Below are 72,089 nucleotides of genomic sequence, written 5' to 3' on the forward strand. Positions count from 1 at the left end.
CCTTAAAGAGATACACCCATTAATACAATCTCCTTATCTTAATGCCTTAAATTGTGCCCTTTACTCATTAAAGGAGGAGGGTTGTGGCTATTTAAATTGTATTTTAGTGGGTGATTTTAACTGTCATCTGTGTCCATCTTTTGTGAAGAATCAGTTAACAGCCTAGCCCGGCTTGCTTTCAGATGACCTCCACATGGAACACACATTGGAAGGGAAGGCATTATACACTTTGTTGCTCACTCATAATCTGGTAAACTCCTTTGATCTTTGACACCGGGCCTCTTTCTCAATTGCCCCGACCTATAAAGGTAGGGGTCCAGCAACCATTAATGATTTCATATTTGTGACAGCACTTTTGGGAGTGGCCCTGGCTCGTTTAATATAGAGTATAGTGCCTTTAGTGTCCATAACCCACTGACACTGATATGGCAGGGCTGGGCTATTCAACCATAGGCCCCAATAGGACTCTGGTTTCTTTAACTCCCATTGATCAGGGTAGGCACCTTCGATGGGCGAGCATAGACATAAAGACCTTTAACCACAGCCTCTTCTCTTTATGACAAAAAGAGATAGACGTAGACGTCTGAGTTGTAATACACCGAGCAAGGAAATTCTAAGTTCATTCTCCTATATTGCTCAGAGAGTCTCTGGTCTTTTAACCACACAGGCAGTGGGGCAGGTGCGGGTTTCCCCTTCATGGTTTGATGGCAAGTGTTCACAGACCTTAAGGAGGCTAAAAGCAGCCTTGAAACAGGTGCCAATTGAGAAAGATAGAGAGTCCTTGTGCCGTCGCCTTTTCAAGGAGTGCTGACAGAGCGCAGGTCCAAACTCCAAAAGCAGGCCTGAGAGGATTTAATTAAAGCAGGCGAACTAAGGGATTCATCTTCATTCTGGAAAATTATCAAGAGCCCTTGCTTTGCAGTACCAGTCAACCCTTCAGTTTGCCACAAAATGACGCCAGATCAGTAAGTGTCTCATTTTGAAAAAAGTTTATAATGTAACCTGCATGTTGAGTGCAGTGTTTATATCCCTCCTTGTGTGGTGGCTCCCCCCATTAGTTTTCCTTGGAGGAGGTAGCCTCAAGCATTAAGCTCTTGGCATCAAACAAGGCCCCAGGACCTGACGGCATACCTCCGGATCTTTTCCGTGATAATACCAAGGTCTGGGCTCCCTCATTGACTCAAGTCCTTAATGCGGCGGCCTCGAAGGGGGCATTGCCCTCCTGGTCCACCGCCATTATAGTCCCCATTTTTAAAAAAGGAGACATGGATAACTCGCAATCTTACCGCCCGATCTCCCTCATTGACGCCGTAGTTAAGGTCCTTGGTTGGGTACTTTTATCTAGATTGTCCTTGTGGGCTATAGATAACCACATATTATCAGAGGTTCAATATGGCTTCCAGGAAGGTCTGTCAACCACGGACCAATGTTTCAATCTTCAGCTTCTGATTTCTAAATACACAGTAGCCCAATCGGGCACCATGTTTTTAGTTTTCATGGACCTTACGTCCACTTTCGAGAGGGTTAACTGGTCTAAGCTCTGGGACATATTAACTTCCCTGGGAGTGGAACCTGGCATTGTTTATCTATTGAAAACACTCCATGCCCACACAACAGCGACAGTGAGATTCAACCATGACGGGAGACCTGTCCAACCATTTTAACTCTATACAGTGGTGCGTCAAGGCTGCATCTTAGCTCCTTTTTCATTCTCGGTTTATTTTAAGGGCCTCGAGGCAGTCCTTCTGGCCCTCCAGTCAGACTCCCCTAGAGGAGGCAGGAGAGCATTGGAGGTTTACTGTATGCCGACGACGCAATGCTCATGGCCCGTACGGGCTTGGGTCCGTAGGTTTTAATAGACAGCTTTGCTGGATTTATGGACAGGCTGGACCTGTCCATGAATTATACCAAGTCCTATGTCTTAGTGGTGGGTCCCAGGGGCGCCGGACAAAAAGCTTTAAAGCTGGCAACTATACCCTTGGTAAGGTCTCGGCCTTTCCCTATTTGGGAGTGTTATTTGATGACACGCTACAGTGGGAAGCTCTTTGAGAAGGGAAGCTGAGTGAGCTGAATAAATCTTTGAGAGCCATCACCAGTATTGCAAGTAGACTGGGCTCTTGGGCCCCGGAGGTCATCTTAAAACTGTATAAATCAAAAAGTATCTCTAGAGTTGTATTCGGTAGTGAAGTCTGGGGGTATGTGTCCTCGCAAAGGTTACAGGCGGCGGAGAATAATTTCTTGCGGAGAATCCTATGAGTTCTCCAAGGCACGCTAGTTTGGTCTGTGCATGAAGAGCTAGGGATTGGTTATTGTAGACCAAGTGGCAATCAACCTCTAGTGTGCTGGATAAAAATATGGACTTCTGAACATAAGAACTTAAATCGTTTGATCGTATTTGGTTGCCTGGCATTGGAACATGGCAACAAAATTCCTTGGATACGATACGCAAAGGAGACTTTCCAGGCTTTAGGTAGGCCAGACATTTTCTTTGCACATGACACTTTAACCTTGGGGGACGTTAAAACTATAAAAGATTTACATCACAAATTTTTAACTGTAAACCATGAAAATTACGAGTTTAGTAAACCATCAGTAAGGGCCTATCCAATGTTAAAATCGGTTCAGGGCTTTGAACCATACTTTTCGGCCCTATCCAGTGCTCATGAAAGATTTTTAATCACACGCTTCAGATTCAATGAGCTCCATCACCTTTTAGCATTCCTGCATGCCTTTTTTTCCCGCTAGACCAACGTGGTCCCTGTGGTTTCGATCTTCAATCAACTCAGGACACGTTACATTTTACATTATTGTGCAAATTTTTCTCATTGCCTAGACAACTATTCCTTCGGCCATTGTTAAAAAGTTTGAAGTTTAGGCGTGCTAAAGTGGCACTTTTGCACTTACAATTGTTACCTAATCTCTTCACGCTCTGCGCAGTGATACGTTTTTTGCGGGCTGCCTACAGATCTAGGTTATTTAGAATTCACTGAACTTGTGGAGAAGTGTGGCTCAGGGGTTAGAGGCGGCAGACCCGGAAGCTGAGATCGGCCCTGGACCAGGGTTCAATTCCCCGCCTCGGCGGGTCTTGGGCTCAAAAATTCCATGGACTCGATAATTCTCGCTCCGGTGCCTTCTTGACTCACGGGTTCACACTCTGCGACTCTGGGCAATAGCTTGCTTAATCTCCACAACAGCCCCTCGCGGCGGGATGCCTGACTTTCACCTTGTGGATACCCTGCGGGGGTTATCTCACAGGGGAATGCCAGGACGGGTTCCCTAAGCAAGCGCTGGGAAACCCACTGCGGCTAGCTGTGCGCTATACAAGTTCTAATACATTTACATTTGTGTGGTCTCTTAGCATATGCGTGTATAGACTTCTGGCCACTTGAGTTTTATCACTTTGTACGGTTTTAATATATTTATGATGTCTTATTATGAAGAGCTTTTTAAGGAATTTATATCTATCCTTAATCAAAATGAGATGAATCTGAAACTTGAAGGCAACATGAGTGCGCAGAGCATTGAATTTTTGGATTTACATATTGAAGTAGTGGACCCCAAACTTGTGTCCAAACTTTATCATAAGACCACTGCTGGTAACACTCTGCTACATGCAGACAGTGGGCATCCCAAGACTCTGATCCATAGCATACCCTTTGGCGAGTTTCTACGTGCTCGGAGAAACAGCAGTACAGAAGATGATTTCAAACTTGAAGGGTTGTGCATGACTGAACAATTTTTGCAGGGGGGTAAAAATCAAAGGTAATTAATGATGCTTTTGCTAAAGCTAGTAAACTTGCGCACAATTAATTGTTAATACCCAAAGAGAAAGAGAAAGATGAAGCAAGTGATCAGGTGATCAGATTTGTAACCACTTACCACTCTGGTTCTTGGGAAGTTCGCAAGTGCCTCAATAAGCATTGGAACGTTTTGAAAACTGAATCTACGCTTGAGGACGCTATAGGTCCTGTTCCTAACATTACTTACAGGAAGGCAGACTCATTGAGAGACAAGCTGTGCAACAATGAGGTACCACGTACCAAAAGCAATCCGTTAGCTGTCCAGGGTTTCTTTACATGCATGTCATGCAAAGCGTGTAAATTCAGCTCCAATGTAAAAACTGTGCATTACCCAGTGAGTGATACAGTACGGAATATAGAGAAACACCTCACATGCCTGTCAGACCACTGTATCTATGTGCTAGTTTACCCATGTGCCAAGAAATACGTAGGCAGTACTATGTTTCAAGCTAGGAAACGTATTCTTGGGCACATGAGGGCTATTCAAAATAAAGACAAATTATCCCCTGTAGCCAGACACTTTGAAGAGTGTCACAAAAGTAATCGCAATTTATTGCGATTCTTTGTCATTGACAGAGTTACCATCACGAGCAGGGGAGGGGACAGGATTCGCAAATTGCGTGAGCTAGAGTCCAGATATATTATGGACCTACATACTAAGATCCCAGGGGGTTGAATTCGGAAGAAGAACTCTCCTGGCATTTGGGAGAATAGATTCCCCTCCAGGGTTATCATGCACGTTGCGCGCATGGTACTATCCGAGCGTCATTAGTTAGTTGTATGTATAGATGGGGTGGGGTGTTTCTGACATCTCTTTTGAAATCTTGACCTGCGTCTTTCTGCTCCTGTTTCTGAGCTGGGTTGCTTAACTAGTAGAGCTATAATATGCAATGTTCTATGAAGTCTCCTGTTGAATGACTCTGCAACAGTTTTAACCTTTTTTATGTTATTCACTGACTCTTGAATTCTATATATTCTCAGTTTGCTTTGGACCTTCGTTTGATCCCTGATTGCGTATTTATAGTCCTTGCATTTTCTGCTTTTCTTTGCATTGGTGATGTCTGAATCTGGATAGTGACCCCACTTCTGTAGTCCCTAATGAGAAGTTGCAGTAGAGGCCCACTTGGGCAAAAGTATGCTTTTGAATGTGTAAAGGACACTGATCTTTTCTCTTTTTTTAGAAGATTTATTATCCACTTGGGATTACCATGTATTACTGCATTATTGTATGGGGGATGCCTAGTATTTCACAATATAGGAGACACTAGAGTGGGGTTGTTATAATATTTGTCAGAGAGAAGACAGATACAGCCTGCAATACAAATAGCAAACCTGTATTCACCCACTTGGGAGTTTGAGATTGATCGAATATAGATCGTCCTGCAGGCTGTGTTGTATTTATCAGTAGGAACATGCTGCCTAGAGGAGTTGCAATAGATACGTTTGTTGCAGTCTCCGCAAGTTTGGTTAAGGAATAGAGCGCTTATTAAGCTAGTTTATTTCCAGCGGTAACAAAATGCACTTGTTAGTGATGTTCGCTGGGTTCTCAAGAGAGAGCAAAAAATGAATTGTAAATATAAAAAAATATGGTATTATGTTGAAACTTTACTCATGTATAGCGTAATGGTAGCTATTCACAGGCAAGTGATGCATGAGACTCTGCTGGAATGTATCACTTTACCATTACAAGATGTCCGATGCATACTGTTGAATTATAGTCCACTTTTTGTTACAATGCACCTCATGTCACATGGTTTTACACTGTTTGTTAATATGCACTTTTTGAATTAACTTTATTTACCCGTGAGCAAGGCGTTTATCGCTGAAACGCGTAGGGTGTTTTGTCCTGGCCCTTATGCTTTGAATAAACAACATCTCCAACCGTGGAAAAAGCCTGTTGGGGCTGAAACGCGTTGGTGGGGGAGAGCTTATCAATAAAATAAGCTATAACCATTTTGGAGTGCTGCATCCTTTGTTAAAATATATGAGCAAACAAAGCTCCTTGAGCTTCGAGAAGGCACCCCACGTCGCTCTGCCATCCGGCTGTGTTAGACCTCGAATCAACTCCCTTGTATTACTCCAGCTCCAACGCGTTTCGAGGCATGACGCCTCTTCATCATGGGATTAAAACACAGGACAGCACGCTCCCTAAAACTTTTCGGGGCATGAACCCTACATTTATGTCATTGTCGATGTTTTAACTCATTTAATAATTTTACAAGGGTCTCATCAGGACCTGAAATGTACCATCTATCTCATACACCTAAAGGAATAAAGAAAGGCCTTTCAGTAAAACCATTTGCAATCCCCCAAATATTCAACGAATATTTCATGGGGAAGAACAGGAGAAACCTCGGCATCTGTACTAAATATGTTGCAAATAGTTGGCTTCTTCTTTAAGAACTGTACTGGCTGCTCACCAGGCAGCAGCTATAGACGAAACACAAACATATCATGTGATCAGGGCCCGTCATCCCAATATTATCCACATTTATCTTTGTTTCGAATGCAGCACGGATGTTCCTATCAATTAATATTTCTATGTATCATGCCCAAGTCACATTTACCCGTGCAATCTCCAAACTAGCTAGCAGCACATAAATTGCACTACACTGTCCATTTGTCATACCCCCCAGGATATTGCGGCATAGATTTGCAAATTTTGCGGCACAAAGCCTGAAATGTTGCTGATTTATTGTGGCACTTTATTTTACTCTCAATCATTCCTTCTCAGCATTAAATCAATGGAACGTATTTTAGCAGGCTATTCCACTTTGAAATAATCACGTTTAAAGTGTCTGAGAATATTTGTTTGTTATACAGGAGGGAGGAATCCTTCTGTACTCAACGAGTCATGTCAATAAATAAATCAGGATTACACAAATTCCCAAAACAAATACGCAACTTTTTCAATTACAGCGGAAGGATGTGGGTCGGAAAAGAAGCCACTGGCTTCCAACAATTTAAATTTGATCTGCCATCAAGAAAGCAGACCAGGTAGTGGTATGCAACGTGATTTATACTCAGAAGTACGCAGGATCTTGGCACTTTTGTAAAATATAAAGGATCAGGTGTTGTGGGTCGTGCATTGAACTGACTGGACAGTTTACATTTTCATTGAGGCGAGTCCTACTGTGACTTTCTTTGTTTGCCCCAAACCCAGGCCGTGCCCTCCAGAACAAGGAGCACAACACCTTCATCCTCTGCCGTGCAGTGTGACATGTGGGGGAGTCTTCTAATCTGAAGCCATTATGCCAATATAACGGTTGCACAACACTATATTAACTTTGGCAATACCGACTTACAATATACAGCATCCATTACATCACCCACCACTACATCCTCATGTTGCGTATATAATTGCTATTCTTACATCCACGTTTTCTTGAGATGTAATATTTAGGGAGATATATTGGATGCAATATTGTTGTCTTGCAACATAACATGCAATGTGGTGGGGCGAATCTTTAAATATATCTAACACTATGAGGATCATTTAGAACATGCTTTAACCTGAACCTGCAGTGGTTTTTAACTTGCAGAAAATATAAAACATTTTGCTGTGGAGGTACATTAGGGATATGGTGAGGTCATTTACATCGTTTTTATTAAATCATAACCTGTTTGAATGCTTCGGGTTTCAAAATATTTATGTCAATTAATAAAACAAATTTATCAAAAATAATGATTAACATAATATGGAATCATTAATAATTCGACAATTGTTTTAATCAATATGTGTGATTTTGTACAAACTGTTATTTTAGAAATTATCCATGAAATATTCTGAAACATATATACTTTATTTTATGCCCAAGCATTAATTATTTCCGGGAATATGTAAGTGCAATCCCAACAAATGAATACATATTTGAAATCAGTTGACTGTTTTTAAGCATCTTGGGGCATATTATCTAGGGGGTTTATCTCCGCTTTTTTGGCTTTAAAAGCCAAGAAAGCGGAGATAAAATTATCTCCCTATTACCTAGCTGTCGCTAACACCAGTTAGCGACAGCTAGTAGGAGATAGCGACCATCTTGGGCCCCACTTTGCATGTCAGTGATATTTATCACTAATGACATGCAAAGTGGGCGTGCCAGGATGTTAGCGACTGGAAACAGTCGCTAACATCGCTATCTCCTATTACCAACTTTTGGAGATATTCGCGCTTAGCGCGATCTCCAAAAGCTAACACCTGCCCTGAGCATGTTATCCAATGGGAGGTGGATAACATGGCTGAGAGCATTAGCTCGGTAATGCATGAATATCGCTGACTTTTCAGCGATATTCATGCATTGCGGCCGATTTTTATTGCATTTGCGATAAACCTTGGTAATACCAAGGTTTATTTGCGATAAAAATCGCCGCAGCTCGGTGGTAAATTTTTGACTCTAGCCAAGCAATAGCGATAATTATCGCTATTGCTTGGTAATATGCCCCATAGTTCGTTATTTACGAGAGCACCTCAGAGGGGAATTGTATGAGGCTGCCCTGGAAGGAAAATGCACAGTTTGAAATTGAAGCCTCTGATGTGGACAGGGCTAAGCCGTAGAGATATCCTTGTTCTAGAGATGTAATGCACACTCAAGATGCATATATTAACAGCCCGCTCTAAAATAAATCTTGTAAGGTATTCACCTGAAGTCTTGTTTACCTATTTTTACTTTTTAAATGAAATGCCTTTAATTACTTAAAATGTAAAAATATAAATCTCCACATTAGCATATTTCTAACAAAAATGCGCAGCAGACACAGACTATGTGTGTTTGCTCAGCAAAGTGACGAGTTCAATACTGCCTATGATTATGGTTGGCGCTGTGCCTCTCCGTGAGCTGATAATTTTACTGTGTAATAACGTAATAAAAGATTATCAGACATTTTTGCTTTTCAAATGTAAAAAATAGCATCATTGTTGCAACCGAGAAGCAAAAACATAGATATGATATAACTCTTATTTTCCTTCACTGCCCACTGTGCTCCTGCTGTAACATTTCACAGTGTGCTTCATTTTAAAAGACTTGTGAATATTCATTCCATTTATTATTCTCTAAGTCAAGTCATGAACAATGTAATGGAGAAAAATTGTGCTCATTTTAAGTAAATGCAAACTATTTTTTCCACTGTCATAAGGCAATATTCCCCCTTTCAAGCTTATGAATTGACCCGGGTCTTTTCTGTATCTAATGAACTGAGCATTGCGCTGGGAGATGCCGAGATGCCTAAAAAAATCGATAAACGGATACAATTTACAAAGCAAAAGATCTGTTGTGCAATGAGACCTTTATTACTACTACATGATGCTACATCTGCAAATGGCAAGGGTTAATCATTTGCCGCCATTTACAGGCGGCGCGTTTTCCCCTGGGGAGCATGGCAGTAGACTTCAGTGTATGAGGCAAGGTCAATATTTGAATCCGGGGTTACAAGGTCATGTGATAACAGAACCAAGGAAGTTAAACTCCAAAAGGGGGTGCGAGGTGTCTGCCGGGAGACCTTTTTACCTCCCCACGGTATCTGCTGGAAGACCTTTCGTGTATTTTTTGCAGCCAAAATGAACAAGCATTTGCAATGCAATAGGTCTCGCATTTCTTAAAGTTAGAGCTGTTGGCGTGTTAACTAACAATGTTTAATTATTTTTTTTATTTGCAGTGGATTTATTATATAAAATAAAAGCGTGCTGCCGCTAGATTAGTGTGTTATGCTGCAAAAACATTTAGATGAAAAAGTGCAAGCAAAGCTGCACCGTTGCAGGAAAGTATGTTGTGCCTGCAGTAGGAGAAACCATTTAAGAAAATAGTGCTTACAGACTAAATAAAACCTACAGTGTAACAACTGAAGTAAAAGGGCCAGTCCTCAAGGGAGGATACAAATAAAGACAAGGACTCACAAGCCTATTAACGAATCAGCGTTTCAGGGCGAGACAGGAGCCGTAGGTTTCTGCAAAGAGGAAGATGCGTTTCAGGGTGAGACAGGAGCCCGGCAGGTTTCTGCAAAGAGGAAGACGCGTTTTCAGTGCGAGACAGGAGCCCGGCAGGTTTCTGCAAAGAAGATGCGTTTCAGGGTGAGACAGGAGCCCGGCAGGTTTCTGCAAAGAGGAAGACGCGTTTTCAGTGCGAGACAAGAGCCGCAGGTTTCTGCAAAGTGAAGGGTGTGTGTTAGGGTAAGAAAGAACTCCAGCAGATTTATGCAAAGTGAAATATATGTACCATTAGAGCAATGCAAACGTACCCGAAGTGAAGGTTATGTACAAAGGGTGAGACAATAGCACTGCAGATTCCATAAAGATGTCTAAGGGCATTGCAGGAGCTGTGCCGATTTCTGCAAAGTAAAGGGCGTGTGCTAAGGTAAGAAGAAGTCCTGCACGTTACTGTAAAGCGAAGAGTGCACATGGAGTGAGAAAAAGCTCAGCAGGTTTCTACCACGTGAAACATATGTGCTAATAGATGCCTGCAACATTCTGCAGGGGGAAAGTTGCATGCGAAGCATGAGACAGGAGCACTGCAGATTCTGCAAAAAGAAAGTTAGGTGTCTCAATGGTGGAACAGATCAAGTAATCGAGCTCGTCCTTCTTCTGCCAGAACTCCTTGAACCTGGATGAGAATCGAGACCCTTTAAACTCAGACTTGAAGGATGGGGCTGATCTATGACCCTCCAGACGCAGTTGGGGACAGAAGTGTGCAAAAAAGAGGAGCTGGCAAACTTAAGGTTGCACTAAAGAACCAGTCCATGCCATCCTGAGCAGTGTCTGGATCACGCCGCACATGTTGGGGCAAGAAGATGAAGGAAAGGCAATCTGTACGAAAGATCTCAGTGCACTTTAACTTCCTAATGCCACATCTGTGAAGCATCATAGGCTGCCGCGGTAATTTACACTCTGCAGACCTCACAGCATAAGTAACAACTGATATCACTTCTACACGTGCTGCACTATTTTATTTAAGCAGAATCTGGGGTCCCTTCAGTAATACGAACTTCTCAGGCACCTGTGGACCATGCACATATTAACTAGGGCGTGAATGGACATCACATTACCGCCTTTGACCAATATTTCAGTTTGGTAAATCTAGTGACCTTTTGTTGATTAGACAAACGCATACAACAACAACATTTTAAAAAATAAAAATTGATAGGCAGATTCAAATCTGAGCTAAACCACTGAATCCAGCCGACGAACCACCGCTCCCTGATTTAACGCACAGTGCATCAGTGGATTTACAATACAACACCTGGTTTCACAAATAAATTAGTAAATAAACATATCACAATAAAACGATACAGCCATATTCCCGAACCAATCACGTGCCTTTCTGGACAAAGCTGTGAAACAAGAGGGAGAGTATATTAACACTGGGTTTAGGACTGGGAAGGAAAGACACCTAGATTTAGCCAATTTAACCATTTCACTTGTGACCTGTTAGACCTGAAAGCTATTATGGGCAAGAGGCCACCACATCGCAGCCCAGTGATGGGACTTGCACCGCTCCATAAATCAGTTTCATTGCACAGAGGGGGCCCAGAGAGGAGACCTGTGTAGCATCGCTCACAGATCAGTTTTACTGCACAGAGGAGACCCAGAGATGGGACTTGTGCAACACCCCTCAGATCAGTTTCACTGCACAGAGAGGGCCCAGAGATGGGACTTGTGCAGCATCGCTCCACAGATCAGTTTCACTGCACCGAGGGGGCCCTGGAAGACTCGTGCAGCACCACTCACAGATCAGTTTCATTGCAGAGAGGGGGCAGCAGACCCACTTCATTGAAGCTGTGGACACAAGGGTATCCTGGCTATTTGCCTTTAACAACGACCACACTGAGGCCACTTGATGTTCTGATGTGCAGCAAGGAGGCCTCGAGCTGCCCTGTAAGGAATGTATCTGTTAACTTAGGCCATCCACTCACACGTGATTGGTTCTACATGTATCACAAAAACAATATAAATAATCTGTGGTCTAGCAAACCAGCTGCTGATCTAGATGTATTTCTAGAACAAAGTGCACAAGAGATGCTATCAAACTGAGTGTAACCAAAAAAGGGGTAAAGACAAGATATAGAGATTAATGAAAAGAAAGGACTCATTCAGGATTGTTGGAGTCCAATCATTCAACTAAGTGATCAGCGCCATCATTTGGGGTTCCAACCAACCTTCTCTCCTTCCTCGCCGATCACAGAGGAATACTAAAAGAGTTGTATCCTCTGTTGGGTCTTACCAAGGGAAAGAGAGCATAGAGGAAGGTTTAGGACTTGTATTTGGCCCCTTGGATTACTTCCAAATTAGAAAAGTGCAGTGCAAAAAGTAGAAAAGTGGATAGTTAAAATAGGATTCGCAAGTGAAGGAAAAAATATTTTCTTTTTAATGACCTCCAATGCATTCCTACGTAAAAACAGAAGAGAAGGGATGTATTTGTGGAGCGCAAGTTCCCCTCGAGGAATTTCAAGGTGGTGTGGAAAGAAACAGAAAACAAACGATTACTGTTATCCCACTAGATGGTACTCATTTCATCAACCTCAGGAGGATGAAAGGCTGAGTGGACCCGCAGGGAACTGAATCTGATCATGAAGTCAAGCACAGATCCTTGCAGTGGATGCATGAGTCCATGGGCCGCTAATCCCAGCAGAATGCAGCAGTACTCCTCCAGCTCAGATTCACAAAGAAATGGTACCTGCTCCACTCTGGCTACAAGAGGCCTAGGTTCTACTTCCTGCACATCATCCAAGGAGCTTTCCAAACCCGGAGCTCATTCCTTTCTGGTCCAATCTAAGAACAGTTCTGTGGCAACTCCCTGGTTCTTAGCCTCTGGATTCAATCCATTTACTTTCACAGAAGAGGTAAAGTTTGATGCACAATCTCACAGTCAAATTCTTCGACCCATCGAGATGGTGCCTCTGAGATCTCCGTTCAACCCACCGTAGGGCACTCACTGACCGTTCAGATGCAAAGGGTGCTCTGAAGCCGGAAGCAGCCCGCTGAAGGGGTACTTTAAACTTCCTAAATGTTACTTTCTCTCTAAATGGTAAATTAATGCCCACCCTTCCTAGAGAGGCCAGTTGTGCCAGCGTATGGTACCAGATGTGGTGGCTGCAAACCAAACAAGTGAATGTGCGAGCAGAGATGCACGGACAGAGCAGATGCTGCTGGACAGACCTGCGCCCTACTCAATGCAAATGCAAGTAGTAGCAGCAGGGGTTGCCAGGCAACAGCATCAGATTCAGGAAGGAGGCAAGCGCCGCTGCACGTCACTGAACTAGAGAACCTACAGAGCCATGCATGCCAGGGGCAAAGCCTGCCACCGTGCATATGGCATCATGTCACTGCGCGCGCCTGGCAGCCTCACTTACTTACTACAGTCGGTGTCTCCCTCACCGAATCATATCTGTGTGTTGGTGCAAAAAGCCGCTCTGTCGGACGTCACTATTGTTGTGTCACTGTGTGTTATTTAAGCATTCTAACAAACCATGCGGCGCCTCCAATCACTCTCAAGGCACACATTTCAACAGTTACTGAAATGCTGGAGACGAGTCTCTGACCGAGGTCAAGCAGAGCTGCAAATATATCCCACTTTGTAAAGCTGGGGTAGACATGTTTTATCCTACCTCTCCTAAAAGGTCAAGTTGTCAGTATACCCGATGGGTGAATTACTGAGGACCGTGAGTAAGGACTTCCATATATCGTCATCATTGAAGGAAGGTGGGGGCTAGCAGGGAAGCACCACAAAACCACGTGACGCAGACTCCACTCCCGCCACATTATTAAGAAAAGATAATTTCAATAGGACTGTGAAAAAAAATAATCAAGCTATCCCCAAGTAGCAGATATGAGTTCATGTTTTACTGAGTTTGTATAAGGGTAATAGGGCTCGATGAGTGAAACGCTCACCCCTAGCAACTGCTGTGCTATTCCGATAGCAAGTTTGAATCTCGACAAAACCAACCAGTCGCCTACCCTTCTGAGCTGTGTGCACGAGTATATATATATATAACTGGTACCACTTGCTATTTACATTGCTTAGAAAGCATAGACCACGGTTCGAAGTGCAACTTAGTAAGAGTTAGATATTAGTAGTAGTAGTAGAATTACATTTATTATAGTAATTATAAATTTACCTAGCATTCGAGAGGCGGAGATTCTGAATGTGTGTTCAGTGTTTAACTGTGAAAACAAATCGATGCAGTGAATAACAGTAAAGCAACACAAAACATCGCCCAAACACTCTGAAAAGATGAGCCTTCTAAACAGATCAAAGAGACCAGCACGTATTGAATAAATGGTGGAATTAATGCAGGTGTGCACTTGTGTATATACTTTTTGTGTCATTTGTGGGCGCGTCCTTTCAACAGGAGTGAGAAACGCTCCTTCGAGCCGGCAGAGTAGGTGGAGGAGCACGTACAAAAAAAAAAAATCACCTGCTTCGAAGGATGAAAATCTGAAAGACGCTAGAGATCCCGTAGCGCTTCTGCAAAAGATAAACAAGCCTGCAAAGGGTGCGAGTGGTGCGCGTGCGCCACTGCGACACACGTGACGGCCTATTGGTGTCTATTACATGCACCAAGCGCGTAATAGACACCAATAGACCATGGGCAGAGCAATGCGCCCGCCTGTGGCCTATTGCATGCAGTCTTTTATTAAAAGACGCACACAAAGGCCAATAGCTGCTCACAGAAGGAAAAGCACACGCACGAGCGTGTGTGATTCCTAGGGCAGCTTACAAACCCCGTTTTCGATTACAAAATGCCTCGCGCTGCCAAGCACTGCTACGCAGTGCAACGCAGGGCGTGAGCCCTAAAAATATTGTGGTCATCGCGCTCCTGAGCTGATTGCGCAATAATTTCATGAATGGTGAAATGCTGGAGGGTTTGGTTTATACTGATCAGGCGCGCAAACCCATTGGGCTCACCGGGCTTCAGCCCCCCCCCCCGTCGTATGGGTCAGCCCGGGCTGAGACCGCTTCTCAGGCTGACGACCGTCTAATTGCAGCCACACCGGATTACTTCACAGGTCTTTAAAAGATCCTTTACTTGTTAATGAGACTTTTGTTGTGTTTTCACCCCTTCTTAGAACCACTCTGCCTATGGCTGGAAGAATTAACCCCCTCCCCCAGAAATCTTTTTCAGCCCCCCCCCCTCCCCCGAAATGTGGCTCTAATTGCCCGCCTGGTATTGATTCACAGTCCTAAAAAGAGATACAAGTAAACCAGTACAGGCATGGAGAGCATGGTCTATGGTACGTGCCTCATATCTTAAACAACACAAATTCCATGTACAATCACAGGGGACCAGGGAACACCCATAAATGGATTCAAATTCCAACCTGAACACTGGCAGAAATAAAACTCCAAATGCGGAAACAATGCTGCAAGTGCAACTAGTGCTTACCTATTAATCCCTGGCTACATGAAGCCATGGCAACAATCTAGCGAAATGACAGAGACTTATTGGCAGCCAACCTTATCCCAGGCTGTAAGCCACCTAAGTAACTCACCAGTTTGACAAAATGTCTTTCCATACAGGGTCTCAAGTATCAGTCAGGGAATGCAGCATCCAATAATCTGTTCGCAGTCCATCAAATCAAAGTGCTGTGCCAGAACAGCACCCTTGCTCTTATCTAAGGGAGTACTGACACCTAGGTCACTATCCCCAATTGTGTGTCCGCCATAATGGGAAAACGGCGGAACTGGAAGTGGGAATGTGTTGGGGAGAAAAGGCAATTGAGAGGGGAAGAAGGTGTATGAAGGAGAAGACTCACCCTAACTCACAAGATAAATGTCTTAAAAATGGAGACAAACCCTGAGAATAGAATCAATTGGTCTGACATCGCCAAGCTTAACAGGAGTGCTCAATCTATCACACACAACCTACAAAGTTGTTCAGAAGTGTCCAAGATCACCAAAATTGGTGCAAGAGATAGATGCAAGGATTCATCTAATCATGTAAAAGGGTACTCTGTCAATATTCAGTGTTCAATAGCATCAACCCTGACCAACTTACAAGTGTCCAAATGGGCAAACTCAATCTACAAGAGTGGGTGGAGCAGTCAGTTGTTATTGCAACAAAGTCTAGAAACTGCACTAGTGAGGCTGTTGATAAAGTACCGCGCACTGATCACTTGTAATGTACCCCAGGAGATATGCCCCGAAAATAGTATTATCTTATAAACGTATCGTAGTTTGTAAAATACAGTATAATTTAGAACATAATGTCCATGAAAACCACACTTGAAAAGCCACTAGCCCCTTCATAGACCATAGTAGTGTTTGATTCAAAGTCTCATATCTTCTGAATTGAAACATATTCAAATGCAAATATTTCTATCAAAATAACACAATAATTGTTGCTGATCAATTCGATGATATAGTTAACAACAAATCCAAAGGAATAGGCTTGACTTGTTTTAGGTATAACTGTGGCTTGTTGTATGACATGGCTTGATACAACACCAGAAAACTCACAGAGAGGCCTCCAGATCCTGGTCAGGTAGCTTGCTTATAGTTGTTGCGGGGAAACTAAAATAAAGAAATACTAGACTTCTCAAGGCAAGGAATTAGCAGGTTTACTGTTACGCCTGGTAGATCAGCTATCCCCACACAGGTAAACAGCTGGACTCTATTTGCTGCTCGCAGGCAGCCTTTTATACTATACAAAAATATGCAGACATTAAAATGATGTCAAAAACCAATAACAGGTCAAAGAGTGCATCTAGTTAATCATAAATATTTACATAAACATTACATCACCTATGTCCTTTAAACTCATAATCTTTCCTCTACATTCTCTTTATCGAAGGTCTTACAAAGTTTTGTTGAAACATTACCTTTCCCTCGAGCGTGTTTGTGTGTTTATTGTTCTGCTCCCCAGACTTATCTGAGTCTGTATTCTTTAGATTAAAGTCACATTTCACCTACATTTCTAAACCACATCTCAATTGACAATGAAAAACGTGCTCATGTGCTGTGATTGCAGTTTCTTCAAGGCTCGGAAAACATATTTTTTCATTTATTAGAAACTTGCTGAACTGTGTTTCTGCTTACTGGTGAACTTTAACCTACAATGGATCTTTATGAAATCAATGCATATATTTCTCATGTTGACCATGTATCACTCTGCATTGCTCTCTACTAATGTCTAGAGCAGCACAATTTCTTAACATGTTATTTTCTCCTTAACATTCCCCCATTTTCATCTACTTTTTCTAATCCTGGAAAAGCACTTAGAATCCAATGAAATGTATAACCCTAACATATACTACCTGTGTAGGTGGCCTAACTCTGAACATCCCTCTCATCTTTGTGCTCATCCTCTTACAGCAAGCTATAACTAATTGGAAAACACAACATATCAAAAGTAACTCCATATTAAGCGGAAATAAAGCTTTAAACTGTCCCGACATTTAGGATGGTAGTCAATTAACCACCCTCTAAACCATTCATATGGGACACCTCCTTTATTCACCATTTTCATTTGAAGATTGCACAAAGTTAGTATGGCCTCTGACACTATTCCATTGTCCACATCAATGTTCCCTCTAATTTAATTTCCCTGTGTGCAACAAGAAACCTCTATGTGCGGATCACTGACAGAATATCGACGATCTAAATATCGACCTGACAGAATATCGCTGAAAAAATATCGACTGCCAGAATATCGAATTCCTATCTACAAACAGGTAAGTACAAAAATATTGAATCCTAAATATCGTTGTAAAAAATATAGTTTGCTAAATATTGAATTTTTTAAATGTCCTAAAAGTAATGTAAAATGGATGAAATAATAACTATAATTAAGTAAAACATACTTAAAAGTACTTGAATAACCTTAAAATTAATAAAAAATAAATATAAGTTAAAAAAAATAAATGCATTATTATTTTTTATTACATATATATTAACTTAATAATATTAAAAAGTGATTAATATTATTAATATTAAATGTGAAAAACACAATCTTAAATATAATTACACATATATATAAATACACCTATAAAATATATATGAAAATAAATTATATATAATAAATTAAAACATAAAATTTTTTTTTTTTTTAAATTATGTTTTACACTACTTTAAATATAACAATACAAAAAAATTGCATTGTGTAAAAGATAACATTTCTATTTCCACTCCAACAAGTGGTACAGTAGGGAAAAGTTGGATAGCAGGTAAATAAAAATTACTATTCCCACTCCAGCGAGTGGAACAATAGGGAAAGCGTTGGATAGCGGGAGGGAAAATTTACTATTCTCACTGCAATGAGTGCAACAGTAGGGAATGCGTTGGATAGTGGGAGGGTAAACTTTACTATTCCCACTCCGTTGAGTGCAACAGTAGGGAAAGCATTGGAGAGAGGGAGGTTAAAAGTTACTATTCCCACTCCAGTGAGTGCAACAGTAGGGAAAACGTTGGATAGCGGGAGGGGAAAATTTACTATTCCCACTCCAATGAGTGCAACAGTAGGGAAAGAGTTGAATTACAGGAGGGTAACATTTACTATTCCCATTCCAACGACTGCAACAGTAGAAAAAGCGTTGTATAGCGGGAGGGTAGACATTACTATTCCCACTCCATTGAGTGCAACAGTAGGGAAAGTGTTGGATAGCGTAGGGGTAAAAATTACTATTCCCACTTCAGTGAGTGCAACCATAGGGAAAGCGTTGGATAGCGGGAGGGTAAAAATGACTATTCCCACTCCAGTGAGTGCAACAGTAGAGAAAGCGTTGGATAGCGGGAGGGTAAACATTACTATTCCCTCTCCATTGAGTGCAACAGTAGGGAAAGTGTTGGATAGCCAGGGGTAAAAATTACTATACTCACTTCAGTGAGTGTGACAGTAAGGTAAGCATTGGATAGCGGGAGGGTAAACATTACTATTCCCACTCCAGGGAGTACAACAGTAGGGAAAGAGTTAGATAGCAGGAGGGTAAACATTACTATTCCCACTCTAGGGAGTGCAACATTAGGGAAAGCATTGGATAGTGAGAGGGTAAAAATTACAATTCCCACTCCAGGGAGTGCAACAGTAGGATAAGCGTTGGATAGCAGGAAGGTAAAAATTACTATTCCCACTCCAGGGAGTGCAACAGTAGGGAAAGCGTTGGATAGCAGGAGGGTAAACATTACTTTTTCCCTCCAGGGAGTGCAACATTAGGGAAAGTGTTGGATAGCGGGAGGGTAAAAATGACTATTCCCACTCCAGGGAGTGCAACAGTAGGGTAAGCGTTGGATAGCAGGAGGGTAAAAATTACTATTCCCACTCAAGGGAGTGCAACAGTAGGGAAAGTGTTGAATAACGGGAGGGTAAAAAATACTATTCCCACTCCAGGGAGTGCAACAGTAGGGAAAGCATTGGATAGAGAGAGGGTAAAAATTACTGTTCCCACTCCAGGGAGTGCAACAACAGGGAAAGCGTTGGATAGGGGGAGGGTAGAAATTACTATTCCTGCTCCAGTGAGTGCAACAGTAAGGAAGTGTCGGATAGCGTAGGGGAATAATTTAATATATCCACTCCCTAAATATAATTAATATTAATTAATAATTAATTGTTATGTAGAAATTAATTTATCTCTCACCATTTTCCCCTATAAACATCACCTACAATATTGTAACATAGTAATAAATTAACATAATTAATTAACAAATAATTAATGGTTTACAATTAACAATATAATTAATTACACATTAATTGTTAATAATTGATATCTAATTGATTACTAATTAATAAGAAATATTTCACAATTAACATAATTGCTAATTATTTTTTATTTATTAATTATTATTAAATTAATTAACTTAAACACCAATATAAATGATTAAATATTAAATTATTAAGTAATACATTAATTTATTTCAATTACATTTCTTCCCACCCTAGTCCCCTATAAACCCACAAACGACTACAGAATTAAAAATAATGCAAAAAATGTTAAGATTTAATTAATTAATTCTGAATAATGCTAAAAATATATTTTATAATTAAATTACACAAACATTAATTAACATAAATTAATTATTTTTACAAAATTCAAACAAACATTTAAATAAAAATTCATACTTTTAACACATAAACTAACACTTAAAACACTAAAAATAAATTCAATATTACTAACTTCGATATTGTGGAATTCTATATTTCTTACCTGCATTTCGATATTCTGCACCACTATATTTTTGCATTTCAATATTCTGTCAATTCGATATAAAAAACTCGATATTCTGCCCAGTCGATAATTTTTTTCCGATATTGTGACTAGTTACCCTATGTGCACACTTCCCATGGCCTTGTGCAAAATACCTTTTGGGCAAGCTAGCTGTAGGGTTGAGAACAAGCTAGGAGTTGTCCATTTTCACTCTTCATGCAAAACAGTACCAATATATGGTGCTTTCAGCAAAATGTTTGCCAAAACAAATTTTATTGTACACAAATAATGTGACACATCATAAAAGAAGCACACTTCCTTCTAAACAGCAAACAACTTTTGAGCTTCCTACCATGTAAACACTTATCCACAGAGCTCTGTTACCAAAAAGATACATTTGCCAATATGGCTTGCTTCAAGTCATAGATATACAATACATTTTGAAAATATAAACAAACACAGCAAGAACAACAAAGTGTATTTCATATAGCCCACAAAGTGAACTGTTTTGCTTCTAAGCTCAAAATGGTGGTGGATTATAGGGGTTTGAACATCTTCCAAGTCGTGAAGTGGTTTAGATTAACTCAGCCAATTAGGAGCTTGTTGACTTAGGCTGACCCCTTTACATTAATGTTAATGTTTTCAACAGCAATCGAAGGCCACACTGTTGTCAATACAGTTCTAAGCATGTCTCTTTTACAATAACATGACATAACTGAAGGAAGCGTTGCCTTGTGGAACAGGGATTAGGGGTAAGTTTCAGAAATTGGCAGATGGGCACTTTCATCACAAGTCTCTCTGACTACAGCAGTTTACCTTGTTAAGAGCATTTACTATCCTTGCAGATGAACACTGTGTCCTAACTTTCCCTTAAATACCTACAATTTAAATACCAGAAAAATATAAACATTATCATCAGTCTGTTAAAAATGGCCATAATTTGGAGGATACTTCAATAAAAAAAATTATATTAGCATTTAAAATGAGCAAAAGAATATTCTATTGATAAATAAATTGTAAAGAATCTCTAAACTCTAATCTGCCAGTGTTAACTTGCAATGTGTTGGTCTGTAAGTACTAGCTAACTAAAACACATCTATCAAATAAGTAGGGACATGAAGAGACATGCACAAGAGTTTACATGGTAACCCCTTGTGACATGACATTGCTCACAGAACCTGGCCTCACCCCCATAAAATAAATTATTTGCTTTACATGAACAATGCCACAGTATTTATAATTTTGGGATATTCATATATACCCTGACAGTGGTTCATTACAAGTTGCCTATTATTTTATGAAGTAATACTTTAGATGGTAAATACAGATAACACCCGCTGAAGTATTTACTAGGAGCAGTATTACCTCCTTATTATTGAGTTCCGTATTGCTGAACTGAGGATTCTGCTGAAAAATTCCATGTTTCCCCATTTATGAGCTACAAAGCTTGGAATGTGCAGCATTTTCCCTTCACAAATTATGTCACACTGTGTAGTGTCAAAGTCAAAAGTCAAAGTCAAAAAGTTTATTTGTTCTGGTACTCAACAGAGGACCACAAAATATATTACACAAGTTACATATAAAAAGAGATTCAATTTTGTCAATACAGAGATAAAAACGATTTTAGAAATTTATACAAGTTAAAACAAACAAATTCATTCGGAGGTTGCTTGCAAAGAGCGATAAGTTCTCTCACTGTCGTGATTCTACATGAGCAATATATTGGAGCTAAAAATCTAGTGCGGGCAGAGATTACGATCTGGTTCGGACATACAAATAGAACATGTTCCAGAGTCTGATCACCCCCAGCGCACAATGTACATAAAGCAGATTCCCCCGGGGACCATCTTGAGGTAAATGAAAGTAAGGGGAGGATGCCCAGTCGAAGCATAGCAATTGTTCTCCTTGCACCATGTGTTAAGGTTAGCCCAATATAAGGCCGACTTTGTTTAAATTCCAAGGAATCAACAAATGGTCTATAGGTAGATAATTTGGTGCAGTGTCGAGAGTCCACTTCGTAGCTAAGCTTTGGGGTGAAGCATTTTAAGAACAGTTTTAATTGTGCTGGTGACCAATTTAGCAGCATTTCAACGGTAATATTTGCTACACGAAATGCTTCAACCATGTTCTTTCTGAAGACTTGCTTTTTAGCATCATACTCAAAGGTTTCTTTTTTCAACAGTGACCTTAGTGTGTTCTCTTTGGCGTGCAATAGGTTGTAGGCCCACCTTATTATATTTGCAATTGCTACTGCATAGGAACTTGTCACTGATAGTTCCAGTCTCAGTGCTTGGACAGGAACTGCCTCTGACAGTTTCATAATTTTTCTTAAAATCTTCCCCTCTTTTCGATCCATAAAAGCCCATTGTTTTATGGGGATGTACTCCGTCGCGTAAGAAAGTACAGGAGATATTTTTACTTTATAGAGGTTTATCAGAGAGGAAAAATGTCTATTCCCTGTTGCGCTATAGAGTCTCAGGAGGGCCGCGACATGTATATCTGATTTCCTTGACAAAATATTCAGTTGCGCGGTGTTAGATAAGTTTTTTGAAAGGATCCTGCCAAGGTAGGGATAGTCCTTAACTTCTTCTATCTTTTCCCCTCCTAGACTCCAGGTGTATTTTGCACTTTGTTTCCTCCCTGAGAAGGCCAGCACTTTTGTTTTTTGAATGTTTGGGACTAGATAGTTTTCTTTAGAGTATTTGTGCAGAATGTCAAGTGACGTTTGTAGTCCAAAAGGGGTAAGATCCAACAACACTATGTCGTCAGCATACAGTAAAGCAATTATTTTTTGATCAGCAATTTTTGGAGGTAGGTTAGAACCCAATTGCAGGTAATGGCACAGGTCGCTTAGGTAGAGGGAGAATAATATTGGGGCTAGGAGGCACCCTTGCTTTAGTCCATTTTCAGTTTTAATTCTTTCCGTGTAACCTCTTTCTCCCCCCATTTGAACTTGACACCAAGTATTGGTGTGTAAGCTGATTATAGACTCTAATAGTTGTTCGTTTATGCCAAGTTTCCTCAATTTTTCCCACAATGTTGGTCGGTATACCCGGTCAAATGCTGTAGAATAATCTATGAAGGCAGCGTATACAACCTGATTTTTTTGTGTTATATATTTGTCAATGATGGTTTGAATAACTGCGATGTTGTCAGTTACCGAATGTTTAGGTCTGAAACCTGCTTGAAACATCGGTATCTGGCCAGTCGTGAAGGCCCATTCTTTTAAACGGTGTAAGATTTCTGCTGCAAATACCTTGCCCACGGAGTCCATAAGTGCTATTTGACGGAAATTGCTTGCCCGGGTTTTACTTCCCTTTTTATGGATCGGAATGATTATACTTCCCTGCCATGATTTTGGAACTTGGCCAGTATCTAAGATATAATTGAAAAGGGGATATAGCAACTGACTCCATTCCTTTGGGGCGATTTTTAGTGCTTTGATCGGGATCTGATCAGGGCCAGACGCTCCTGTTGATCTTGCTTTACGTATGTTTAGTTCGACAGATGTTGCGGTGATTTTACTTAATGGAAGTTTAACTTTTTCTTTATTGTAGACCCCACTGCTTTCCGATGGAACTATTAAGTTTGGTCTGTAAAGGTCTGTCAGAAAACTTTCCCAGGCATCCGGAGGGACCGGTATTGATTGTAATTTCTTTTTGGATCCAGTAAGTTTTCCTATTAGGTACCAATATTTGCGCTGGTCGTTCTTATTTGCCGCTATCTGGATATCTACCCAGTTACGATCTTGTAAGGTTTTTTTATGTCTCAGATTCTCGCGTCTTAATTGATTTTTGGTTTTGTTTATTTCCTTTTTTATTTCTGGATTGGGATTCATATATTGGGCGCGTATGTATTTGTTTAGTTTTTTCTTTACTTCAGAGTTCTTAAAGGTGCGCTGATTTTTATCTTTATTCTTACTGTTGCCTGCTGAATCCTTTGCTGTCATATTAAGAATGAGAGATCTAAACTCTTTTATAATGGATTCAAAATTTTCGATGGGCTTTTCTGAGTATATTCTCGTTAAGAGTTGTGAATGATCAATCAGAGACGTAATTTTGTCGATGGTATGAGAGTTCCAGAATATACGTCTCTTTTCATTGTTCACCACTACATTGCTTTTTTGATATAATATGTGACAGGCTGCAGAAGATTTAGGTAACCAATCTGTTGTCAGGTGCATCATGGTATGATCGCTTTCTTGACAGAACTGGTTGAGCAGATATGAGACTGTTTCTAGCAGATCATTACTTGTGATTATATAATCAATTATAGATGATGTCCCATTTCCCTGTCTGGTATAATTTGCAGGGATATCCCCTTCCATGCTACCATTCAATATTACTCCATTTATGTTTGTTAGTGTTGATAATAACAGTTTCCCTCTTTTGTCAGTTAGTATGCCCTCCGGGAATTGTGGAGCTATGATGTCCAGACCTTCTTCTGAGTGTTGTTTTGCCCATTTATTAATTTCAAAATTAGAAATTTTACTATTGAAGTCGCCGACAATTAAAAAGGATGAGTGAGGATCGTTTTCTGTTATGATCTCAATCCTTTCCATGATATTTAAGAGTATTATATCATGCTTTTTACCTGGAGGGGCGTATACATTAAAGAGGAGAATTGTTTTAGGGTGAGCTGTACTGCATGTTTTAGCGGAGATTTTGATGCACTGTAGGTTTTCTAAGTTGGTATCTAATAGTTCCTGGGCCCACAGATATTCTTCACTTAATAGAATAGCTAAACCGCCTTTAGCATGACCTCGATGAGTGTTTATTGCTGGAATTTCGTAAACATAATAGTTTTGAACAGTGATAGGTTCGGTTGCCCATGTTTCTTGTAAAATCAAGATATCCGGCCGATTTCTGGTAGCCGTGGACAGTTTGTTCTTAATTCCACCTGCGATGTTCCAGGAGGTTATTTTTATGCCAGTGCTAAACAGATTGTTGTTGAGATCTCTTGGGTTTGTTACTATTTAGAGTCTCTGAAACCCAAGCCCAAGAATTTGTGCTATTATCGTTCACAGGTATCTTAGGAGCTTGATACCAGACGGCCCGTTGACCTTTGTTCACCAGAATTTTTAGTTTTTCTTGCCCTACAGAATAAGTATCTGAATGCATGATTGCTTGATCTTCCAACGCTTCATAATGTTTTGGAAATTGTTTCCTGTATGAATTGGCGAGTGCATTGATTTGGGCATCATACCCAATTGGAACTGTACTGACCATTGATTCTTTTCTTTCCACAACATCATAACCTTGTTTGTAAAGTATCTCCTTATCATTCAGGATTATTTCTGGGATAACAGACGACCAAAATGTTACCCTTGCTAATTTAGTGTTGTCTTTAATGGGAAAAGTTACTAAATCAAGTTCGTTACTACTCAATGATTGTAGAGGCTTAATATGGCGTAGTAGATGTATTATCCTTCTTCTGTTGAGTGGGGATGAGTCACTAGGAAAAAGTTCTTCGAATTGTATAATTTTAGGAGAAGACTCTTTTTCTCTTTGTTTGTTCCTGTCTAGATGTTCCATGATTTTATTATTATTAATTTGAGTTGGTTCCTCTAGAAGTCTGAAAGAGACAAATTCTTGCGCTCTTGGGTCTAGTTGTGGCGACTTCTCTTCAAGGTTTTTCCTAGTTGCTGGTTTTGCAATACTTTCAGATGCTATTATTTTTCCAACTTTTTCCTCTTCAGGGTTTTGTTTTATAGCTGACTGTCGAAATTTTAGTTTGTTAGCTTTCTTTTTTTGAATCCTCCTGATTGGTTTTTTTCTCCTTCTTTTCCTTCCTTCTATGTTACTTTCCAGATTCTTTTTATCTGCAAGTTTTCCGTTATCTTGTACTGATATATTAGACGTATGTAATTCCTGGTTATCTGATACAGAATTATTTACCAGTGTAGTTGTTTCGCTTCTTTTTTTGAATATTGGGAAATTGTTAATTTTTTGCTGATGTTCTTCTTTGAAAAGTTTTTTTAAGGAATATATTGTTGTATCATTTGGATGTTCCATCTTTTGTTTTTGTTGTTTTTGAGTCTTAAAAGTTTGGGTACCGAACTCACGTGTACTTTTCTTTTGTTCATTATTATGTTCTTTCGATATATCATTTTGCTCAGATTTTGTTTTCGTTGGTAAATTGTTTGCCTCTGCTAAGAGGAGGTCTTTTTTCTTTTTCTTATTAACTAGATGTTTTAGTATCCCTATTTGGACGTCCAGGGTTTGATCAGAATTATCAAGAATATTTCCCAGAAAAGAGAGAACCGATTCTAGAATCTCTTGCAGTGAAAACAGGGCTTTTGATATGGGTGATGTCGTGTTAATAATATTATTATTTGTTTTGAAGTTGATATTGAAAGGATCGGATGAGAGATCGATTAAGGTGATTGGAAGAGATGTTTTATCCTTATTGTTCTGGCTTGCTGCATGTTCCAAGTTTTGCAGTCCTAGAGCTGATTTATCGATATTTGAGTTGTCAAATTGCGCTGAACTCCCTCCATTTTTGATGGGAGTTGAACTTTTTAGAGTAGTCTGTTCTTGTTGAGGGTTTAGTGGATCAGCTGGAGTGCAAGGTGATTTACTACTTAGATCAGTGGCCAGAAGACACAGTTTTGATTGTTGGTTAGGTATCGTTGGAGTGCTTTCTAATTCCCTTAAGATTACGGAAACGTTGGGAGAGGTTTCTCTGGCAGATGTATTCAATTCTTGAGTGTCTTTAGTTGTAAGTGTAGTAAAGTATGTGCTAATTGCCGGTGTTAACGTTATCCGTCCAGGTTTAATTGCCTTGTCGGTAGATTTCCGAACAGCATTTTCTGTCCCCATTCTTTTCATAAATATCGTGCGGGAACGTAATTTTTTGAAACCCATTTATTTATCTATATATTTTAGATTGTTGTGGGTTATGGGTTCTCATACAATAACACCGATGTACGCTTTGATGTAAGCTGCTAGTTGACTTACCGAGTGCGGTGTTCTCTGCAGTAATAGTCGGGATGAAAGGGGGGGGGCCCGGCCCGTCCTCAGACGTCCCCGGACGGCCACAGACGGCCCGCCCTTTGCCCGGGCTTATCCCCGCGCTTGGTCCCGCGCGCGTCCCGCGTCGCGGGGAGCGGGATGTTATTTGTATACGTTTCGTTGGGGGCATGTCCGTGGGCGGGTCGCCTGGGGGAAGAGGAACCAGGTGATCTCCGCTAAGGATTATGGTCCTCGCAGTCCCCCAGGCTAGGTGCACTCGCTGTATGCACCCTGGCCTCAACCCCTCTGACTCCAGCTGGGAGCGACAGGCAGAGCGTGCCGAGTGCAGCTCACGCTCACACCAGCGAGTCAGGGGGAGGCAGCACCACGATACGGTGAGCAATCAGCATCAGCTCCAAACAGCCAGCACAGGTTGTAGACGGTGAAACTGGTTTTCTTGCACAGCAGAATTGGGTACAAAAGATCAGCAGCAGTTTTTAGCTCCAGTGAGTGGCGCCCGCGAAGCGGGTGTCACGAATCTTTAACCAGCTCGTTGGGGGCGTGTCCGTGGGCGGGTCGCCTGGGGGAAGAGGAACCAGGTGATCTCCGCTAAGGATTATGGTCCTCGCAGTCCCCCAGGCTAGGTGCACTCGCTGTATGCACCCTGGCCTCAACCCCTCTGACTCCAGCTGGGAGCGACAGGCAGAGCGTGCCGAGTGCAGCTCACGCTCACACCAGCGAGTCAGGGGGAGGCAGCACCACGATACGGTGAGCAATCAGCGTCAGCTCCAAACAGCCAGCACAGGTTGTAGACGGTGAAACTGGTTTTCTTGCACAGCAGAATTGGGTACAAAAGATCAGCAGCAGTTTTTAGCTCCAGTGAGTGGCGCCCGCGAAGCGGGTGTCACGAATCTTTAACCAGCTCGTTGGGGGCGTGTCCGTGGGCGGGTCGCCTGGGGGAAGAGGAACCAGGTGATCTCCGCTAAGGATTATGGTCCTCGCAGTCCCCCAGGCTAGGTGCACTCGCTGTATGCGCCCTGGCCTCAACCCCTCTGACTCCAGCTGGGAGCGACAGGCAGAGCGTGCCGAGTGCAGCTCACGCTCACACCAGCGAGTCAGGGGGAGGCAGCACCACGATACGGTGAGCAATCAGCGTCAGCTCCAAACAGCCAGCACAGGTTGTAGACGGTGAAACTGGTTTTCTTGCACAGCAGAATTGGGTACAAAAGATCAGCAGCAGTTTTTAGCTCCAGTTTTCTTTCCCCACAACTAGGGAGCAGGCGAAGGGTTGGTTCCTCTCATGAACAGCAGCAAACGAACAGCAAAGTTTCACAGGAGTATATAGGGGGTATTCAAGATCCCTCGGGAGTGCTTGTTCATAGAGACGAGGAAAAGGCGGACCTCTTTGGGGAGTTTTACAAAGCCTTATACTCGGCGGACGGGCTGGACGCTGACAACCAACAGGACTTCCTCAGGGGTTTGCCCATCCCACAGGTCTCTCCTGCTTGGAATGAGGAGGTTATAGCTCCGATCACTCTTGAAGAGTTGCTCTCGGCTATCAAGATGCTGAAACCCCAGAAGGTGCCGGGCACTGAAAGTTACACCGCTATTTTTTACAGAACGTTTGCAGCAGAGATAGGTCATCACTTAGTTCGGCTTTTTAATAGAGTGGCCGCAGACGGGGACACGACTGACTCCATGGCCGAAGCAGTGATCTCAGTGATTCCCAAGGCGGGGAAGGATCCCACGCGATGCGCCTCTTACAGGCCTATATCCCTCTTAAACATCGACGCAAAACTGTACTCTTCTATTCTGGCTAAGAGGCTGAATGGCCTCATGCCGCTTCTTAGTGTGTGAGTAAACACACTAGGCAATCAATAACAATGGCAAAACAAGTAACATCAATTGACAGTAAAAACTAAAGGTGAGCAAGGAAAATAAAAATAGTCAAAATTTTAATGTAAACAGTTAAAAATCATACAAATACATAGCGTATTCATAAACATACAAAGTGGACATAATAATGAAAAACATACATTTCAATACTAATAACACATCTGAAAATAAAACTCATTTAATTAATAAAAATCACACTGTGGCGAGTGTAATTCGACGCGCGTTTCGGCGTGAGGACGCCTTCTTCAGGAGCCACCCAAACGTGTTGATATTGTTATCAGGAGAATCTCCTAAACCGTATATGTTAGGGAGACGATCAAATTATTGGATGATCAGCAGATATCTGGGTCATCACGTCATAGATATTCCTTCCAGAAAATCTTCGAGGGGCTACAGGACGCTATGTAGATAGAGAGCCCGCACAGGTGGAACGTGTAGAACAAATAAAATCTAGGAGCCAACTTAAGTTGTGACAGTCTTGTAAATGATAAAAACGGCCTGTAGTAGCGGGGAAATTTCTTTTTCAAGTGAAACGCCTGATGATTGGCAAATGAAGGACTGATGCCTTTCAGAATTCGATTTGGAAGGTGGGAATAGTAAGGAAAAGTCCGGGTATCTCTGTTGATCGGCAACTTAAAGAATCACAAATAATAAAAGCAGGATGGTGCCCTTGGAAACACGGCGGGATAGCGTCCGTGTCCGCCGTGCAGTCCGTGTGACAAGAAATGTCCAGGGGGTCCTTGTTTTTCGCAATCCCTCTTGCCGCTTCTTATCCATCCAGACAAATCTGGATTCAATCCGGGGCGCAAAACACACGATAACACCCGCCGCATTGTCCACTTAATAGAGAAGGCCAACAAATTTAAGATACTTGCAGTCTTGGTCGGGCTAGACGCCGAAAAGGCGTTTGACCGCGTAGACTGGAAGTTCCTTTTCGCTACACTCTCGGCGTTTGGCTTTTCCCCTCAATTTGTACAAATGCTCCAGGCCAACTATAGGCACCCATGGTCTAAGGTCTTGGTTAATGGCGTTCAGTCCTCCCCCTTCAGCCACTCCAGTGGCACCAGACAGGGATTCCCCTTGTCGCCTCTGCTGTTCGCCCTCAGTATAGAACCATTGGCCATAGCTGTCAGGGAGCACCCAGGGATGGAGGGTCTCCCCTTCACAGGTGAACCCCATAAGATCTCCTTTTTGCGGACGATGTCCTCTTGTCCCTGTCCAACCCGACAGCATCTCTCCCGCACCTACAGGAGGAACTAGACCGCTTTGAAAAGGTGGCGGGCTTTAAGATTAATTTAGATAAATCTTATATACTCAATCTCACCCTATCTCAAACGGAGGCTCTTCACCTTAAGTCACTCACGCCTCTAGCATGGGCACCTTCTTCCATTCAGTATCTGGGCGTGTAGTGTAGTTCCTATATTCACAATAGGCTCTGCGCATTAGAATAACATATCCTACAGATTAGACGTAGGCACTAGGTCTCTATCGAATATACTAAACTGAATTTTGTGTGTGGCAACTAACTCTGAGGTCACTAGAAACTTTCTCGAATACACAAGAAGGGATTCGTTTCTGACAACCACATAAACATGACAACTTTGTTTCCAACGAATAAGAATATATCTCTCAAAGTCGCGGAAACAATAGATAAGTATTTCATTCAGTCAATCGTGCATGCTTGTTTCTACAGAGTTGCAGAGAAATAGTGAGATGGGCGTTTTCAATAAAAAGGGTTTATTGAACAGTCTTCTTTCTCATGCAAGAGAAGTGAACTGTTACAATTGCTAGGCAGACTGCAAAGTATAATGCGTACAGCGTAAACAGTAATATGAAATAATACTGTACGAGCATTGTATGGTTTCTAAGCCATATAAAAATACATACTTTAATAACATGGACTAAAAATACTCAACTGGTGCTTTTAAAGTACGCCTACCCCAATATACCTAACCTAAGTCTAGTTCACGGGAAGAGGTAAGTATTGTGTAGCATAGGTTTAGTTTTTGCCAAGAATCTACCAAAGGTGTCTCTAGGTTGTAATCAGCTCCATACCTTGGTTTAGAATGAAGGAGGTCTGGTATCTCTATCTTGGGACTCGATTTTGCAACACCCCGCAAGGGGAGTCAGAAACACTGGAGCAGGATTCTCAGCAGAGGAGGGCAGCTTCCTGATCAGTGCGTCAACTGGAGAGTCGGCTTCCTTCAGCACTTGCTGTAGCGAGCTGCGTTGGGCAAGTAGGTCCTCGACCTGCTCCGAACCACCGTATCTTGCTATAGCAAGTGAAGGTAAATTAAATTTATACCGTGAAGGTGTTTAGGAATGCCATAGTTTGACGTAAAGTCGGGCATATGAACGTCATGAATGAACCCCTGGGTAATAGTTGTTCATTCTAAAGTAACTGAGTTCTTCGAGAAATCAATATTCAAGCAAGTGGAAGTTCCCTAATGGCTTAAGCTCGTTTTCCAATAAATCGTTGTGGCGTTTGGTTCGGGTGGAAGTAGCCATGTCTGTATTTGGGTAGCGTGGGCTATGCCTAAATAAGAGCTTGATTTCTATGCCTGTATAAGGGCAATGTGAATTGTACCTATATAAGGGCATGAACCGGGAAAGTTCACTCGGAGCCTAAAAGGCCACACAACACCCACTCCACTTTCCTATGTATGACATTACTAAGTTCTAAACATAGTAAAACATATCTAAACATGATGTGTTAAAAACCCACCCATAATACATAAAAAATGTATAGGCATTGGTTGCACACGAAAAGCATAAGTGCTGTATGCATTTAAAGCAATGTTTCATTCAAAGCATATAGATGACATTTAAAAATGCTATCCAAATGGATCATGAAAAATACATTTTTGAAATGGCTCCTAATTACAGAAGAAAAAGTTGAGACCATTTGATAGCAAATTATATAAACTGGTTGATTGTGGACAAGGTCAAATATTGTCTCTTGGAAGTTTTCAAAGAATACTAGTTCTCTATGAATAGTTCTACTTTAAACAGATTACTTTGTGCCAAAAAATGAAAAAATACAAATTTGGAAAAACAAAAGTTTGATCATAGAAAAAATAGAGTTCCAAAGTTAGAAACTTTGGGGTCCATTAGGATGGTGGGCGGTGGCACCACCGCGGTGCTGGTGTGGTGGAAAAATGCCTTTTTCCACCCGCGAGCAGCGGTCCTCGTGTCCGCCATATTAGTATAGCAAAACATAGGTCAGTTCCCATCCCCTGTGGAGCAACGCGCACCGCCATCAAAGTGCGCCCACCAACGCTGCAGTGGAGGCCAATGGAGACTCACCGCCGTGCGGAATGACGTCCGCCCCGCTCCAAAAATTAGGATGGCCCAAATAAGCAGACGCTCCACAGCAGAGACACCGCCCAACCAGCAACGGCAGAAACTCGACAGCGGAGTGCAATAGCAGAGACTCGTCCACATCACTCGGTCACGACCGCCATGGACCCAGCTCTACATGTGTTTCCGGTTCTGTACTTGCTACAGCACTATCATCTAATGGGCCGCCGCAGACGCCACCGCAGGTACGCAAATACACAAATACAACACAGAACACACGGGCTGACACAGGGTCCAAAACCATAACAGACACCCTGCTGGGGGCAACAACACACCCACAAGGGCACCCACACATGACCCACCCGCCACCATGTCACCCCACTGCATCTTGGACACACATCGGCCGCAAACCGTCAGCAACGTCCCGGTCACGTCACCACAGCGGTCAACACATGCAAAGAAGGCAGGGCCATTCCAAGGCATGGAGAGGGTACAAAGACCACAGAGACACACCTCCCCAACCACACATCAACACACCCCATCAAGTCACAGGCCAGGTGCCCATCCTGTGCACCGCCCAGCACAGCAACAAGCACAGCAACAAGCAAGCACAATACACACCCTGCACCACACAACAAACAACCAGGGAGAAAGCCACTGCAGGAGTGGCTGACAAGGAACACACAACACCAGTGCCTCAAAACACTGAAGGCTGCCAATACTTGCCAGCACATACACACACAAACAAACACACACCCTGGGTGTAGCCAGAAACAGAACACACACACAGGGATGCCTGAACAGATGCCTGCCCAAAAACCACACACAAACACTACAGGAACACACACAGAACCACATCAGAAACAGACACACCCTGTCAGTCAAATTGTGGAAAGGTAATGGGAGCACAGACACAACAGGAGTGCACAACCTCATCACACAGGAACAGAACACACACAACATATCACAAATCACACAAGAAGAGCACCAGCACAGAACTACACTGCCATATGAAACCAACCACAGATGCACATGAAATCAGAAATGAACAAACACCGCAACATCAGGGGATGCACATCAGGCAATGCCAAGGCCACATGCACACAGCACTGTATGCACAACAAGCAGTGTGTGCACAACAAGCAGAACAATCACACACAGACACGACTGACACAACTTAACACACACAACACTAATCCTCACAGCACAAACACAACAGCACACCCAGGAATTGAAGCAATACCACAACCACCACACATACATCCAACACCTCAACAACAGATGCACCACTCTGGGGCACAAGAGCAGAACCATCTTGACCAGAGCACTGGGCAGCACACACAGCTTAAGTGCACATGAGCAATCCTCACTGATTAATAGCACGAGAACACCACACATAAACCATTGGGGCAATGTCCAGAGTTGAACATTTGCCCTGGCCCAAGAACTGCACCACAAAGCACAGTGTCACAAATGAAGTGATGGGGACGCACACACACATGTAAACCAAGGGGACAGCTGACATCAAATTGAACTCACTTGCTTGTCAGTAGTAGACATGGAAGGGGCGTACCATACACAACAAGGAGTGCAGACCCACAATGGGTAGCCATAAGTGGCACACATAGGGGGATGGCATCACACCACACACACCATGCCACACAGGAGGAGAAAAGGCACCGTGCGCATGCAATGCATGAGAAACACAACCACAATGGCAGTGTGGAGCAGCCGGGCCACACAGTCCACACAGACACACTAAAGACACATTGATGATCAAACAAACACAACACTGATGTGCAAGTCACATACTTTGCACACTCATAAGTGACCAAAACAACAAGGAGTAGTCACACAGAACAGCACGGACACACCAACACACTGCACAGCGCACAACAGACAACTCACACATGTGCATACAACCATATCCACAGGGCACAACAATACAAACAACAGGCACACAACTCCTGGGTGACACATGTGTGTCTTTCACAATCCAGGGGCACACACATATCCACACCCACTACAATGTCACACCCTTCACACTGCACACCTCTTGACTACCCAAGAGCACACATCTTATGTAGGCCATGGGACCAGAACTAAGGGCCAACACAGGATGACCATACGCATACACAGCTGGGCACACATAAAGGAATAACACACATACATCATGACAGTGCCCAGCCTGCATGCAAACCTATGCACAGCATCACACCCTGTGCTAGCAGTGTACCCCAACCTGGCATGTGAACAATGTACCCAACAATAGCAAACCACTAAAAAGAGGACTGCATGACAGGTAAAAGAGCCATCACATTTAACACTAGTATCAGTGTCTGAATGTCCTGAAGACCCTGTCACCCCTGTATAAAAATGTGATGCGGGTAATGATCTTGGCAATGTTGAAGTGACACATAGAGCATGGGGCACCGTCAACCAAATGCACAAACCAAAATAACTTTAATCAGCAAGGACACTGATAAAACAGACAACAGGAGTAACTGTCTTTATTCACATATTGCACAGATGTAACAGAAGAACAACCGTAGACAAGAGCAAGGCACAAAATGCTGATCATATGCAAGATAATCTGCAAAGGCAAACTCCAAACAGGAAGGCCAGTGTCCAGGGCAGGTGGCACAGCAAGTACACGAGAGGCTGCACAGGAGAGTACAACACAGCAGGACAACATGGCCAGTGTACAGGGCAGGTGGCACAGCAGGTACACTAGAGGCTGCCTATGTGAGAGTAAAACCCAGCAGAGCAACAGGGCCAATGTCCATGACACAGGGGAGAGTACCTATGGTTAAAACAAGCAAAGGTACTTGTTGCAGTCGCGCACTGTTCACTTGGTGTTACTTCAGACCTAAACAAATTAATCAAAATGTAACACTATTTATCAAATTGCAATCTTGTATTTATCAGTCATCTTTTGCTCATGACAATGATTAAATATATACACATTCAAATCCTTGCTGTTATTCATAAACTTATATATCACAAATCATAACTTTCAATGTTACTCATTTTACATCATAAACATTTAACATCAATTCAGCACATGTTTGCTTCATGCCCAATGCATTTCAGTACCAGCCTGGTACCTTCCTCAGGGGTTGATCTGTGAAAACGAATGAATGATATATGTGTTTAATGCACATGGTTGTCAGTCTAATGATGATGTCATATTTGAATATGTTCGAAATATCGTACCTTTGTGTGGTGGAGTTTCTCTTTGCTATCTACATCAATTGAGAAAATGCTTATGAGTGTCCAAATCTAAGAGAACATAGGAAGCTAACTTCACTCTATACTGCACAACTTGCTGCTTACCGTTGTGTTCACGGTTTGTTTTTCTGCAAAACTGTCAAAGAAATCAAACACATCTCCAAGTTAATACAGCAATATGCCTCTGTTTGCTAAACTCCTGCACGAATAATAACGGAAAAAACTTGCATCATACCTGTAAGTGATAGTCACGATATCATGAGCAAAAGATGACTGATAAATACAAGATTGCAATTTGATAAATAGTGTTACAATTTGATTAATTTGTTTAGGTGTGAAGTAACACCAAGTGAACATTGCGCGACTGCAACAAGTGCCTTTGCTTGTTTGAACCATAGTTATAGTGTTCAAGGGGTGACAACCCTTGCCAGCCGCAGCATCAGTAGTTCAAATCAGAATAAATAAGTAACATTGAACAAATAGGAGTGCTTCCCAAAACCCCAATTTCTCCACAGGGGAGAGTACAACACATCAGAGCAACAGGGACAGTGTCCAAGGCACAGGGGAGAGTCCAACACAGCAGAGCAAGAGGGCCAGTGTCCAGGGCAAGTGGCACAGCAGGTACATGAGAGGCTGCACAGGTGAGAGTACAACACAGCAGAGCAACTGGGCTAGTGTCCATGGCACAGGTGAGAGTCCAACACAGCAGAGCAACAGGGCCAGTGTCCAGGGCAGGTGGCACAGCAGGTACATTAGAGGCTGCACAGGTGGGAGTACAACCCAGCAGAGCAACAGGGCCAATGTCCATGGCACAGAGGAGAGTACAACACAGCAGAGCAACAGGATCAGTGTCCAGGGCAGGTGGCACATCAGGTACATGAGAGGCTGCACAGGTGAGAGTACAACACAGCAGAGCAACAGGGCCTGTGCCCATGGCACAGGGGAGAGTCCAACACAGCAGAGCAAAGGGGCCAGTGTCCAGGGCAGGTGGCACAGCCGGTGCATGAGAGGCTGCACAGGTGAGAGTATAACACAGCAGAGCACCAGGGCCAGTGTCCAGGGCAGGTGGTACAGCAGGTACATGAGAGGTTGCACAGGTGAGAGTACAACACAGCAGGGCAACATGACCAGTGTGCAGGGAGAAGTGCAGAGTCAGGACATGAGAAGCTGCACAGGAAAGGCCAGAACAGCAGTGAATTACAAGGCCAGTGGCCAGGGAGTAGTGCAGAGTCAGGACATGAGATGCTGCACTGCCAAGGGGAGAGCAGCAGGGAATGACAAGGCAAGTGGGCATGGCAAAGTGTGGAGTCAGGACATGAAAAACTGCACAGGCAAGGCCAGAACAGGAAGGTCAGTGTGCAGGGAGAAGTGCAGAGTCAGGACATGAGAAGCTGCACAGAGGACAGAACAGGAAGGCCAGTGTGCAGGGAAAAGTTCAGAGTCAGGACATGAGAAGCTACACAGGCAAGGCCAGAACAGCAGTGAGTGACAAGGCCAATGGCCAGGGAGAAGTGCAGAGTCAGGACATGAGAAGCTGCACAGGCAAGGCCATAACAGGAAGGTCATTGGGCATGCCAAAGTGCAGAATCAGGACATGAGTAGCTGCACAGGCAAGGCCAGAATAGGAAGGCCAGTGGGTATGGCAAAGTGCAGAGTCAGGACATGAGAAGCTGCACAGGCAAGGCCAGAACAGAAAGGCCAGTGGGCATGGCAAAGTGCAGAGTCAGGACATGAGAAGCTGCACAGGCAAGGCCAGAACAGGAAGGCCAGTGTGCAGGGAGAAGTGCAGAGTCAGAACAGGAGAAGCTGCACAGTAAGTGTGTTTAACTTTACCCTTTCATGGCAAGCAACACACCCAGGTGGTAAACAATGGGCAGGACTAGCACGCCTGTATGAGAGACAGGCCTATGAGGGGGACTAACACTCACTCCTGGCTGTCAGGCGGCCTTGGATCTGGCTGTGTGTGCGGGACAGCAGGACCACTTGACTGGGGAGACATAGGCCCAGGTGATGTAGGGCTATCAGTGGCTTTGCAAGCTGGAGGTCTATTTGGACCAGGTGGTGTAGTGGCACGTGGAGGTGGAGTCATGCAGACCTGTGACACAGTGTGGGTGGGAGAGGTTGGAGGGGTGCCTTTCCACTTCTTGGGAATGCAAAAAGGCTTTCCTGTACTGGGGTTAATGGGAACTGGTTGGGACACAACAGGCACACACACCAACTGATCTGCTTCAGGTGCAGATACTGGCACTCCCTCTGGTGACGTGCTGGATCCTGCGGGATGCTTTGTCTGCTACTGAACAGAGAAGGGGGTTCCCCGTGGGTATCTTAATGATGAAGGCAGGAAAAAAGGGGGAAGAGACCAATTAAAGAAAGGAAGAAAACCCTGCCTCAGGATATATAGGCCCTAGCTATGGGGTCCAAACTGATATATATGGAGGGGTGATTAACCAAGGGGTTGACGGCACATAGCAGAATCACATGGTCGAATCAAGAGGACTGAACAACTTCATTTTATGAAAATATATTTTTTATTTTTATTATTATTTTATGGTACAAAAATTACTCTTATTGTGGAGCAAAGTAGATATTAGTTATGATGTATCACAGATGCATATAAAAACAGATAGATTTAAAGGCAAAACTTTCACAACAGTTCATCCTACCCAGTAACAGCCTCAATTCACAAGCACATACTCATTCATTTCAACCCTACTTACACTCTCTCTCCTAGTTACATACACCAATCACTCTCTCATTCATTCTACTTTCCCTTGCATTTATAACACATAGGTGATCATGTCGGGATGTTCATCCGGGTAGTTGATTTTTAGCTACGGGTCCTGGTGTTATGCGGGCAATAGCTGTGTTCCAGAGGACATACGCCGACGCGCGTTTCGGTGACCGGCCAATGAGGCCGCACCTTCGTCAGGGCAAGGGGCAGTATACTGGGGCGGGCACAGGGTATAAAACTCTGTAATGGAGAGCAGAACAAAATACATTTTTACTAAAAAAGCTGATCTTTTTAAAGACAACACTAATGAATTCATCCAACATGATTATAACACTTTTCAACTATTTAGGTAGACATAGATCTCATATTTTCATCAATTACATTTTCCATTTTAAATGGTTTTACAGTAAGAACTCCTGCATTCGGCCAGTGATTGCCACGCTATGTCAACCCTCTTGAGACACTCCCTAAAGCAGATTCCCTAATAAGTGAAATCTGGAAGGCATCAAGATGGCCTTAACTGTATGGACCATAGAGCACATTTTAGCACAGAGCAGAACATCTTCACTTCCATACACCTGTTCACACACATTCACTTGTATTTAAGTTTATTTCCGTTCTAATCTCGGGTACACGCATGACACGGGGACTCCTATCGTTAACTTGCCCAGGCAGGTAAGAGAAGGTCCCAGTGGTCTAAATATTTGTGGTCAAAAGTACAATTATTATATCATTCTTCTACAGCATAACGTTGGTGGTTACAATTTTTTACCTGGTTCTTTATTCAGTTCTGCTGTTTAAGGGAGGCAAGCTTCAAAGGACCCCGTCAGGTACATCGGCGTCTCCGCTGTGACAGTTTCGTGGAACTGAATGTTTACTGAACACTTATAATTAGGTTCCTGTAAGATGCAGATGGAGAATCTATTTTATTTCTAAACTAGATCATAGTTCGAGTATTTATCTAAAACCTAGATCATTCTAAGTTTAACGTTATGTGGACTTTAAATGCGGATCTTTCTCTCATTCCTTTTATTTATTCAGTAAGGACTACTATTATATACTCCTCCTTGTAGTGGAACCTATTCATTCTTAATGACGCTCTAGGAGGTACACCATGTTACACTAATCACCTACCTATTCATATATTGTGGTGTTCAACCTGGTAGCTGAGAGGAAGTTCACGACAGCAGTTTGATCGCAAAAGGGCCTATCAATATAAAGGACAGTTGTATCAGATTATTGTCCTGGTCCCCTTAGATTGCAATTGTTAGCACAGTCCAACGCAGCTCCCCCTGGTAAGAAAGGTCTAATCAAGTATCTAGCTGGAATACACATTTTATGCCTATCGATTCTAGGTCTATGGTGATCAAGGACCTAATCCACCCATCCCTTATGTTTTCTAAGTTATTATTTTTATTTTTATCCTCCTTGAATAGTTATATTTACCTTTCAGATTTCTAGGCGGAGTTAAAACTCTAGGATATCACAGATATTCAGATATGGATAATTTATCTTTCGGTAGATTCCGGGGGCGTAGGGATATATGAATCCAGTAGGTGCCTATATGCCTGTGGGTAGGAACAATAATTAGAGGCAGCTGATACCCCTCGTTCCCTATCTTCACTCCTTTGTAGTTATGGCTATCGTTTTTACCTCTATATAGGCGGGAGGACCTCTTGATGCCGGACTCGATTTAATTCAATTTCCCTGCTGTTTACACGGCCGTTTTCAACAGGCGCCGACTGCTAACGTACCTACATGGGGATAGAGGGGAAAGTTTTAAGAAAGGGGAACTCTCCCTGGTGATCGTTCGAAATCCGCGAAGCTTCCGCAAAGCACTTACCTCGTTTCCGGACATCTGTCTCCTCACAGAGGGGTTCCGCCGACTTAGTCCGTCGACCAGTTTGAGAGAAGCCAATTCTCCCGCATTTTCGGCGTCCTATTTGAGTACCCACGCTTAATGGACGTCCCTCCTCAGCTGGCCCTGATTGGACACGATGGAAACAGAGGATGGACTCCCGGTGTCATTGTATTCTGGGCCGCCATGTTGTGTATCCTGACGGTGGTCACATTAAAGGTAGTTAGAAGGGTTGTGGCGGCCATCAAAGTAAAACCAATCCTCTCTTGTCAAGAAATACCTGATGTTATAGAGAATAATAGTAATCACCGAGATAACTAACGAGGTATTTATAATCCACGGTGTACTTGCTATTTGTGACATACTTATACATTATTTATTATTTTATTCTCGCTGCCGTAGTATCATAGTCGGCATATGGAATATATCAACGAATGTCATATTAATAGCAATTAGGGTGAATGCGGCAAACCTCACAGTGAAGACCGATATTCTCATTGGCCGCAATACCTATTATTATACACGGGTAAAAGTATTCCACGTGGTGCCTATTATTATAAGAGGGCGAGAGTAGTCCCCGGCGCTATTACTTGTTTTTTGTGATGTTATATGCTGAAGGCACGCCCGCAATTAGACTTCATAGGGCTTCACATATAGTAACATGTAGATTAAAGAATCTTATTAGGCAATCAAGGCAATCAATTAATGTAGTATTCCTAAGAACTGCTGTATACTCAGGCTAGTTTATGAACTCAGTTATATATTTCTACCTAGACCCAATCGACCACCTTCCCCTGTTTGTCAGGTGTCCCCCCTACAGTGCCCTCCTTTGCCTGTCTGTCAGGGGTAGCCCCTACAGTGCCCTCCTCCACCTGCTTCACTGGGATAGGAATTGGAGTTGATGTGGCGTGGGAATGTGGCCCTGAGCCCTTCCTAGGTGTAACCTTGCCAGATAACATCCCCTCAGTGGGCATAGACACTGCACGCCTAGCTCTGCGTGAAGTTTTAGGGCCTGGAGAGTCCTTCGCTGGTGATGCCTCTGAGGCATGGGAGCCTGATGCCTGCTTCCTTGCTTTTTCTGCCTTGCTCTTCCCTGACAGGCTCTTGTCTTGGCATTCTGGACTGGCTCTGCTCTTCTGTGGGGATGGTGTCTGTGGGTGGGACCGCTTGGGTTGCTTCTGCTGGGTGCTTCTTGTGCTGTATCATGACTGGGAACCGTGGTCACTATCATCTGATGTGGCCACTGATTGGGGGGCGGACAAAGGCACTGGAACAGGAATGGGAATATGTACCTGTTGAAGGGCAGACGTCACTGTGGATGACAAAGCCTGGACTGTACGGTGTAGCCCACCCACGTCAGAGTGTATGCCCTCCATGTAGGCAACCACCTGGCCTAATTCTTTGTCATGGTCACTGAAGGCATTGAGCAGGGCTGGCTGGCCCACACAAAGCTGGCGCAGGAGCTCTACGCACTCAGCACTGAGGACAGCAGGGCAGACAGGTGCAGGCTCAGCGGTGCCAGGTGTGAATCTAACTCGTCCCCTCTTACTGACACGGACATGGGCAGCACCAGAGGAAGTGGATGGGAGGGTGGGCACTGGCCGCTGTGTGGTAGTAGAGGATGCAGAGTTCCCATTCCCTGTGCCTTCCAACATGGAGGCTTCCCCACTGGCATCAGATGATTTTGTACTCTGTGTCTCAAGCAGGGATTCTTCCTGCATACTCCGGTCCCCCTCGGATGCGCTGGTGGGCTCTGTGTCACTGGCCTCCGGTGCAACTGTAGTGCTACCCTCGCCACCACTGGTTTCAGGCTCCTGTTCCTCCATGTCCCCTGTTGATTCTGCATGAGAAAGAGATGCAGGGTTGTGTTAGTGTCATCATCAGGACAAAGCAAACCAATCAATGCAGTACAGTAGATGCCCAAATCTACATTGTGACCACCACACCCTGCAATCACATTGCAACTACACACTACATAGACCACAACAGTGCCTGTAACCCTGAATATCTACCATGTTGAGGCCACACAGCACAACACCCTGCCCGTGGATAAAGTGTACCAGACACACAACTTGCTCTGCCCACACCTAGGGACATGATGTGGGGACACCACTTATTACCACTGACAGACCTTGAGGGAACATGAGGGGACAACACACACACCTATTAGGACATGACAGTCCTCATTGGCAAGTAGGCCATACCAAAGACCATGTGGTACTCTGGGGCACATTCTTGTCTGATGTTTGTACCTCACCGATCATGGAGCATGCAAAGTACGCATACATGCAGTCACACTCAGATAGTGGACACTGCTGTTCACCCCCTAATAGATTGCCCACACCATCCCAATGCTGAATGACCATGTAGATGCTAACACATCTGGCAATCGGAAAGCACAACTGGGAGGCTCACCCTTGTAAATTTGGGCCAATGCATGACACTGGCACCCATTCCAGCAGCGAATCACATGACACAGCACAGCTCCACCCCACAAACATCACATGGGCCACCGCTGCCACAGGCCCTGTACACATGCATCCGCTCCCAGGAAAAGTCACCCTCCCCAAATACTCACCCCTGCCTTGCTGCCGGTGCTCCTTCAGACATGCATCCAGCTCAGGATGAGTCACTGCCAATATGCATCCCATCAGTGGTGTCATGTTGCGCCGTGCCAAACGCCCAGTGCGTGGTAGCAGCCCCAATGTCATCTCTGCACGTTCTTAGCCAGCCAGTTGATGTCGTCCCACCTCTTGTGGCAGTGGGTGCGTCGTCGGTTGGATACCCCCAGGGATTGCACCTTTGCTGCGATGGCCATCCACACGGCCTTACGCTGGTGTACCTTGAGTTGGAGGCATGGGAGAAGAGAAGGGTAAATGATCAGTGAGACAGTGTCATGGACCAACATCTATCACTACAGTAGCAAGACACAGACTCATTACCAATTGTATTCTCCTTCCATCCCAAACTGGGGTACACCTCACAAGGGCACTCCGCATGGGCCAAACAGATGTGATTGCATTCATTCATGAGTGCAAACAGGGTCCCTGATAATCTCAAACACATGCAGGACGACTGCACTGAACCCCCTCAGTGGCTTGCAGACATCTCCAGTCCTATGCACTTCTGGCCACTACATACATCACATATTTACCTGTGTCTGTGTGTAGAATCACTGTGTGGATGACTGGGCAGCATTCAATGAGCATGTTCTGTGAACATATGTGTATGTAATGTGTGTGGCATCGGGGTACATGGACTCACCAACAAAAAAGGCATCTACACAAGTGTGGTTGTGTGCAATTATACAGGGCTGAGTCCCTTGCTCACTTTGCCACTGGATTCAAGCAAGCCTGGCTGACGATGGCTGAAATGCCAGAAACCGGTCCTAGGAAGCTTGTTTCCGGTCCAGGGAAGGCATGGCTTGGCAGTTCGGGCTGGACTGTTCCCATGAGGCACAGGGTCAGACTGATTTGGATATGGCCATGTCTGAACTGGGGTGGCAGAGTGGGCTAAAGAACGGTGATGGCTTTAACCCAGATCTGTTGACTGGGTGTGAATGTTTGATTGGTGCAGATGCTCCGTCCATCACCACCCCCTTTTGTACCGCTTTGTTCGCCATAAGTTGGCAGGCTACGCTCAGACGTGAGTCCCTTGCTCACTTTGCCACTGGATTCAAGCAAGCCTAGCTGACGACGGCTGAAATGCCAGAAACCGGTACTAGGAAGCTTGTTTCCGGTCCAGGGAAGGCATGGCTTGGCAGTTCGGGCTGGACTGTTCCCATGAGGCACAGGGTTCGTCTGATTTGCATATGGCCATGTCTAAACTGGGGTGGCAGAGTGGGCTAAAGAACGGTGATGGATTTAACCCAGATCTGTTGACTGGGTGTGAGTGTTTGATTGGTTCAGATGCTCCGTCCATCACCACCCCCTTTTGTACCACTGCTACAGTACACAGTGGCAACATGGTTAAGGGCGCATCATCGTGCACACAATGCCATTATTCCATCAAATCCACAGGTGGACGCACGTGACATGGTTGCCTTTGTGTGACGTACATTGGTCTGTGGTCCCTGCCATGTCAATTATGCATTTGATGGTTGAAAATGCATGAGTGTGTTGTAGTGGACTCAACAATGTGTAACCAATCAATGGGATGTGGGTCATTACTGACCTTGGCAAGGCTTGTCTCACTGTATGGTGTTGTTACTTGTGCTTTCATATCTGATCATGCACACAAATGACGGTATGCGGCCTACTGTGATCATTGTGTTGTGGGTGTGTGCCAAGTTTACATGATGCATTTAGGTGTGAGTGGTTCAGCAGATCAGTATGAGTCAGTCATGGTAATTTTACATTACACACATTGGCTGGACGGTACGCTACAAGGCATGCACTACGATCTATGTGTTGTTTGAGGCGCTTGTGTATGGTAAATGGAGAGGAGTGCCCTCTGTGTGCCTCAAATGTACACCCATGTAACCTGGAGTTTCACGCATTTCACATGACAGTCTTTGTTTTTATGTGACATCCTTGACGGGTTGTGCTGTCGGCATCTCATGAAGGTTGTCATTGACATGTGTCCATTTTTTTCTCAACTAGGAGGAGGCCTAATCTCCTGTGTCACTTGACACTGCTGGAGGACATGGAGGATTTTGCGATCATTCACAAATTCCGCCTCGACAGACCCCCCTGAAGACCCTTTTTGATCTGTTGGAGCCCCACCTGCAGCCTCGTCACCACTACCCACCAGCTTTCACACCAACGTACAAAGTGATGGCAGCCCTCCATTTTTTTTGCAACTGGTTCCTTCCAGGAGACTGTGGCCAGCGCTGCAGGGATGTCGCAACCCATGTTCAGCCTGGTGCTGAGGGATGTACTTGCAGCCATGATGCTCTGTAAGGATAGATACATACATTTCCCCAGGGGAGTAGAATTGGCTGTTGTGAAGGGAGACTTCTATCCGCTTGCGAACATCCCCCATGTTGTTGGTGCCATCGATTGCACCCATGTTGGTCTGCTGCCACCACAGGCAAGTGAGCACATTTTTAGGAATCGAAAACCTTATCACTCTATCAATGTGCAGGTGGTGTGCCTTGCAGATATGACCATATTGCATGTGTGTGCCAGATTCCCCGGCTCAGCCCATGACTCCTACATCCTGAGGAACAGCAATATGCCCCGGATGATGGCAAATCTGCTTCCAGAGCGTGCTTAGATTGTGGGTGAGTATGCCTAGTGAAATGGCGTGCTGTGTGTGTGACCTGCTGCCCTCTGCCTGTGCAACATTGCAATGTGTGTTTGTCATTCATAGGTGACACTGCATATCCCTGCCGTACAGGCCTGCTGAGCCCACTACGGAATCCCAGGACCCCGGCTGACATCAGGTACAATGAGGCCCATGGCAGGACCGGTCGTGTGATTGAGCGGACGTTTGGCCTGCTCAAGTCAAGATTCCGCTGCCTTGACAGGACTGGAGGTGCACTGTCGTACTCGCCTGGGAAGGTCTGCAAGATCATTGTGGCATGCTGTATGCTCCACAACATGGCCATTCACAAGGGGATTCCCCTGCTCCTGGATGATGGTGAGGACCCAAGGCCCCCGCCTGTTCAGGGCCCTGAGTACAGTGATGAGGACAGTGGAGAGGAGGGAGGAGATGACATGCGCCAACAGCTCATCACCCACTACTTCACTTGAAGGTGGGTCACGAGGAACAAATTGTACATTGTCTGGTGTGATTGCAGTTGTCGTGAAGGGCTATGTACGGATGGTACAGACAGGCACATGTAGAGTCACCTGTGTGTGGAGATGTGGCAATGACATTTCACCTGTGAATGTATACAGAACTCTGTTGACACTCGTTGCACATTGTGTTGTCTGCCTGTTGACTTATGTAGATGGTTGGTGTACTGTTATGTCTGTGATGCCACACTCACTGCAGCAAATGTTGTTATGTTGTGTTTCCCTGGGTGCTTCAAAAATATCCACCTACTGTACATCTTTTGGATACATCATGGACATTTTGAACACAGTAAATATTGCACTAAAGACAAAGCTGCACCAATTGAAGTGTGTAAGGTATTTTATTTACAAAGTTGACATGTGAGGGGTGCGGGCAGATTTATATGAAGGTGGTGATGGAGCAGTGAGTTGACAGTCATGGTAAATGAGATGTAGGAGTAGGCACCACATGGATGTGGTGACCCAGTCCAACAGAGAGGTGCCATTGACAAGGCAGTGTGGGGAAGGACAGTCCAAACAGTCAATGCAATGGGGAAGAGGGTTGCCATCAGGACTGGCGTTTGGCTGGTGCTTTGCCTCCAGAGACTTCCAGGCTCTTCTTTGGATGCCTCCTTGGTCGCTTGGCGGGGGGGATCCTGCCGCATGGCCAGCGGCGTCTGAGGACTCACCCCTCTCTGTGGCCGCAGGGGAAGATGGTGCACTGTCATACTGCAGCACAACAGAGAGGGGCGGAGGAGTTGTTTAGGCCGCAGGCCTGTCCCTCAGTAGCGCTACTTGCTGGCCCATGAGGTCCAACATTTGTCCAATGTGTGTGTTGATGGACCTCATCAGCAGGATGAGCTCACATAATAGTTCGTCAGACCGGCCACTTGGTCCCTGAACCTGTTCGTAGGCCCCAATGACTCTGTCGAAGGGGTCCAGGGATGGTGTGCCAACCTCCTGAGGTCTGGGGGTGACCCTGGCCCTCCCCTCTGCCCTGCTGCCACGGACCTGTTGCCTCGCCACGGTGGGTCCCCGAACACTCTCCCTGCCGTCCACAGTTGTTGGTATGGGCTGGTCATCTCCTGGGACAGGGAGGGTGCTGCAGGTGGCACTGGTGGTGGAGATGGTGGCAGTGGAGGCACAGGCCGTGACTGCAGGGGTCTGCTGTGAAGTTGTTGTTGCAGCAGATGTGGTGGTGGGGAGGATGGCTGCCTGGGACCTGTTGCTCCCTGACACACCAGATGGGCCGGCCTGGAGCTCATCGTCCAAAGTATCCTGGGAGTCTACATCCGAGAGTCCATGGACTGGGGGTGGAGACTGGCTCTGCTGGTCGTTGTTGTTGTTGTCCTCAGCAGTGAGTTATTCGTCACCTGTGGACTGGATGGGGAATGGTCAGTGTTGGGCACTGTGCAAGTATTCTGTTAGCCGCGTGTCATCCACTGTCTATAAGCTACACAATTGAGAGATCTTCACAATTTTTATTAAGTGCAATACTGTGCTCATTGCATGATGCAGAGGTACATCAATGACTCATACATGTCAGATATTTATGCATTGCATGCCATTGGTGCTGTGTGTAGTGATGCAGGTCTCCCACCCACAGCCAGCCCAGTGAAGATGGCTACCTACCTGTAAGTTTGTTTGGTAAACAATGCAATGGCTTCCAAGTGCTCCTGGGAGGGGGAGGGCTCTATCCTGCTCAGGTGTGGGACAGAGGGCATGGTGGGAGTAGAAGTGTGGGCCTCCCTCCCCCATACAGGCCGCCCAAGCAAGAAGGCTAACTACCTGTAAGGTGAGGGTGAAGAATGCAATGGCTTCCATGTGCTCCTGGAAAGGATGGGGGGCTCCATGCTGCTGGGGTGTGGGACAGATGGCATGGTGGGAGTAGTAGTGCAGGCCTCCCTCCCACATACAAGCCTCCCAAGCAAGATGGCTACCTACCTGTAAGGTGAGGGTGAAGAATGCAATGGCTTTCATGTGCTCCTGGGAGGGATGGGGTGCTCCATGCTGCTGGGGTGTGGGACAGAGGGCATGGTGGTAGTAGTAGTGCATGCCTCCCTCCCAGATACAAGCCGCCCAAGCAAGATGGCTACCTACCTGTAAGGTGAGGGTGGACAATGCAATGGCTTCCGAGGGCTGTATCCTGCTCAGATGTGGGACAGAGGGCATGTTGTAAGTAGAAGTGCGGGCCCCCCTCCCACATACAGGCCTCCCAAACAAGATGGCTACCTACCTGTAAGGTGAGGGTGGAAAATGCAATGGCTTTCAAGTGCTCCTGGGAGGTTGGGGCTCTATCCTGCTGACGTGTGGGACAGAGGGCATGGTGGGAGTAGGAGTGTGGGCCTTTCTCCCACATACAGGCCTCCCAGGAAAGATGGCTACCTTCCTGTAAGTTTGATGAGAGTGATGCAATGGCTGCCACATGCTTGTGGGTGGGAGGGAGGATTCCATGCTGCTGGGGTGTGGGACAGAGGGCATGGTGGAAGTAGACGTACAGGCCTCCCTCCCACATACAAGCCTCCCAAGCAGAATGGCTACCTACTTGTAAGGTGAGGGTGGACAATATAATGTCTTCCAAGTGCTCCTGGGAGCGGGAAGGGCTCTATCCTGCTCAGGTGTGTGACAGAGGGCATGTTGGGAGTAGGAGTGCGGGCCTCCCTCCCACATACATGCCTCCAAAGCAAGATGGCTACCTACCTGTAAGGTGAGGGTGGACAATGCAATGGCTTCAATTGGTCCTGGGAGCGGGAGGGCCCTATCCTGCTCAGGTGTGGGAAGGAGGGCATGTTGGGAGAAGGAGTGCAGCCTCGCTCCCACATACAGGCCTCCCAAGCAAGATGACTACCTACCTGTAAGGTGAGGGTGGACAATGCAATGGCTTCCAAGTGCTCCTGGGAGGGGGAGGGCTCTATCCTGCTTAGGTGTGGGACAGAGGGCATGATGGGAGTAGGAGTGCTGGCCTCCCTCCCACATACCGGCCTCCCAAGGAAGATGGCTACCTTCCTGTAAGTTTGATGAGGGTGATGCAATGGCTGCCACATGCTTGTAGGTGGGAGGGAGAGTTCTATGATGCTGGGGTGTGGGACATAGGGCATGGTATGAGTAGTAGTGCAGGCCTCCCTCCCACATACAAGCCTCCCAAGAGAGAGGGCTACCTACATGGAAGGTGAGGGTGGACAATACAAAGGCTTCCAAGAGCTCCTGGGAGGGGCAGGGCTCTATCCTGCTCAGGTGTGGGACAGAGGGCATATTGGGAGTAGGAGTGCGGGCCTCCCTCCCACATATAGGCCTACCAAGCAAGATGGCTACCTACCTGTAAGGTGAGGGTGGACAATGCAATGGCATCCAAGTACAAGATGGCTACCTTCCTGTAAGTTTGATGAGGGTGATGCAATGGCTGCAACATGCATGTGGGTGGGAGGGAGGGTGCCATCCTGCTGGAGTGTGGGACAGAGGGCATGGTGGGAGTAGTGGTACAGGCCTCCCTCCCCCAAACAGGCCTCTCAAGCAAGATGGCTACCTACTAGTGAGGTGAGGGTGAAGAATGCAATGGCTTCCAGTGCTCCTGGGTGGTGTGGGGGAGGGCTCCATCCTGCTGGGGTGTGGGACAGGGGGCATGGTGGGATTAGGGGTACAGGCCTCCCTCCACATACAGGCCTCCAAGGCAAGATGGCTACCTACCTGTTAGGTGAGGGTGAACACTGCAATGGCTTCCAACTGCTTGTGGGTGGGGGAATGCTCTTTCCTGTTGCGGTGTGGGCCAGGGAGTATGGTGGGAGTAGTGGTACAGGCTGCCTGTGCGAATGCTCCCCTGGTAATATTGCTGGCTATGTTTAGGGTAAATGGGAGAGAGTGAAGGTTAGATCTGTGAGACAGGTATTTGTGGGTGTGTGGTGGGATTTGTCTTGGGTGGTGTGGGTTTTTGTTTGTGCAAGACAGTACATATCGGTGTGTTGGTTAACATTTGTTTACACTTACCAGCCTCCATTCCCCCGAATACTTCTGTGAGACTCTCGGGATGCAGTATGGCAAGCACCTTCTCCTCCTGTGGTGTGAATGTTTTCTGTGGGATGGGAGGGCCACTGCCAGTCCGGTTAGCCAGCTCCCAGTTCTTGCTCCTCCTCTCTTTGACAACCCTCTTGAGATCATGCTACTGCTTCATGATCTCCTTCTTGGATAGCAGGACTGCATTGACCATTTGTACTATCCTTTCCCACATTTGTGTCCTTGTGGCTAATGGTGTCTGTTGGACCAGGCTAACAAACAGTTGTGGTTTCACACTGACTATCTAATTGACCATGACTGTCAACTCAACCCACTCTCTGTGAATTTGGGCATTTTCTGTGATGCCATGGTGTGTGGTGTTTGGAGTATTTGTGCAGGAGTGTGGGTTATATGTGTGGGGTTTTTGTGTGAGGTGTGTTATGTGCTGGGGGATTGTTGGTGCTGTTGTGATGGTGGTGGTGGTGGGTGTTTTGTGTCAGGTCCGGTGTGTGCCCTTCTCTCCTGGAGTGTTGCAAAGAATTGTGGTCAGTGAAGTGGCTGGTTTTATCATCAGCTGTGGGGGTGTGTCTTAATGGGGTTTTGCTGCCAGGTGTGTTGTGGGAGTTGTCCTGGAAAATGTATGTTTTTGTTTGGCACTTATGGATTTATTTCATTTGGAAGTGTGTTGTGTATTTTGGGGGCATGGCTACATTATTTGTGTGCAATGTTTGCTTTTGTTGTAGTGTTTTTGCATTGTCTGCCATGTTTTATGTGGATTGTTCACTGTGGTGGCCATGCTACAGCTCTCCCGCTGGCCCTCCCATTCACTACAGTGTGTGACTGCGGCGGTCGGAAACAGCGGTTAGTACCGCGGGCCATCGGGGACATACTAATTTCCAGTGTGGTGTCTCTGCTTTGCTTGCGCGGGTTGTACCTTTTCCGCTGCGATTACGACCGTAGCAATCGGTTTTTGGACGTCACCGCCCGCGTAGGCCAGTTTTTGTTGGCCTGCTATCGCTGCGGTCGGTCTTTTGGGGTTGTTCCTAATTTGACCACCGGTTTATCCGCGGTCTCAGGGGGCGGTTGTTTCCTGCCTCCATGGTAGTCGGGGTGGTTTTCCGACCGCTATCCTAATGGGGCCCTTTATTTTGAAAAAATGAAGGCCGAATTCAGAGTCTCTCAGAACTCTGTGAGCCAGATCAAAAGTCAGTGTTATTGGTTGGAGGAAACATCAAATCTTCTAAGTCTGTAAATAATTTGTCTACCATTGTAGGTGAAAGTTGTATCACCTTGTTAGGAAAATTAATTGCACATAGATGTGAAGTATCGCCGTCAGCGTTGGTCGAATTAGCAATGTTCAAATCGGAAGGTACCTGTGTGCCTCTTTCCTCTCGTACCTCACCGTAAGCAATTTGTGTCTGTGAGATCTCAATGAATGCCGTCATCAGAATTGGTAGCCACTGGGGACAACACTGTGCATGAGCCGTTACTGGTCCAAACTAAGTATCAACATCTGTGTGCATGACTGATGGGAGTGTCAGACAGATGTCTAGCACGCATTCTTCTCCGCATAGCAGGTATCATAGAACAGGTAAGATGCAATCTTGCCAGATCGGTCTGAATGACATAAACCATGTGGTATTCAATTCTCTTAAACGAGTTAATCCCAAAATTCGGACTATGCGATCAAGACACTTCATCACCAGTAGAGTATTCTCCACGGTGAACTGGGTATCGCTGGTGACTTGGCTTGCCATATCGCAGCAGTAGGAGCAAAAATAGTATCCCTGCTGCGAGTCCCAAAATGAGAGGCAGTCCGCCAAACACAGAGTGCACAAAGTTTGGAAATATACCTAGGACTGCTTCAAAAGGTGCTAACAGTCCCAAAAAAACTGTCCTAAATACATGTACAATACCGCTTGTATCAGACATGTTTAAGATACTACTTAACATTTCTTAGAAATGTACAGGGCAGTTTGTAGTTATTAGCGTGTGTATCTCTGCAGAAGTCCTTGCGACTTGAAGATCATAGGTCTCTTTGTCCGAGGTCAATGGCACAGTTTTCTGTAAAAGAATGGCTTTCATTCTGCTTAAAGTATCAATACCTATAGAAGTCATGTACAGTGAAGGTCATAAAGGCGACTCCCGGTCTGTCTTGGTTTTTGGAAACAATACTTGCATACAGCAAGTGACCCTGACTGACACAGTTATGAGATAGGCTAAACCTGGCAACATGCCACAGCAGCTGTGATCATTCAACATAATGTGACTTCCATTAGAAAGTTGCCTAAAAATTGGACCAATCAATGCAGCTGGTGAATCTTGCAGGTGGCAGGATAAATTGTTAGAGGAACCATCGCAGGCCCGTGTAAATTAATACCCTGACAAAGGAGGGAACCGCTTAGTGCTTATTCACAATTTTTACCACTAAGAAATACTTCTTTCCCCTCACTCCAACATTTGTGTGTGTATGGTAATTCCCAGGATGTATTCTTTACCCAACCTTTCATATATGCCTGCTGGTATTTGTCTTAAGCAATACTGAAAATGGAAAATTGTAACAGGCAGAGTGATTGTTCCATGTATTATCCATTCAATGGCCGGTCTTTCAGCGACAGTAAATGGCAATCTTTCCAGTTTTTCAATGTCAGCACTGTATAGTCTGCTCCCCTCTTTGCCAGTTTGAGCTGCTTATCAGTCAGATTGAACTCTGAAAACCGTGACGTAGTGTTGATTAAATGCCAAGGCACATTGCCTGAACAAAGCTTTTGTAACGTCCAGCCTAAAAGCATTATAGACTGACCAAGTTGCAAAGGATCACTGACATAATATCAATTACACTAATATAGAATTACACAAATATCGAGGATAAAATATCGATTACAAAAATATCGAATTCCTAGCTACAAAAAGGTAAGTACAAAAATATTGAATCAAAAATATCGTTAAAAAAAATATAGTTAATCAAAATATCGATTTTTTTTAAATGTCTTAAAAATAATTTAAAATTAATGAAATATTAAAAATAATTAACTAAAATATACTTAAAAATACTTAAATAACCTTAAAATTATAAAATAATTAATTTAAGTTATAAAAAGAACTGAATTTTATTTTTCAAAACATATATATATATATATATATATATATATATCAACATACTATTAATAAAAGAATATACAATATTTTTACCGTAGGATAGCTGGAGGGTAAAATGTACTATTACCAAACCAGTGAGTACAACAGTAGGGAAAGTGGTGGATAGCGTATGGGTAAAAATTACTATTCCCACTCCAGTGAGTGCAACAGTAGGGAAAGCGTTGGATAGCGTAGGGGTAAAAATTACTATTCCCACTCCAGAGAGTGCAACAGTAGTATATCCTGGACAACAGAGTTGTTAACCCATTGTCAACTGCAGAGAGAGATTTCTCTAAATTAATACTATCAATTTCTCGTATTCGTTCTGCAGTCTCTGCTTGCGTAATCTTCCATGCTTCATTATAAGCAGAATAGATACCGGCGTATATAAAATGTTTATGACGCGGTTTAGTAGGTCCTTGTAGGAAGTCCCTCAGATCAGCGCCAACTTTCTGTAAAGATAAGTGTTGTTTTACTTCCTTTAGTGTAGACTTGTGTAGCCATTCAAGACACAGTTTCCCTACACTGTATGTTGTTACTACTCCTGGATGGTGTCTCTGAACATATCTTGGATCTGGCCTAGTGAATGTGAACCCTTGTGTCTTATTCAGGAATCTATCTTGACAGTTGTTTGTGTCTGTGGGCCAGATTAACCATTTTTTCCAATCTGGATCTGTTTCCCTGAACGGAAAGTTTGCAAAGCAAGTTTCAAGGAAACAAAGATAAGGTGCACAATATTTTGGAACACTGTATCCTTTCAACGTTGAAAAACCAAAAGCTAATACATAGGCTTTTTCGCCCTACTCACCATGGCGGATATTTTATCCTTTTACCCACTCCAGACATCTATTGGAGTATTTTAAGGAAAAAAGAGGTCTCTGAGAAAAGCAGGACTGAGTTACTTTAGTATCTAGCATTAAATTAGTGCCTTACCCCACGTTGGGCGCCAAGTAGTGTAGTTCCTATATTCCCAATTGGATCTGCGCAATGGAATAATATATCCTGTAGATTAGACGTAGGACTGAGGTCAACTAGGTCTCTATCAAATATACTAAACTTAATTGTGTGTGTGCCAGCTAACTCAGAGGTCACTAGAAACACAAGAAGGGATTTGTTTCTGACAACCGCATAAACGTGACAACTTTGTTTCCCAAGAATAAGAATATATCTCTCAGAGTCACGTAAACAATAGATAAGTATTTCAATTAGTCAATCGTGCATGCTTCGTTTCTACAGAGTTGCAGAGAAATAGTGAGACTGGTGTTTTCAATAAAAAGGGTTTATTGAACAGTCTTCTTCCTCATGCAAGAGAAGTGAACTGCTACAATCGTTAGGCAGACTGCAAAGTATAATGCATTCAGCGTAAACAGTAATATGAAATAATACTGTAAGAGCAATGTATGGTTCCTAAGCCATATAAAAATACATACATAAATAAAATAGATAAAAAATACTCAACTGGTGCTCCTAAAATACGACTACGCCAATGTACCTAACCTAAGTCTAGTACGCGGGAAGAAGTAATTATTGTGTAGCATAGGTTTAGTTTTTGCCAAGAATCTACCAAAGGTTTCTCTAGGTTCTAATCGGCTCCATACCTTGGTTTAGAATGAACGAGGTCTGGTATCTCTGTCTCAGGACTCGAGTTCCCAACACCCCGCAAGGGGAGTCAGAAACACTGGAGCTGGATTCTCAGCAGAGGAGGGCAGCTTCCTGATCAGTGCATCAACTGGAGGGTCGGCTTCCTTCGGCACTTGCTGTAGCGAGCTGCGTCAGGCAATGAGGTCGTCAAACTGCTCAGAACCACCGTATCTTGCTATAGCAAGTGAAGGTATATTTATACCATTAAGGTGCTTAGGAATGCCATAGTTTGACGTAAAGTCGGGCAAATGAACGTCATGAATTAGCCCCTGGGGAATAGTTGTTCATTGTAAAGTAACTGAGTTCTTGGAGAAATCAATATTCAAGCAAGGGGAAGTTCCCTAACGGCTTAAGCTGGTTTCCAAGAAATCGTTGTGACCTTTGGTACGGGTGAAGTAGCCATGCCTGTATTTGTAGCATGGGCTATGCCTAAATAAGGGCTTGATTTCCATGCCTATATAAGGGCAATGTGAATTGTACCTATATAAGGGCATGAATCGGGAAAATTCACTCGGAGCTTAAAATGCCACACAACAACTTTACCCAGCAAAATGTGCCAGGGAAACACTCAGAATTTCTTCAACAATTTGGGCACTAATTCCTGTTTGCTCCCACATCTGGAAAAATTCCCTTCCTGTCATGAGGACCAGGTATCGGGATTATATTAGACAGCAATTGTTTCTCTGTTGAGAAATGTACATCTAACATTTTTCATTTTATACCAAAGGCACAGCAACACATATATTATGAGTTAGGTAAATTATGATGAATTATCAGCTCTAAACTTGCAAGCAGCCTTCATTCACACAGCTCTGTCGATGCTCCTGAATCCTAGGACTTCCAGCTGTTTGTGTGTACACAGCTTTGACAATGCACCATAGTCATAATGCTCAATTCAGGAAGCTTTCGGACTGCTCCACCCTTGTCTACTTGATCGATTCAAACTGCACTCTCACACCTCTGACCTGCATCTAAGTCACCGGGCTGACCAGTTTGCACTCACAAAACTCCACTGATGCATAAGTGCCAGGGGACTGCCTTTATTCACAATTAAACATTTGATGTAACACTGCTACACTAACATAACTTTGATAGTTTACTGTTTTCACAGAGTTGCCAGTCCATGTGCACACAACCTTGACAATGCACCTTATTTTACAACTACCTTTAATCAGAATTCATACAACTCTTAGAAAACTGTTGCAAGACATATTGCAGACTATTATATTTCTCTGTAATGCAACTGTGGCACAAGGAAGCGGATTCCCACATATGCCACTTGGCTGAATACGGCTGGTGCACTAATGGTACACTATTAATGTGTTTTCACATTTAATTTCATATATTATAGTTTTCAGTATATTGGTCTCAGAAGGATGAGGTACTGAGTGAGCCATGCAGGGCTGAAACTTATGATCTCCAGATCATTGCATATGTCTGTAACAATTGTTTTGCTTATTGAGTCATCCTTCTAGCGCTAGGTTCAAGAATACTGTAAACCCTCAAATGTGTAATAGCATTCCAGAAAGCACATGCCCCATGCATCAGGAGTGATGAAAGGGATGATCAGTGGATTCGTGAGGCCTCTGTGCAGATCTCAAACTGCAGGTGAATGTTAGCACTACAGTTGGATGCTAAATAAAAGCAGGTCTGAATTATGGATGTGGCCTTCATTTAGAAATCTTATGTTCCTACTTGAAAGACAGATTATGTGATCTTGGAAAGGCACAGTGGATTAAATACTTTAGTTTGTCATTATCTCTTTCTTCCTCAACACTGGAGCACCTGACCACAAATATCACCTATTTATTAAAGGAGCAATGATGGCCCCACTGCATGCTTTGGGATGCTCTTGGTTCAGGCTACCTCTTCTGCAATTGAGAAAATTCCTATTATTTAGTCTCTCTAAGCTGAAATCGAGTTTTTAAAGCTGTCATTGAGCAAGCCACATTCTGTGCTGTAACACTGTCTCATAATGCACTTTGTAAACAATGGTGCCTGCTCCGAGGCCTTTCGTCACAGATCATCTTCACACTGTGAAAGGTGAAGAAAGGGAATCCCACCAGGCCGCTCACATTATTCAGTTCCTTCATTCAACTACATTGTTGAAGCCTTGCCTGCTGACCCCTCCCTTCCTTCACAAGTTAGATGTGGCAGTAGTGAAGGAAGGAAAAGAGCCGCCTTTCAGCAGTGTCATGGCTAGGACGGAAAGCTCACAGTGCATGTGCTTAATGTGGCTTTCACGAAGCCCTGATCGTGCATTAGGGGTGTGTGCAATCCTCATATTGAAGTGTGCAGGAGTAAAAGTGCAGCTGTGTGCCCACACAGGTGTGCACTTTAAAGGGAACATAGTTCCACATCATTTGCTGGGATAGAAGTACTAACAAAAATAGGGTGAGCCTTTGTCCCTCAGAACCTGGGTATGTATCAATTCAACAACAAGTGGTTCTGTCGGGTAGAAAATACATTACTTAGTATTACTCCTAGTGCAAAAAATAAAGAGTTTGCAAGCAATGAGCCACGCCTATGGATACAACTTTTCATGTGAAGAAAATAGGGACACAAGCATATATGCTGAATATAGTTATTTTATATGATTATCAGAATTAATTTCATTTAGTATATCATCACAGTGAATAGGTTGAGTAAACCGAGACTGATAACATGAGATATTTACACAACAATGGGGTGACTTTGTGACATGAGTGCTCAGTGCTATACAAGTGTGAAATATATACAAGATGCTGGTGGTGTTATATGTACAAAAGCTGGGGGAGGGGAAGAGAATTCTGGCCAGATATTGATTTCATGCCAATAACTCCTAGCATGCGTTGGGTGGAGTCTTGGTCGATCTGGACCTGGTATAAGCGTCGACGTTTAAAGCCTAATAGTGCCCCAAAAGGTGGTCACAACGGGTCTTCATCAGGAGAATGTGTCTGGGCGGTGAGATGATGGCCTGAAATGGAGGAGTGTGTGTTATAGGCAGGGTTGCTAGTGTGCTCTGGAGGATGCACGAGAGGGTATAAGTACTGCGTCACTCACCCTATGGTTGTTGGAGGCTGCGGACAATCGTAGAGATTTCTGTAGCGTGTCCAAGTGAATCACTGCACTAAAATAAGGAAAAAGGACCAAGGAGTCAGTGGATTCCCATGGGCCCAATGGAGATAGCTAGGTAATGTGCCCAATTGGTGCAAGTGAAGGTGCAAGCAATAAGAGCCAGCCCACTTGGGTCTGCTCATAGATCTGTGGGTTCCTATGGGACCGATCCTAAAGGCGCATATGTGATCTTATAACCAAGGAGGCCGCTATTAGTGGTGAAGTATCACTGGTATTGGTAAAGAGCGGTAATGGTGGTGGGTGATTTAAGGAAAATAGCATGCTTAAAATGCTCTGATTGCGCAAGGAATGTCCAGGAGCTGCAAAACAGCGTGCATGCTAAGGAATAGTGCATGCACAAGGACCACATAACTGACCCCTGGTCATGGGGTTAGAGGCTGAATGCTCATAATGAGTCTCAAAGATTTGTGGAGTTTGAGTGAACCGAACTCCATGCTGTGCAAAAATGTGAGGCTTAATCATGGTATAGCCTGCCGCATGACAGCTTTGAAGCTTAGGAGCTGTAAAAACCGCCTAAATGTGGTGCCTATGTCTAAATAATGTGTCTTGAAAACAAGGCTCATAGTGGTGTGGTATTCGCTACGAGTGAATGATTAAGAGGGGAAGCCAACCGCAGCGTGTGGTGACTACTAAGTTAAAAAGATTGCGTGCAGGGGGATCTCCTTTGTGATGGTAGAGGTTAGCTCTCACCAATGTAAATGAGCGACAGTTGCCACTTGTGAGGCCGCACCACTATGTTCCTCGTTTTCAAACACATTATTTAGACATTACATTTAAGCGGTTTTCACAGCTCCGAAGCTGGGCACATTACCTAGCTATCTCTATTGGGCCCATGGGAATCCACTGACCCCTTGGTCCTTTTTCCTTATTTTAGCGCAGTGATTCACTTGGACACGCTACAGAAATCTCTGCGATTGTCCGCAGCCTCCAGCAACCATAGGGTGAGTGACGCAGTACTTATACCCTCTCATACATCCTCCAGAGCACACTAGCACTGCCGCCTATAACACACACTCTTCCATTTCAGGTTGTCATCACACCACCCAAACACATTGTCCTGATGAAGACCCGCCGTGACCACCTATTGGGGCACTATTAGGGTTGAACCGTCAATGCTTACACCAGATCCGAACCGACCAAGACTCCACCCAACGCAAGCTAGGAGTTATTGGCGTGAAATTAATATCTGGCCAGAAATCTCTCCCCCCCCCCCAGCTTTTGTACACATAACACCACCAACATCTTGTATATATTTCGTACTTGTATAGCACTGAGCACTCATGTCACAAAGTCACCCCATTGTTTTGTAGATATCTCATGTTATCAGTCTCGGTTTACTCAACCTATTCACTGTAATGATATACTGAATTAAATTAATTCTGATGATCATATAAAATAACTATATTCAGTATATATGCTTGTGCCCCTATTTTCTTCACTTGAAACATTGTATCCATAGATGTGGTCATTGGTTGCAAACTCTTTATTTTTTGCACTAGGAGCAATACTAAGTAATGTATTTTCTACCCAAAAGAACCACTTGTTGTTGAAGGGATATAAGTACAGCAAGCAAATCCTAACTTCGCACAAACTCTTCTTTCCATCGCTGTCAGAAGATCAAGTATATAATGATGCTGCATTATCATCATTCTCATGGCAAACAGCTCTTATTTGATGGCATTAAATTCATTTTGTGGCATTAATCATCTTCAGGACTTCCCATCTAGGTATTTGCGACCATCAAGCAGTTGCTTTTGCCTGAACAAATGGTAGAACGCTTTCAAAGAACAACTCGACATCATTGAACAACCTGTGGTCTTGGGGAGCAAATTTCCAAATGGTAGTACCATAATATTATGCAGCTTTTCTCCTCTAGTGATGATGTAACAAAGCCGTTGGACGGCTCCTGGGGTGATCATACAAAGGTGTAGTATTGACTCCTTGGATAACTAAGATTGACATGTGCACAGTGGCTAAAGAACAGAGGCATTCCAATTAGGTGGCAACTGGGTATATAGGAGTTCTCCACACTGCCAATAAAAGTCCATGAGGCAGGAGGTGCACCCCTGCATGTTGGCGTTATCAATTGTGGTGTTGCAGTTGATATTTCTCTCTACGCTGATGGCACCATTCCCTCTGAAACATAAAGTAGCAGATATTAGTCTCATGATTATCCGGGGAGTTACTTTACTATCTATCCAAGTATACTGCTCAATATTATCCATACATAATTCCCTATTGTATCCTGACTAATATCAGTTTCATTTCGTAAAGATATGGCTCTACATGGAAACTTAATATTGGAATGCCTCAGACATAAACTGATCCAGTAATTGTAAGTCCTGGACTACGAGCACAATCAGCAGGTAAGGGATTTACTAGGTAATTGTTGCATCCAGTGGGTGGGTGTGTCTCTCCAAAAAAGCCTAAGTCTAGAACTTTTTCTATCCATTCTCTAGTCTTGTTATACCTTATTCTCTGCATCCATGCTTAACCCCTTCCATGCTCATGACAAGCTCAGCTCGTCATGCAGTACACTGCTTGTGTGCTCATGACGAGCTGAGCTCGTCATGATCCATGGAATTTTACAATTTCCAGCACAGGAGGGGAATTGCTGTAGCAGTCAAGGTGTTTGTTCTATCTATCTATAAGAATGCATAGTGTTTCTACTAGGGAGTCATACTTTGTGGTGTTAACTCTAAATTATGCTACACTAACATGTGTTTGTTGCATTCTGGCTTTGATCCTACAAAGGCAAACGTGCAAAAGACATAAAGCTGTTCCATTGGATACTTCTCTACTCTAGTTTAATGTAATCTATCAGATCCTGTGGTATGGAGTATCAATAAGTGAACAAAACATGAGTTGTTGGTGCATTCTAATCCTATTTCTGACATGTATTGATGCCACATATTATCTAACAAGCTATCATGAATATTATTAGACACATTGACATGTACAAACACTTCTCTTTGCAGGTGTGTGGCATAATGATTGGCTCTTAAGTGTGTGTTACTGTAGAAATTCAACAGTAAGACATGAAAAGAAAAATAGAACAAAAATACATAACCTTCTTCTCCTAAAATTGAAACAATTGTCCCAAAAGCAGAGGTGGGTATCTTTATAGTTGCAATCTTCTTCCCCCTACTTGTCACATTTACATTGATAGGAGTACTTGACGTGAAGCAGGTTTTCTCCGAACATCTGATAGGTGTATCTATGTTTTCCTGCCATCCACCTTGACTGCAGTAGGGGTGATCATAGTTACTGAAATGGTCAGTCAAACTTAGGATCCTTCTATTTCCAGACATAGTTCTGAATGTGTGGAACGGGATGGACCTACTGGTCATTGTTGGGAGCCTTTCTATTGAATACCTGTTCAGGGAAGAACTTAGCAGCCTTTGTTAGCTCAGGCAAATATGCTGTACTATGTGCATTTCTCATAGGTCCACATGGGATATGCCATGTAATCATTGTGTGAAGAGAATTAATTCTGTATTAGTTGCCTCTGTTTCATTATTTCCTACCTGTCCTTGTGTTAAAAGCACCTCAATTATGTACGAGAGAGACAACACAGCACAAAGAAGAGTAACCATGTCAGTACTGTTATAATCAATAGCTTTTGCTGCAATGTCCTTTTTAACCATTTCTTAGTGCCAAGACAGCCACTGTTCGAAGTTGGGCGGCACAGGGGTGGGTGGATCAATAAACACATTTTTATTCTTTCCCACCATTAATAATTCAATGGCTTCTCTAAAGCTACCTCACCATTGGTAGGACAATCGCAACAGGCTTTGTACAATTGAAAAGAAACTCATTTATTTAAGTGGTGTCAAAGTTACATATAGTTATCTGTTTTAAAAGTTCCTCTATCCAAGTTACCTTAAAGCCCCACTCAAAATCACTCTAAACGTGGTTATCTATATCACTGCTTATGCTGTTTGATAATATAATTCTTCCTCTGTCTGTGTTTTTTGGGGTAATAATTCTTCTAGCCCCCAATCCTGATGGGGTTCAGTTAAGTTTATGTATGTTGTCCAGAGACCTATAGGTAATGTACAGTCAATACCTAGGTGTTCGAGGATTTCTCCAATTAATGTGTTATTAGATGGTGCTGGTATTGATGCTCTGCAATAGTCAGTGCCATTGGAGAGGGCAACAATCTGATCTTTAGAAAGATGGATAATTAATTTGGGATTCTACTGCTATTGATCACTTGCTGACTGTTGAGACATTTGCCTAGCTCAGTCACTCTTTACAATTACTTTGTCTAAATCAAAACAATGGTACCTTCACCAGACCGAAGATATCACAAAGATCTTTTCAAAAGTTCCTCTTCAGTCCTGATGGGGCTCCGATACCTGTGCTGATGTCTCTGTTATGTTGGTGTATACTGCTATGAATGGTGCTGTTCTCTTTGTGTCTATCAGGTCTTGATGGTTAGTGCATTTGACGTCAGTCTGTGCGATGAGCAGGATTTGCTCTGGCCCCTTCCACCTTAAAAAAGACACATCCAGAAAGTATTTTGTGTAGTGTCATCAGAAGTGACGTTTTTTGGGGGGCACAGTCAATTTTGTGCCTTGCTATTATCATTTCTAATTTAACTAATATCACGGTCACTGCTTAGGTTTTCTCAGTAACCCTTACATTTGAATAGAGAAATCACTCCTGGTATAGCATCAATATATTTTCTCCAATTATGGATCTTCCGGCTCCTAGAGCTAAATGTTCAGATCCTTCTGTATATTTTTCTCTTTCTTTGCAACCCTTCTGGCAAGTTTTTATGCTGTGGGTTTCTTTGGCAGAGCAACATTCTGCTTGACATTAATCCTTACTGGCTTGATATGCATTTTGCCTATTTTGCTTTAGTGTTTAACCCATACTCTGTCATCGATCATAGATAGTATATGTGGTTGTATAGTCTGTAATCCTGATAATACCCATATAATCAACAATTATATTGCAATCATCTGAGCGGTGACTGCTGCTACAGCCCCTTCCATTGCTCCCTTCTTTGTTAGTTTTTGCTAAATTAACTTGGCTGCTGCTTTCTCCATTATCGCTTGCTTATCCTCTCATTTTCTTGTATCTTTTTATAAAAATGTATAATGTGTGCCTGTATCTCTGTCCAAGGTTTGACTTCTGATGTTGCTATATTATCAATATTATCCTGTACATCAGAGGGTAAACCCTTCTTTACTACTCTATTAAATAACACAGCATTTCCTCCTGTTACTTTCCAACCTAGGCCTACTTCTTGAATCCATTTCTCTTTCATCTTACTTAGAACTTGGGCGGGGTCCTCATTTGGCTGCATTGATTGAGCCATGAGAGACCCAAGGTCTGGCCTATTGGGATACATTTTCCTCAGCTGGTCCTAGACTACTGTCCAGACTAAACAATAGTGACCCATCATACCTGGTTTCAGTAAGGGTAACATTTCTCACTCCAGCCTCTTTTATAAGATAGCTAAGTAGACTCTTTAAGTCCCCTATTGCCAGCGTGACACTTGCAGTTTGTTTTTCAAAGGTGCTGATTCATTTTCCTGCTCCCTTTGTAAGAGGTGGGAACATGTTTCAGAGGTTTTCCTCATCCATTTGCGCCAGCGAATATAATGAAGTCTCTGAGTTCCCTTACATATTAGGGGCATCTGGTGCACTTGGGTAAAGTGATGTTGGGAATTATGCTGTCTGGCATACTTTTGCCATATGCACATACTCTGTTGCATATAGGGATAATCCCAGTCTGGATCTCCCTCACCATAGGGGATACAATTCCCAACATTTTCCATATCATGTGGATCAAAGGATCCTTCTCTTGGCCAGGGGTTCATCTATGGGGCTAGGCCTTCCGTCCACCCTGCTAAATTATCTCTATAGGGTACGACATTATACCAACAGCATTCTCCTTGAACAACTATCTCATTTAGGGTGAGATCATTGCCCTGTGAAAATGATTGAACACTCAGCTGTGTTATCAGTCTATTATGTAGCGTCAATTCCCCTGTAACCTCACAAGATCCTTTTTTTGATATATGGCTGACCATGCTTACCCTGAAACCATAACTGCTCAAGCTCAGGGTTTCCTTGTATTAGAGAAAGCGCCCTGCTCACCATTTCTAGTTGTCTTTATAAACATATTAGTGTGGCTGGGCGACCCCATTGATCTATCCCTATGATCAAAATCAATGCGCCATTCTCGGGTGTTAGTGTTGTAAGTGGGGCATTTAGCCTCCTGAGATTGAAATATTTCACTCATGTCATCGCATCCCCATGTATTTATTCTATTCTGTCTGTTATTCCTCCAAAATTTCACTGATTCATTTTATGTTATTTCGATAGTCTTCTCTCCCTACGTCTCTCTCATTGTTCTTATCTTCACTTCCTGACAACTATTTCTGAATTGTGTAAAGCACAGGACCTTGGTTTACATATTTTAAGCCATGCTCTTAATGACATAGCCCATGCCTTTTGGAAAGAATTGTTAGTTGTCCTTCATTGGCCATACCCTTTTTAGAGAACTCCCCCCACCAATGTTGTCATCAAAGTTATAGCAATAGAGGAGCCCTTTAATATTTTTCGTAGGTGTGGTTCGCACACTTCACAGATTTTCACTACTTTTTCAGATGAATGGGCTGTGGGATGCTCGTTACCAACTCTAAAAGCAGACCTGGTTATCATGCCAATAATAGAATCAACGTTTGTATTTCTCTTTAGAATTGCCAGTAAGACCCACCTGTGGTTGTTGGCTAATATATTTGGAAATTGCAATTTGTGCCATGTGAGCTATGACCTTTCACACCTGTTCCGCTCGTTCTACCATACCCAAAAGCAGATCTAAGTACATAAATGCAGTTAGCACTAACTCACATTCAGAAAGCACGTACATAAGCTTCGCTTGGCATGTAATCATAGAAGGCAGCAATGACAGGCACACAAGCTCCAACTTTAAAAAAAAACATGTAAAGCAACAAAACTTGCATGCGTTCAGCAATGTGCAGCATAGAGCTGCATCACACACATGTACAGGAGCACTCATGACATTATTCAACCTAAATCATTCTACCCCATCCTCCTAATGACAAAAGCATGTATACATGCAGCATCAAGTTGCAGTGACAAGATTGCAGTATCTCTCAGGATCTCATGGACAGAACCAATGTTACATGAGGAGTCAGAAGGTGAGCCAGTGATAAGGAACATAGCAGCAGTGCCATATGTCTCTAGGCATAGTGATGCCTTGCTGTCTCCCTGTCATGCAACTTTGGTTGCTGAGCTGTGTATTGCGTGAAAAAAATTGTAAAGTACACAATTATTCATTGCACAGAAGCAGTCAAGGCAACACCACAAGTAAAGCAGCAGCTTGTACCAGAGCCATTTTAAGGCTTGGGCAAAGTGGGTCATTGCCTAGTGCACCCATCTTTCAAGGGGCCCGGGTAAAGTAAAATGACTAGCTCATTACAGTCTATTTTAGTATCTCAGCCTCTCTCCTCTCTTCCTACCCCTACCTCTGAGTCTCTCTCGCTTTGCCCAGTGATATCTTAAGGATTTGTGGGGGAACAGGAAATACATATTTCAACTCTTTGTGTGTAAACCCTGTTTATGAAAGTTATTTCGGCATAATGCGGGCTTCAATTAGCAGAACATGGGCAATACAATGACAAATTAATTGCAAACATGGGGCCTCAAAATATGTCTTGCCGGGGGCCCAGACATCCATAAGACTACACTGGCTTATATCAAATTGGACACACGGCTGGCTTGCACCTGATTTATGCAAAAATTGCACAGGACTCTAGAACTGAACCAGCAGCAGCAGTAAGAAATACAAAAATACCTATGAATCATCAGGGCCCATTTCTTTTTCATTTTCTTGAACAGAGCATCCCTCACCTGCTTGAACGCCAAGGTTATTCCCGCTCTGTGCAGTATCAGGTTACTGTTAAAATATTTTCCTGCTGGATTTTAATTCACAGTCTAGAGCAGGGACCCGTAGTTAATCTTCTGTGCCTTCCTCACTTGATAAAGATGGCTGACAAAAATCCTGGGACTCTGTATCCCAAAGCACGACAATGAGCTAATTCAGCTCCCCTCGTATCTCTCATGCCATTGCCTAGGGCAGGTTTGTGGAACCTGTTTGATTAAAGTTCCCTTTGATTTAAGATTAAACTTCTCACTTTCAGGCTGCTGTGTCTCATTCCAATCCAATTAAGCTCTGAACAGAGAGCTGTGAGAATTTGCTTAGAGCATATCTCTGTGTGTCTTTTCTCTTCAATGGAAATGCTCAGCTCCACGCACAATTGCCATAAGGCACGCTCATGTCCACAACGCTTGAGACAAATCTTCTAAATATGCCTACCTGATTACAGGACATTATATCAAAGTCTTAATACCAACCTACAATAATATTGAATACACTACTTTGAAAGTTGTCAACTAAGTACATAACAACTACTCTTAACTCCACCCATATTTGCCTTAGGGGATAAAGCAATTAGGAATATAAATTATTTACTTACCTTATAATAGAGTGGATGTCAATGTGCTATATAGGACATTATTATTATGTCATATAGTGCATGTAATATGGTGATACCCCTTACCCAAACATACTGCTATTACTTTTTCAACTATTGTGGTGTGTTATGAGAGAGCCTTAAGAACCCAAAGATAATATAGAGGGAGCATTGCTACCTTGTGCCCAAACTTTCTCTTAAGTGAAGAGGCAAACTGCTCAGTTAGGAAAGTAGTACTGGATAGCCTAGTTGCTATAAAAGACCTGAAGGGCTGGGGAGGAGAGAGACGCACATCAGGGTGGTGTGATTTGTTACAGACTGGTGCAAGGCTTCTCATCATTTTAACAATGTTTTACGTGGATTTGGTCATATCGAATTCAAAGTATTGAAGGTAAGAAAGTCACCCCCTACCATCAGTATATTTGAGTCTCATGTAACTGTGTGTTAACTGCCTCCACTTTATATGCTTCCCTTGATAACAGTACACTTTTATGCAGAGAAACCCTTGACAGAGATTGAATATTCTGAATTGTAAGTCCCTGAAAACGGATTTAAGGATTTCCATTTCACATATGCTAAGGGCCAGATGTATCAAGCATTTATCTGGTCGTAAACGGCCCGATTCACAGAATCGGGTTGTTTGTGACCGTCAAAATGCATTTGGTATGTATCATTCCCAAATTACGATTTGGTAACATGTTACCGAATTGCAATTTGGAATTGCGAATACCTACTGATTCGATAATAGGAATGGGCATGTTTAGGGTGTCCCTTACTAATACCAAATCGCAGTGGTGTGCAAGAATGTGAACAAAATACGGTTGCTAAACATTAACATTTTACTGCTTACTTCTAATAGGTGGTAACCCATTTGCAAATGGGAAGCGGTCCCTAAGGGACCTTTTCCCCTTTCTAAATGGTTGCAAAAAAGTTTGTTAACAGCATTCACATTTTACTGCCTACTTCCTGTAGGTGGTAACCCATTCGCAAATGGGAAGGGGTCCCCAAGGGACCTCTTCCCCTTTGTGAATGGTTGCAAAAACATTTAAGAGCATTCACAAATTGCGACTTACCTCATTAATATTCACCAGGTAGGCCGATTTTCTCTATGAGTTTACTACATTAGGAAAAGCAATTTGCTAATTGCGATTTGCAGAGAATCACAATTAGGTAATCGCTATGACTAATATTGATACATCTGGCCCTAAATGAATTAAAAAGTAAGGGCAATATGTATTATTTACTGGATGCAAAATACTTGTCACAATTTGGGACCAGTACGTTTGCTATCAGTAAAGATTTTTAAGAACTAATCTATATGGTAATAGGTTGGTTCTTAAAAATACGAAGAGTAGTGGGCCTGAATCCGACCTACCTCATGCACATTAATGAGGAAGGTTGCAAATTGCGACTCACTATAATTGGAAACTGTCACAGGGATGGTGGTCTTCTGGCATCAGCAGAGGTTGCTTTTTAATAAAGAACACATTTTAAAATGCAGCACATTTTCCATATAGAAAACAGGACTGCATTTAAAATTAAAAGTAACTTTTTGTGTGTGTTTGTTTAAGAATAAGCAGTGGTCCTGAGAAGCACTGCTTCCTCCCAAACACACTTGTTTTGATTCACAAAGGGGTAGGTGTGCAAATGGTACTGCTTTACTTTTGCACATGTTTGCCACCTCCTTTGAAGTGTACATAAACTATCAATGTTTTGTGACCTGATAGTAGTTGCGAAACACTGATACATTAGATACCAATTCGATACTTGGAAGGGATACCTACAGCATGCCACTTCCAGGTACCAAATAGGCATCCAGTCTGAATCCTATTGTAAGAGCTGGAAAAACCTTTCTGACCCATAAGATAGGTAAATAAGAAAAAGCATTTTAACAGTCATAAAATCTGATTTGGAGTGTTTGCGACCCTATAGTAAATGCGAATTGTCCTTGTTTGCAGCAGGCACACCCTTAAAAAGGTGCACCAGGCACAAACAATGAAAATATGCCCTATTACCATGAATGTGCTGCCCACAGGGCAGCCCCGAACTCACGCTGCCACTAGGGCATCGCATACCTGTGAAAAACAGAGCGGCTGCACCCGCCTGCACTATTAAAGGAGAATAGAGATCCCCTTGCAGACGTGACAGTCACTGACTGCCCCTGCCTGCAAGGGGAAGTCTGGGGGGTCCGTAGGACCCCCTTTCCGCCCTCCAGAGGGGGGCTCTTAGGAGGCACACTGACAGTGTACCACATTTTAGGTGGCGCACTGTCGGTGCACCTCCTTCGAGCGTCTTTGCCTCTGCGTCCATGTCTGGAATAGGGCATGGGCGCAGAGGCAATGGATTCCCTCATTTGCATGGGCAACGCCCCCATGCAAATGAGGAAACGCCCCCTCAAGATAGAGCTGGCGCTTTATATGCACTAGCGCTATTGGTATTACAGAGTGGGCTGCACAAGTGTCTGCGGCCCCTTCTGTAATACCAAATTGTCCTGGGGTCATACAAAGCGTGGGTCACTTTATGAAATATGGCCCCTTGTTTAACAATCCTTACTAATATCAGCATATTTAGGAAATAGTAGCTGGAGAATTACAGTATCTATGTTTTGCGAGAAAATGAGTGTTTCAATGTATATCAATTTGAATGCATACGTTTGAAGTAGAAAATTGATTATGGGGTAGATAGTAACCATTACCAATTATTTTGTTTACCTTATGTATGTTGTACAGTATCTCATTCTGTATGAGTTGGGGAGACAATATTGAACTGTTTGAAAATACATTTGAATGAATGTTATTACTACATGGATGTAACTAAATATGTATGATTTTGAGCGGCAGCCATGCAAAGTTTTGAGATTTGATTGTTTCTGCAATGTTTTTTGCTATAAAAATCGTTCACAGTGAGTTTGCAATGTAAAACATTGCTGTAGCTGGATACATAATAATTACAGTATGAAAATTAGAAATGTCCACATATTTGGAGCTGCACTGGTGAACTACTACCTCATGTAAATAATGTCACGAATTATTATTATTAGTTTTTGATTTTTAAATAGTACTAATTAAACAAACATAAACATAAACACGTTATGTGTTTGTTTCTAAAGAAACAAGGAGAAGATGTGTAATGAATGAGCCACAGCTATTCCCACGAATCAGAGAAGGTACTGATAGGAAGTCAGGCGTCGCGGTGTGTTACATATTTCCTCAGAGTTGAGGGAACCCTCGTAGTTTACTGATTTTGTTTTGCAAGGCAGAACTTGAGAGCAATTTTTCTCCATCACAGTTGGATTTACCATGAAGTTGACCTATTTGATGTGTTTAAGTGAAGATAAATCAGAATATAGTTTGTCCCTCACAGTATCTGTGAGAGAACCACTACTTTACCATACACAATTATATATGGTTTTCGGCCACCATAGCTATCCGCTTGGATGGAGAAATGTATTCCCTGTATCACTGCTTTCTTTCAATTGGTGAGCAATTCTCTAAACCATCGAAACTGTTTCCTAACTAATGTTATGAAGTTTTACTTTAATCTCTTATAGCTGAATACACTTTAAGTACTGACAACTATGTTATTTCACTTCTGTAGTGTTTTGTTATCTTAAAAGAAAGTAGAAACACTAATGAATGGATGTGATAGATGTAAAACTCACACACACACTCACACACATGCTCACACTCACACCCACACACGCACACACACTTGAATACATGTTTATTCTTATCCTTGCCTGGAAAGAGCTACGGTGTGACTTCATAGAGAGAATAGAGAATCCCTCCTTGTTGTCCATTCCACGTTTCATTCTCTTTATAATTCCATGAGAAGTAGATAAAAAAAGCTTTCTAAGAGAAATTCATGACATTGGAAAATCGAAGGCACCAATGGCTCTATAAAGCAATCTAAACATCCACACCCATTGACCTAGCAGCACCTATCCACATAATTTAAAAGATGGCCCTCTTGACTTATAGGTTCCGTCTCATCAGATCTATCCACTACCTTTCCAGACCTAATAGTAATTTTCAGCGTTCCTAACAGTCTTCAGGGTAGACCTACCCACCCTTGGCCATGCCTTTTGAATGCTAGACTTCATCAACTATAATCCGAATATTTATTTCCAGCTAATGATATTGTTATTCCATTGATGTAGGAAACCCATGCTCAAGTAGGTAAATGACCATTGTGTGATGTACTTTGCGAATGTGTAAATCTCATAACATTTTTATAAGTAGCTTCACTTTAAGCTTACTAAATGAAACTCCAAATTCCCGCCTCTTCAGGTCGGTGAATATTTGCCACTGTATTAGAATGCAGCTTAACTCAAACACATCTCTCAAATAAACACTGTCTTCAGCATTTGATGTTTAGTCAATAGTGAGAGGTTTGATGAAGTTTTAAAAGTTTATTTTCTCTTTAAAAGATTAGTCTGTATTTTCTGTCTTTTAATTCAGGTTAATCAAGTAAAGCCATTTACAGAAATATCAAGAATTCTTTTTTAGAACAAGCATACTATATGACAGCATGTTCCATAAAGGAATTAGCCCCATCTTAATCTAAAGGACCTAACTTATCCTAGCAAGAATCAGTTATTTTGGAGAAGAGCAAGTAAAATTTGGAACAATAGACTAATAACTAAGAAAAGGTTGAACTCAGTATAAAGAGTAGTTCTGAAAACTCAGCTGAATCACCTAACAGCTGCAATAACAACTGTTGTAGCATGTAAAAGGAATCATTGGAGCAGTAGCTATGTTCAGCATGAAGGTAGAAAATCTCCTCTCAAAAAGAGTCAGGAAAAACCAAGAAATCCCTGTTAGCAGTAGCTTATGGGAATTCAGGCTAGCACAGCAAAGTGCTAAGGGACATGGCATTGTAGGGATGCATAAAATGCCTTAACACTAGCTAACATACTATATAGAAAGCAGAGAACATGTTGCAAACTATGAATGTTGAATCATTTCTAAACAATAGGAACGGGTATTCTGATGGTCTGTTGTCTTCTTCCTTGATTCTCATAGTAAACATCCATGTCAACATGTAATTATTTGAATGTGGTTACAGCGTATTACAAAAAAATACATCTAGAAAGATTCTCATGAGAACCTTCGCAAGCCTACTCTGCTAGCTATTTGGAGTCCAATTGTGTAACAATGAGCTGCTCAATGAAATGAAACATTAATATCTGGCATGTCCTGGTTAGATCATGGAATTTAAACTGTCAGACTACTACATAAGTTTTCGCAGGAACGCCATGCAGTGATGAGAGGTCCCAACTTTACCCAGCCGCTATCGTACCCAAATGAGTCAAAGTAACAACAGTAAACCAGGGGGCGGAAGGGAAAAGAAAGGGAAGGAAGATAAATAACAATATCCCATGACGTCCTCCTCACAAGGACAGGACCAAACATAGAGGAGAAATCCCTACTAAATAAAACAGAGACAGAATGGGTAAGTATGTAGAAGTGCTGAAATTAACCATTAGTATGAGGGAACATGTGTGACTCTAAAGTACCTGAATGGTTCCCTTCTTCAATTGGGTAATAACTTGTTTGAGTGGAAGTTATAAATCTTTGTCTCCAATAAATGAAAAGAAAGGCGTCTATAGGGTTATGCAATAAAGAAATGATAGGAAAGAAGGAGCGCAAACTGACACCCACCTATGGGCTACTGATAATGACCCATGAAGATAGAACTCCTGAGTAGAAACCAAATTCTTTAGCAAAAGGCTAATGCAAAGTAAACATAAATTCAGTATATAATTAGTATTAAACTCCTCCTCAACATCAGGAAGAAGTAACAGGGTATTCCTTTCAGCTTTCAGAGGTAGTCGTGTTTAACCAAAAGCAGGAAAAGAAAGAAAAAGCGTATCTCCATGGACAAAGGTTTCAATCATATAAGTATTTCATATTTTAGGGGAAGATATTACTCATGAGCAGTGCAAACAGCGTAATGTACAGTAATGGCTTTGTTTTTTCTCATCTGTCTTGTTGCAGGGCTGAAGAAATTTCAGACCTCAGTGAAGCAGGAGCCGACGAACAGGAGCAACAGGAATTCACCTGGATATCAGAGCGCG

Source organism: Lissotriton vulgaris, chromosome 11 (assembly GCF_964263255.1).
Source record: "Lissotriton vulgaris chromosome 11, aLisVul1.2, whole genome shotgun sequence".
Taxonomy (NCBI): Eukaryota; Metazoa; Chordata; class Amphibia; order Caudata; family Salamandridae; genus Lissotriton; species Lissotriton vulgaris.